This window comes from Zea mays, chromosome 5 (genome assembly GCF_902167145.1).
Source record: "Zea mays cultivar B73 chromosome 5, Zm-B73-REFERENCE-NAM-5.0, whole genome shotgun sequence".
Classification (NCBI taxonomy): Eukaryota; Viridiplantae; Streptophyta; class Magnoliopsida; order Poales; family Poaceae; genus Zea; species Zea mays.
In genome coordinates this window covers 221,728,182-221,799,227 of record NC_050100.1, presented here as the reverse complement: position 1 = coordinate 221,799,227, position 71,046 = coordinate 221,728,182, and the positions used below count along the sequence as shown (strand labels likewise).

The 71,046-nt window shown below is 44.6% G+C and overlaps 4 protein-coding genes across 16 annotated transcripts; 2 read left to right on the top strand and 2 right to left on the bottom strand.

Moving 5' to 3' along the window:
* Positions 1-21,419: 21,419 nt before the first annotated feature.
* Positions 21,420-24,652, top strand: LOC100193325 (embryo defective12). Of its 2 annotated transcripts, XR_566511.3 has the most exons (11): positions 21,420-21,849; positions 21,986-22,025; positions 22,145-22,204; positions 22,584-22,645; positions 22,786-22,841; positions 22,925-22,958; positions 23,355-23,427; positions 23,513-23,605; positions 23,745-24,027; positions 24,108-24,353; positions 24,478-24,652. XR_566511.3 is itself a non-coding variant. In NM_001138462.2 (10 exon segments), coding segments are annotated over 9 exon segments (954 nt in total). In that variant the 5' UTR covers positions 21,464-21,556; the 3' UTR covers positions 23,988-24,027; positions 24,108-24,540.
* A 3,067-nt stretch (positions 24,653-27,719) lies between these two features.
* LOC100193635 (AUGMIN subunit 8) lies at positions 27,720-43,840 on the bottom strand. Of its 11 annotated transcripts, none has more exons than XM_035967706.1 (14): positions 43,249-43,840; positions 43,016-43,074; positions 42,816-42,878; positions 41,631-42,085; positions 40,724-41,540; positions 40,474-40,618; positions 40,286-40,374; positions 36,529-37,570; positions 33,686-36,360; positions 33,190-33,309; positions 29,706-29,822; positions 29,378-29,467; positions 28,944-29,051; positions 27,720-28,408 (listed from the first exon to the last, which is right to left on the bottom strand). In XM_035967706.1, exons 8-14 carry the CDS (start codon positions 37,367-37,369, stop codon positions 28,361-28,363), a joined length of 3,999 nt encoding a protein of 1,332 aa, XP_035823599.1. In that variant the 5' UTR covers positions 37,370-37,570; positions 40,286-40,374; positions 40,474-40,618; positions 40,724-41,540; positions 41,631-42,085; positions 42,816-42,878; positions 43,016-43,074; positions 43,249-43,840; the 3' UTR covers positions 27,720-28,360. The 11 variants fall into 11 exon arrangements, with proteins under 11 accessions (XP_035823599.1, XP_035823596.1, XP_035823598.1 ...); XM_035967705.1 differs by having other exon boundaries at positions 27,768-28,408; positions 33,686-37,570; positions 41,631-41,788; positions 41,886-42,085; positions 43,621-43,830; XM_020553074.3 differs by having other exon boundaries at positions 27,768-28,408; positions 33,686-37,570; positions 41,631-41,785; positions 41,886-42,085; positions 43,621-43,830.
* Positions 43,841-46,137: 2,297 nt separating this feature from the next.
* LOC100275462 (Snf1-related kinase interacting protein SKI1) lies at positions 46,138-49,142 on the top strand. Of its 2 annotated transcripts, none has more exons than NM_001151876.2 (4): positions 46,138-46,401; positions 46,516-46,594; positions 48,034-48,386; positions 48,645-49,142. In NM_001151876.2, exons 2-4 carry the CDS (start codon positions 46,537-46,539, stop codon positions 48,861-48,863), a joined length of 630 nt encoding a protein of 209 aa, NP_001145348.2. In that variant the 5' UTR covers positions 46,138-46,401; positions 46,516-46,536; the 3' UTR covers positions 48,864-49,142. The 2 variants fall into 2 exon arrangements, with proteins under 2 accessions (NP_001145348.2, NP_001143001.2); NM_001149529.2 differs by having other exon boundaries at positions 46,516-46,600.
* Positions 49,143-50,196: 1,054 nt separating this feature from the next.
* On the bottom strand, positions 50,197-51,001 carry LOC100280580 (membrane steroid-binding protein 1). The gene has a single exon (NM_001153499.1). It carries the CDS (start codon positions 50,814-50,816, stop codon positions 50,502-50,504), a length of 315 nt encoding a protein of 104 aa, NP_001146971.1. The 5' UTR covers positions 50,817-51,001; the 3' UTR covers positions 50,197-50,501.
* Positions 51,002-71,046: the final 20,045 nt, after the last annotated feature.

Sequence of the window (71,046 nt, the reverse complement as noted above, 5' to 3'; positions counted from 1 at the left end):
CCTCCCTTACTTCGTATTTCTTTGTGAATCTCAAGTGTAAGGGCGAGAGACTCCAAGTTGTGGAGATTTCTCGCAAACGGGATATTGAAAGGCAAAGCAAAACACCGTGGTATTCAAGTTGGTCTTTGGACCACTTGAGAGGGGTTGATTGCAACCCTCGTCCGTTGGGACGCCACAACGTGGAGTAGGCAAGCGTTGGTCTTGGCCGAACCACGGGATAACCACTGTGTCATCTCTGTGTTTGATCTCTTGTGGTATTGTGTTTTGTTGAGACTCCTCTCTAGCCACTTGGCGATTATTGTGCTAACACTTAACAAGTTTTTGTGGCTATAAGTTTAAGTTTCACAGGATCACCTATTCACCCCCCTCTAGGTGCTCTCAATTGGTATCGGAGCCGTTCTCTTCAAGAAGGGACTAATCGCCCGAAGAGATGGATCCTAAGGGGAAGGGAATCGTGATCAACGACAAGGAGAAGGAGTCCTTCGTCAACGAGCCGAAGGATGACAAGCCTACTGACTCGGGCTCGGGCCAAAAGCGTAAAGATGGGAAGAAGAAGACAAGGCGCATCAAGGAGATCGTCTACTACGACGATAGCGATAAGTCTACTTCTTCCCAAAAGGACGACGACAACGACTACAGGAAGACGGTCAATTCGAACTTTTCATTTGATTATTCTCGTATTCCACATAGTTCGAATTCGCATTTGCTTTCCATTCCTCTTGGCAAACCTCCACACTTCGATGGGGAAGACTACGGATTTTGGAGTCACAAAATGCGTAGTCACTTATTCTCTCTCCATCCAAGCATATGGGAGATTGTAGAGAATGGAATGAAATTTGATAGCTCGGATAGCCCTATGCTTATAAATGAACAAATCCATAGAAATGCACAAGCTACTACTGTTCTATTAGCATCTTTGTGCAGGGAAGAGTACAATAAGGTGAGCGGCTTGGACAACGCCAAGCAGATATGGGACACCCTCAAGATCTCTCACTAGGGGAACGACATCACCATGCTCACTAAAATGGAGTTGGTGGAGGGCGAGCTTGGACGATTCGCAATGATAAGGGGAGAGGAGTCAACCCAAACTTACAACCGGCTCAAGACCCTTATCAACAAAATAAGGAGCTACGGAAGCACGCGATGGACGGACCACGACGTCGTCCGCCTAATGCTAAGGTCCTTTACCGTTCTTGATCCTCATCTCGTAAACAATATTCGTGAGAATCCCAGGTACACGATGATGACGCCCGAGGAGGTACTCAGAAAATTCGTAAGCGGGCGGATGATGATCAAGGAGGCGAGATACGTCGATGACGCTCTAAACGGTCCAATCAATGAGCCTCAACCTCTTGCTCTCAAGGCAACAAGAAGCAAGGAAATGCTACCTAGCAAGGTGGCACAAATTGAGGCGGCCGGACTTAATGATGAAGAGATGGCTCTCATCATCAAGAGATTCAAGACGGCACTAAAAGGCCGCAAGGGACAACCAAGCAAGACTGATAGTCGCCTAGAGGGGGGGTGAATAGGGCGAAACTGAAATTTACAAATATAAACACAACTACAAGCCGGGTTAGCGTTAGAAATATAAATGAGTCCGAGAGAGAGGGCGCAAAACAAATCCCAAGCGAATAAGCAAGTGAGACACGGAGATTTGTTTTACCGAGGTTCGGTTCTAGCAAACCTACTCCCCGTTGAGGAGGCCACAAAGGCCGGGTCTCTTTCAACCCTTCCCTCTCTCAAACGGTCCCACGGACCGAGTGAGCTTCTCTTCTCAAATCAAAGCCGGGAACAAAACTTCCCCGCAAGGGCCACCACACAATTGGTGCCTCTTGCCTTGATTACAATGGAGTTGTGATCTCAAGAACAAGTGAGAAAGAAAAGAAGCAATCCAAGCGCAAGAGCTCAAATGAACACGGCAAATCACTCTCACTAGTCACTAGGGCTTTGTGTGGAATTGGAGAGGATTTGATCTCTTTGAATGTGTCTAGAATTGAATGCCTAGCTCTTGTAAGTGGTTGAGAAGTGGGAAAACTTGGATGCAATGAATGGTGGGGTGGTTGGGGTATTTATAGCCCCAACCACCAAATGTGACCGTTGGGAGGCTGTCTGTTCGATGGCGCACCGGACAGTCCGGTGCCCCCTGCCACGTCATCACTGCCGTTGGATTCTGACCGTTGGAGCTTCTGACTTGTGGGCCCGCCTGGGTGTCCGGTGCACACCGGACAGGTACTGTTTGCTGTCCGGTGTGCCAGCATGGGCGAGCCTGCCATCTGCGCGCGCAGAGTGCGCATTAAATGCGCGGCAGAGAGCCGTTGGCGCGGAGGAGACCGTTGCTCCGGAGGCGCACCGGACAGTCCGGTGCACACCGGACAGTCCGGTGATTTTTAGCGGACTAGCCGTTGGCGTTTCCCGAAGCAAGCGAGTTCCTGAGGCCGACCTCCCTTGGCGCACCGGACACTGTCCGGTGTACACCGGACAGTCCGGTGAATTATAGCGCGAGTGCCTCTGGCAATTCCCGAAGGTGGCGAGTTTGAGTCTGAGTCCCCTTGGTGCACCGGACATGTCCGGTGGCACACCGGACAGTCCGGTGCGCCAGACCAGGGGTGCCTTCGGTTGCCCCTTTGCTCCTTTGTTGAATCCAAAACTTGGTCTTTTTATTGGCTGAGGGTGAACCTTTTACACCTGTATAATCTACACACTTGGGCAAACTAGTTAGTCCAGTTATTTGTGTTGGGCAATTCAACCACCAAAATTATTTAGGAACTAGGTGTAAGCCTAATTCCCTTTCAATCTCCCCCTTTTTGGTGATTGATGCCAACACAAACCAAAGCAAACAGAGATGTGCATAATTGAACTAGTTTGCATAATGTAAGTGTAAAAGGTTGCTTGGAATTGAGCCAATATAACTACTTACAAGATATGCATGGAATGTTTCTTTCTTATGTAACATTTTGGACCACGTTTGCACCACGAGTTTTGTTTTTGCAAATTCTTTTGTAAATCCTTTTCAAAGTTCTTTTGCAAATAATCAAAGGTACATTAATAAGATTTGCAAAGCATTCTCAAGATTTGAAATTTTCTCCCCCTGTTTCAAATGCTTTTCTTTTGACTTAACAAAACTCCCCCTAAAAGAGATCCACCTCTTAGTGTTCAAGAGGGTTTTGATATACCATTTTTGAAATACTACTTTCTCCCCTTTTTGAACACAATAGGATACCAATTGATAAATACTTTTTGGAAAGCACTAAGTTTTTGAATTTGGTGGTGGTGCGGTCCTTTTGCTTTGGGCTCATTTCTCCCCCTTTTTGGCATGAATCGCCAAAAACGGAATCATTAGAGCCCTCGAAGTAATTTCTTCCCCTTTGGTCATAAGTAAATGAGTTAAGATTATACCAAAGACGAAATCCGGTCCTTTTCTTGGAGCGATGGCGAAGGATGAGTTACGGAGTGGAAGCCTTTGTCTTCGCCGAAGACTCCAATTCCCTTTCAATATACCTGTGACTTGGTTTGAAATAGACTTGAAAACACATTAGTCATAGCATATAAAAGAGATATGATCAAAGGTATTCAAATGAGCTATGTGTGCAAGCTAGCAAAAGAAATTTCTAGAATCAAGAATATTGAGCTCATGCCTAAGTCTGGTAAAAGATTGTTCATCAAGAGGCTTGGTAAAGATATCGGCTAATTGATCTTTAGTGTTAATGTAAGAAATCTTGATATCTCCCTTTTGTTGGTGATCCCTAAGAAAATGATACCGAATGGCTATGTGCTTAGTGCGGCTATGCTCGACGGGATTGTCGGCCATTTTGATTGCACTCTCATTATCACATAGCAAAGGGACTTTGGTTAATTTGTAACCGTAGTCCCGCAGGGTTTGCCTCATCCAAAGCAATTGCGCGCAACAATGACCTGCAGCAATGTACTCGGCTTTGGCGGTGGAAAGAGCGACCGAATTTTGCTTCTTTGAAGCCCAAGACACCAGGGATCTTCCCAAGAACTGGCAAGTCCCCGATGTGCTCTTCCTATTGATTTTACACCCTGCCCAATCGGCATCCGAATAACCAATCAAATCAAATGTGGATCCCTGAGGGTACCAAAGCCCAAACTTAGGTGTATAAGCCAAATATCTCAAGATTCGTTTTACGGCCGTAAGGTGTGATTCCTTAGGGTCGGATTGGAATCTTGCACACATGCAAACGGAAAGCATAATGTCCGGTCGGGATGCACATAAATAAAGCAACGACCCAATCATCGACCGGTATACCTTTTGATCCACGGACTTACCTCCCGTGTCGAGGTCGAGATGCCCATTAGTTCCCATGGGTGTCTTGATGGGTTTGGCATCCTTCATCCCAAACTTGGTTAGAATGTCTTGAGTGTACTTCGTTTGGCTAATGAAGGTGCCCTCTTGGAGTTGCTTGACTTGGAATCCTAGAAAATACTTCAACTCCCCCATCATCGATATCTCGAATTTCTGTGTCATGATCCTACTAAACTCTTCACATGTAGACTCGTTAGTAGACCCAAATATAATATCATCAACATAAATTTGGCATACAAACAAGTCATTTTCAAGAGTTTTAGTAAAGAGTGTAGGATCGGCCTTGCCGACTTTGAAGCCATTAGCAATAAGGAAATCTCTTAGGCATTCATACCATGCTCTTGGGGCTTGCTTGAGCCCATAAAGCGCCTTAGAGAGCTTATAAACATGGTTAGGATACTCACTGTCTTCAAAGCCGGGAGGTTGCTCAACATAGACCTCTTCCTTGATTGGTCCATTGAGGAAGGCACTTTTCACGTCCATTTGATAAAGCTTAAAGCCATGGTAAGTAGCATAGGCTAATAATATGCGAATTGACTCAAGCCTAGCTACGGGTGCATAGGTTTCACCGAAATCCAAGCCTTCGACTTGGGAGTATCCTTTGGCCACAAGTCGAGCTTTGTTCCTTGTCACCACACCATGCTCATCTTGCTTGTTGCGGAAGACCCATTTGGTTCCTACAACATTTTGGTTAGGACGTGGAACTAAATGCCATACCTCATTTCTAGTGAAGTTGTTGAGCTCCTCTTGCATCGCCACCACCCAATCCGAATCTTGAAGTGCTTCCTCTACCCTGTGTGGCTCAATAGAGGAAACAAAAGAGTAATGTTCACAAAAATGAGCAACTCGAGATCTAGTGGTTACCCCCTTATGAATATCGCCGAGGATGGTGTCGACGGGGTGATCTCGTTGGATTGCTTGGTGGACTCTTGGGTGTGGCGGCCTTGGTTCTTCCTCATCCTCCTTTTCTTGATCATTTGCATCTCCCCCTTGATCATTGCCATCATCTTGAGGTGGCTCATCTTCTTGATTTTGCCCTTCATCATCTTGAGCCTCATCCTCATTTTGAGTTGGTGGAGATGCTTGCATGGAGGAGGATGGTTGATCTTGTGCATTTGGAGGCTCTTCGGATTCCTTAGGACACACATCCCCAATGGACATGTTCCTTAGCGCGATGCATGGAGCCTCTTCATTACCTATCTCATCAAGATCAACTTGCTCTACTTGAGAGCCGTTAGTTTCATCAAACACAACGTCACATGAGACTTCAACTAGTCCAGTGGACTTGTTAAAGACCCTATATGCCCTTGTGTTTGAGTCATAACCAAGTAAAAAGCCTTCTACAGTTTTAGGAGCAAATTTAGATTTTCTACCTCTTTTAACAAGAATAAAGCATTTGCTACCAAAAACTCTAAAATATGAAATGTTGGGCTTTTTACCGGTTAGGAGTTCATATGATGTCTTCTTGAGGATTCGGTGAAGATATAACCGGTTGATGGCGTAGCAGGCGGTGTTGACTGCCTCCGCCCAAAACCGATCCGAAGTCTTGTACTCATCAAGCATGGTCCTTGCCATGTCCAATAGAGTTCGATTCTTCCTCTCCACTACACCATTTTGTTGTGGAGTGTAGGGAGAAGAGAACTCATGCTTGATACCCTCCTCCTCAAGGAAGCCTTCAATTTGTGAGTTCTTGAACTCCGTCCCGTTGTCGCTTCTAATTTTCTTGATCCTTAAGTCGAACTCATTTTGAGCCCGTCTCAAGAATCCCTTTAAGGTCTCTTGGGTTTGAGATTTTTCCTGCAAAAAGAATACCCAAGTGAAGCGAGAATAATCATCCACTATTACAAGACAATACTTACTCCCGCCGATGCTTATGTAAGCAATCGGGCCGAATAGATCCATGTGGAGTAGCTCAAGCGGCCTGTCGGTCGACATGATGTTCTTGTGTGGATGGTGGACTCCAACTTGCTTCCCCGCCTGGCATGCGCTACAAATCCTGTCTTTCTCAAAATGAACATTTGTTAATCCTAAAATGTGCTCTCCCTTTAGAAGCTTATGAAGATTCTTCATCCCAACATGGGCTAGTCGGCGGTGCCAGAGCCAACCCATGTTAGTCTTAGCAATTAAGCATGTGTCGAGCTCTGCTCTATCAAAATCTACTAAGTATAGCTGACCCTCTAACACACCCTTAAATGCTATTGAATCATCACTTCTTCTAAAGACAGTGACACCTACATCAGTAAAAAGACAGTTGTAGCCCATTTGACATAATTGTGAAACAGAAAGCAAGTTGTAATCTAAAGAATCTACAAGAAAAACATTGGAAATAGAATGGTCAGGAGATATAGCAATTTTACCCAATCCTTTGACCAAACCTTGATTTCCATCCCCGAATGTGATAGCTCGTTGGGGATCTTGGTTTTTCTCATATGAGGAGAACATCCTTTTCTCCCCTGTCATGTGGTTTGTGCACCCGCTGTCGAGTATCCAACTTGAGCCCCCGGATGCATAAACCTACAAAACAATTTTAGTTCTTGACTTTAGGTACCCAAATGGTTTTGGGTCCTTTGGCATTAGACACAAGAACTTTGGGTACCCAAACACAAGTCCTTGACCCCTTGTGCTTGCCCCCAACATATTTGGCAACTACTTTGCCGGATTTGTTAGTCAACACATAAGAAGCATCAAAAGTTTTAAATGAAATAGCATGATCATTTGATGCATTAGGAGTTTTCTTTCTAGGCAACTTGGCACGGGTTGGTTGCCTAGAGCTAGATGTCTCACCCCTATACATAAAAGCATGGTTAGGGCCAGAGTGAGACTTCCTAGAGTGAATTCTCCTAATTTTGCTCTCGGGATAACCGGCAGGGTACAAAATGTAACCCTCGTTATCCTGAGGCATGGGAGCCTTGCCCTTAACAAAGTTAGACAAATTTTTAGGAGGGGCATTAAGTTTGACATTGTCTCCCCTTTGGAAGCCAATGCCATCCTTAATGCCAGGGCGTCTCCCATTATAAAGCATGCTACGAGCAAATTTAAATTTCTCATTCTCTAGGTTGTGCTCGGCAATTTTAGCATCTAGTTTTGCTATATGATCATTTTGTTGTTTAATTAAAGCCATATGATCATGAATAGCATCAATATCAACATTTCTACATCTAGTACAAATAGATACATGCTCAACAATAGATGTAGAGGGTTTGCAAGATTTTAATTCTACAACCTTAGCTTGTAATATGTCATTTTTAGTTCTAAGGTCGGAAATAGTAGCATTGCAAACATCAAGATCTTTAGCCTTAACAAGCAATTTCTCATTTTCAATTTTAAGGCTAGCTAGGGAAGCATTCAACTCATCAATCCTAGCAAGTAAATCAACATTATCATCTCTAGGATTTGAAGTTGAAACATTGCAATCATGTGAATCAACCTTAGCATTTAAACTAGCATTTTCATTCCTAAGGTTGTCAATCATCTCACGGCAAGTGCTTAGCTCACTAGATAATTTTTCACATTTTTCAATTTCTAGAGCATAAGCATTTTTAACCTTAACATGTTTCTTGTTTTCCTTAATAAGGAGGTCCTCTTGGGAATCCAAAAGGTCATCCTTTTCATGAATAGCACTAACCAATTCATTTAATTTTTCCTTTTGAGCTATGTTAAGGTTGGCAAAAAGGGTGCGCAAATTATCTTCCTCATCACTAGCATTGTCATCACTAGAGGATTCATATTTAGTGGAGGATTTAGATTTAACCTTCTTTTTGCCGTCCTTTGCCATGAGGCACTTGTGGCCGACGTTGGGGAAGAGGAGTCCTTTGGTGATGGCGATGTTGGCGGCGTCCTCGTCGTCGGAGGAGTCGCTTGAGCTCTCGTCGGAGTCCCACTCGCGACAAACATGGGCATCGCCGCCCTTCTTCTTGTAATACCTCTTCTTCTCCTTTCTTCTCCCCTTCTTGTCGTCGCCTCGGTCACTGTCACTAGATATAGGACATTTAGCAATAAAATGACCGGGCTTACCACACTTGTAGCAAACCTTCTTGGAGCGGGACTTGTAATCCTTCCCCCTCCTTTGCTTGAGGATTTGGCGGAAGCTCTTGATGACGAGCGCCATTTCCTCATTGTCGAGCTTGGAGGCGTCTATGGGTTGTCGACTTGGTGTAGACTCCTCCTTCTTCTCCTCCGTTGCCTTGAATGCAACGGGTTGAGCTTCGGATGTGGTGGCATCATCAAGCTCGTTGATCTTCCTCGAGCCTTCGATCATGCACTCAAAACTTACAAAATTCCCGATAACTTCCTCGGGGGTCATTTTAGTATATCTAGGATTACCACGAATTAATTGAACTTGAGTAGGGTTAAGGAAAATAAGTGATCTTAGAATAACCTTAACCACCTCGTGGTCATCCCACTTTACGCTCCCGAGGTTGCGTGCTTGGTTCACCAAGGTTTTGAGCCGATTGTACATGTGTTGTGGCTCCTCCCCTTTGCGAAGCCGGAACCGACCGAGCTCCCCCTCAATCGTTTCCCGCTTGGTGATCTTGGTGAGCTCATCACCTTCATGCGCGGTTTTGAGTAAATCCCAAATCTCCTTTGCGTTCTTCAACCCTTGAACTTTGTTATACTCCTCTCTACTCAAAGAGGCTAGGAGTATTGTTGTTGCTTGAGAGTTGAAGTGCTCGATTTGGGCCACCTCATCCTCATCATAGTTCTCATCCCCTACGGATGGTACCTGCGCACCAAACTCAACAACATCCCATATGCTTTTGTGGAGCGAGGTTAGATGAAATCGCATTAAATCGCTCCACCTAGCGTAATCTTCACCATCAAAAGTTGGTGGTTTGCCTAATGGGACGGAAAGTAAAGGTGTATGTTTGGAAATGCGAGGATAGCGTAGGGGGATCTTACTATACTTCTTGCGCTCTTGGCGCTTAGAAGTGACGGAGGGCGCATCGGAGTCGGAGGTAGAAGTTGATGAAGTGTCGGTCTCGTAGTAGACCACCTTCCTCATCCTCTTATGCTTGTCGCCTTTCCGATGCGGCTTGTGGGAAGAAGATTTTTCCTTCTTCTCTTGGTGGTGAGAAGAGGAAGCCTTTTTCTCCTTCCGTTTGGAGGAGTCCTTCTTCTTCTCCTTCCTCTTGGTGTGGGACTCTTCCGATGAAGTGCTCCCATGGCTTGTAGTGGGCTTTTCGCCGGTCTCCATCTCCTTCTTGGCGTGATCTCCCGACATCACTTCGAGCGGTTAGGCTCTAATGAAGCACCGGGCTCTGATACCAATTGATAGTCGCCTAGAGGGGGGGGGGTGAATAGGGCGAAACTGAAATTTACAAATATAAACACAACTACAAGCCGGGTTAGCGTTAGAAATATAAATGAGTCCGAGAGAGAGGGCGCAAAACAAATCCCAAGCGAATAAGCAAGTGAGACACGGAGATTTGTTTTACCGAGGTTCGGTTCTAGCAAACCTACTCCCCGTTGAGGAGGCCACAAAGGCCGGGTCTCTTTCAACCCTTCCCTCTCTCAAACGGTCCCACGGACCGAGTGAGCTTCTCTTCTCAAATCAAAGCCGGGAACAAAACTTCCCCGCAAGGGCCACCACACAATTGGTGCCTCTTGCCTTGATTACAATGGAGTTGTGATCTCAAGAACAAGTGAGAAAGAAAAGAAGCAATCCAAGCGCAAGAGCTCAAATGAACACGACAAATCACTCTCACTAGTCACTAGGGCTTTGTGTGGAATTGGAGAGGATTTGATCTCTTTGAATGTGTCTAGAATTGAATGCCTAGCTCTTGTAAGTGGTTGAGAAGTGGGAAAACTTGGATGCAATGAATGGTGGGGTGGTTGGGGTATTTATAGCCCCAACCACCAAATGTGGCCGTTGGGAGGCTGTCTGTTCGATGGCGCACCGGACAGTCCGGTGCCCCCTGCCACGTCATCACTGCCGTTGGATTCTGACCGTTGGAGCTTCTGACTTGTGGGCCCGCCTGGGTGTCCGGTGCACACCGGACAGGTACTGTTTGCTGTCCGGTGTGCCAGCATGGGCGAGCCTGCCATCTGCGCGCGCAGAGTGCGCATTAAATGCACGGCAGAGAGCCGTTGGCGCGGAGGAGACCGTTGCTCCGGAGGCGCACCGGACAGTCCGGTGCACACCGGACAGTCCGGTGATTTTTAGCGGACTAGCCGTTGGCGTTTCCCGAAGCAAGCGAGTTCCTGAGGCCGACCTCCCTTAGCGCACCGGACACTGTCCGGTGTACACCGGACAGTCCGGTGAATTATAGCGCGAGTGCCTCTGGCAATTCCCGAAGGTGGCGAGTTTGAGTCTGAGTCCCCTTGGTGCACCGGACATGTCCGGTGGCACACCGGACAGTCCGGTGCGCCAGACCAGGGGTGCCTTTGGTTGCCCCTTTGCTCCTTTGTTGAATCCAAAACTTGGTCTTTTTATTGGCTGAGGGTGAACCTTTTACACCTGTATAATCTACACACTTGGGCAAACTAGTTAGTCCAATTATTTGTGTTGGGCAATTCAACCACCAAAATTATTTAGGAACTAGGTGTAAGCCTAATTCCCTTTCAAAGACCAAGACAAAGGGGAAGCGCTCATGCTTCAAATGTGGTAAGCTTGGTCATTTTATTGCTAACTGTCCCGACAATGATAGTGATCAGGATCAAGGGAACAAGAGGGAGAAGAAGAAGAACTATAAGAAGGCAAAGGGCGAGGCGCATCTAGGCAAGGAGTGGGACTCGGACTGCTCCTCTTCCGACTCCGACAATGAAGGACTCGCCGCCACCGCCTTCAACAAGTCATCCCTCTTCCCCAACGAGCGTCACACATGCCTTATGGCAAGGGAGAAGAAGGTGAGTACTCGAGACTCCACTTATGCTTCTTCTAGTGATAATGAGTCTAGTGATGATGATGACATAGACTATTCATGCTTATTCAAGGGCTTAGATAGATCTAAGATAGATAAGATTACTGAGTTGATTGATGCTTTGAATGACAAGAATAGATTACTAGAAAAACAAGAAGATCTTTTATATGAGGAGCATGATAAATTTGTTAGTACACAAAATTCTCTTGCTCTAGAAATTAAAAGGAATGAAATGCTCTCTGGTGAATTATCTACTTGTCATAAAACCATTTCTACTTTAGAAGGTGTCAACAATGATTTAAATGCTAAATTAGAAGTGACAAATAAATCTAATTCCTGTGTAGAACATGTTGTAATTTGTACTAGGTGTAAAGATTTTGACATTGATGCGTGTAGTGAACACCTAGTTTCAATTTCCAAGCTTAATGATGAATTGGCTAGTCTTAATGCTCAACTTAAGACTAGCAAGAATGATTTTGATAAGCTAAAATTTGCAAGGGATGCCTACACGATTGGTAGACACCCCTCAATTAAGGATGGACTTGGCTTCAAGAGGGAAGCCAAGAACTTAACAAGCCATAAGGCTCCCATCTCCGCCAAGGAGAAAGGGAAGGCCCCTATGGCAAGTAGTACTAAAAGGAACCATGCTTTTATGTATCATGATAGGAGACAAACTAGAAATGCTTATAGGAATTATAATGCTTATGATGATTTTGACTCTCATGCCATGGTTGCTTCTAGTTCTTCCTATATGCATGGTAGAAATATGTCTAGGAGAAATGCTATTCGTCATGTGCCTAAAAAGAATATTATTCATGCTCCTAGGAAAGTAGTGAATGAACCTTCTACAATTTATTGTGCTTTAAATGCTTCCTTTGCTATTTGTAGAAAGGATAGGAAAATAGTTGCTAGGAAGTTAGGGGCAAAATGCAAGGGAGACAAAACTTGCATTTGGGTCCCTAAGGATATTTGCACTAACCTTGTAGGACCCAACATGAGTTGGGTACCTAAGACCCAAGCCTAAATTTGCCTTGCAGGTTTATGCATCCGGGGGTTCAAGCTGGATTATCGACAGCGGATGCACAAACCATATGACGGGGGAGAAGAAGATGTTCACCTCCTACGTCAAGAATAAGGATTCCCAAGATTCAATCATATTCGGTGATGGGAATCAAGGCAAGGTAAAAGGGTTAGGTAAAATTGCAATTTCTAATGAGCACTCTATCTCTAATGTGTTTTTAGTAGAGTCTCTTGGATATAATTTGCTATCGGTTAGTCAATTATGCAATATGGGATATAACTGTCTATTTACAAATGTAGATGTGTCTGTCTTTAGAAGAAGTGATGGTTCACTAGCTTTTAAGGGTGTATTAGACGACAAACTTTATTTAGTTGATTTTGCAAAAGAAGAGGCCGGTCTAGATGCATGCTTAATAGCTAAGACTAGCATGGGCTGGCTGTGGCATCGCCGCTTAGCACATGTAGGGATGAAGAACCTTCACAAGCTTCTAAAGGGAGAACACGTGATAGGTTTGACTAACGTTCAATTCGAAAAAGATAGACCTTGTGCAGCTTGTCAGGCAGGTAAACAGGTGGGAGGAGCGCATCACAGCAAGAATGTGATGACCACATCAAGACCCCTGGAGCTGCTACATATGGACCTCTTCGGACCCGTCGCCTATCTAAGCATAGGAGGAAGTAAGTATGGTTTAGTTATTGTTGATGACTTTTCCCGCTTCACTTGGGTGTTCTTTTTGCAGGATAAGTCTGAAACCCAAGGGACCCTCAAGCGCTTCCTTAGGAGAGCTCAAAATGAGTTTGAGCTTAAGGTGAAGAAGATAAGGAGCGACAACGGGTCCGAGTTCAAGAACCTTCAAGTAGAGGAGTTCCTTGAGGAGGAAGGGATCAAGCACGAGTTCTCCGCTCCCTACACACCTCAGCAAAATGGTGTGGTAGAGAGGAAGAACAGGACGCTAATCGATATGGCGAGGACGATGCTTGGAGAGTTCAAGACCCCCGAGTGCTTTTGGTCGGAAGCTGTGAACACGGCTTGCCACGCCATCAACAGGGTCTACCTTCATCGCCTTCTCAAAAAGACTTCGTATGAGCTTCTAACCGGTAACAAACCCAATGTATCTTACTTTCGTGTATTTGGGAGCAAATGCTACATTCTAGTGAAGAAGGGTAGAAATTCTAAGTTTGCTCCCAAAGCTGTAGAAGGGTTTTTGTTAGGTTATGACTCAAACACAAAGGCGTATAGAGTCTTCAACAAATCATCGGGTTTGGTTGAAGTCTCTAGCGACGTTGTATTTGATGAGACTAATGGCTCTCCAAGAGAGCAAGTTGTTGATTGTGATGATGTAGATGAAGAAGATGTTTCGACAGCCGCTATACGAACCATGGCGATTGGAGAAGTGCGGCCACAGGAACAAGATGAACGAGATCAACCTTCTTCCTCAACAACGGTGCATCCCCCAACTCAAGACGATGAACAGGTTCATCAAAAGGAGGCGTGTGATCAAGGGGGAGCACAAGATGATCAAGTAATGGAGGAAGAAGCGCAACCGGCACCTCCAACCCAAGTTCGAGCGGTGATTCAAAGGGATCATCCCGTCGACCAAATTTTGGGTGACATAAGCAAGGGAGTAACTACTCGATCTCGATTAGTTAATTTTTGTGAGCATTACTCCTTTGTCTCTTCTATTGAGCCTTTCAGGGTAGAGGAGGCCTTGCTAGATCCGGACTGGGTGTTGGCCATGCAGGAGGAGCTCAACAATTTCAAGAGAAATGAAGTTTGGACGCTGGTGCCTCGTCCCAAGCAAAATGTTGTGGGAACCAAGTGGGTGTTCCGCAACAAACAAGACGAGCACGGGGTGGTGACAAGGAACAAGGCTAGACTTGTGGCAAAAGGTTATGCCCAAGTCGCAGGTTTGGACTTTGAGGAGACTTTTGCTCCTGTGGCTAGGCTAGAATCAATTCGTATCTTGCTAGCATATGCCGCTCACCATTCCTTCAGGTTGTTCCAAATGGATGTGAAGAGCGCTTTCCTCAACGGACCGATCAAGGAGGAGGTGTATGTGGAGCAACCCCCTAGCTTCGAGGATGAACGGTACCCCGACCACGTGTGTAAGCTCTCTAAGGCGCTCTATGGACTTAAGCAAGCCCCAAGAGCATGGTATGAATGCCTTAGAGACTTTCTAATTGTTAATTCTTTCAAGGTTGGGAAAGCCGATCCAACTCTTTTTACTAAGACATGTGATGGTGATTTGTTTGTGTGCCAAATTTATGTCGATGACATAATATTTGGTTCTACTAACCAAAAGTCTTATGAAGAGTTTAGCAGGGTGATGACGCAGAAATTCGAGATGTCAATGATGGGCGAGTTGAACTATTTCCTTGGGTTCCAAGTGAAGCAACTCAAGGACGGCACCTTCATCTCCCAAACAAAGTACACGCAAGATCTGCTAAAGCGGTTTGGAATGAAGGATGCCAAGCCCGCAAAGACTCCGATGGGAACCGACGGACACACCGACCTCAACAAAGGAGGTAAGTCCGTTGATCAAAAAGCATACCGGTCAATGATAGGGTCGTTACTTTATTTATGTGCTAGTAGACCGGATATCATGCTTAGTGTATGCATGTGTGCTAGATTTCAATCCGATCCTAAGGAGTGTCACTTAGTGGCGGTGAAGCGAATTCTTAGATATTTGGTGGCTACGCCTTGCTTTGGGCTCTGGTATCCAAAGGGGTCTACCTTTGACTTGGTTGAATACTCAGACTCCGACTATGCTGGATGCAAGGTCGATAGGAAGAGTACATCGGGGACGTGCCAATTCTTAGGAAGGTCCCTGGTGTCATGGAACTCTAAGAAACAAACTTCCGTTGCCCTATCCACCGCTGAGGCCGAGTATGTTGCCGCAGGACAGTGTTGCGCGCAACTACTTTGGATGAGGCAAACCCTCAGGGACTTTGGCTACAATCTGAGCAAAGTCCCACTCCTATGTGACAATGAGAGTGCTATCCGCATGGCGGAAAATCCTGTTGAACACAGCCGCACAAAGCACATAGACATCCGGCATCACTTTTTGAGAGACCACCAGCAAAAGGGAGATATCGAAGTGTTTCATGTTAGCACCGAGAACCAGCTAGCTGATATCTTTACCAAGCCTCTAGATGAGAAGATCTTTTGCAGGTTGCGTAGTGAGCTAAATGTCTTAGATTCGCGGAACTTGGATTGAATTGTAGCATACATGTGTTTATGCCTTTGATCATGTTCATTCTGCATTTTGTTGCTTATTGTGGTGCTCAAGTTGTACAAACATTCCCTGGACCTCACAAGTCCTTGTGTAATTGATGCACATGTTTAGGGGGAGTTGTGTTACAACTTGACCCTTTGAGACTAACCATATGCTTGAGTTTGCTTGATTTAGTCTCGAAGGAGATTTGAAAGGGAAAAGGTGGACTTGGACCATGAAAGACTTCCACTGCACTCCGATGAAAAGAGTAACTTTTCCAAGTTCATCTTTTTACTCTTATTGCCTATTTGCTCTTCATTGAAGATTTTGGTGAGGCAAAGGGGTTAAAGGGCCAAGATTGATCCCGTTTTGGTGCTTGATGCCAAAGGGGGAGAAAATAAAGGCCAAAGTGATAAATGGATCAGCTACCACTTGAGAGATTTTGAAAACAGTAGAATAGAGCTTTTGGTTTGTCAAATCTCTTTTGTTGTCTCTTTTATCAAAAGTTGGCCTCTTGTGGGGAGAAGTGTTGATTATGGGAAAAGGGGGAGTTTTTGAAATCTTTAATCAATCTCTTTTGGAATGACTCTCTTTATGCTTCAACATGTGTGTTTGACTTAGAGATAGAGATTTGAGTTTGATTTGCAAAAACAAACCAAGTGGTGGCAAAGGATGATCCATATATGTCAAAATTGAATCAAAATAAATTTGAGTTTTATTTGAAGTGATATTGCACTTGTTCTAGTAGCTTTATGTTGTGTTGGCATAAATCACCAAAAAAGGGGGAGATTGAAAGGGAAATGTGCCCTTGGGCCATTTCTAAGTATTTTGGTGATTGAGTGCCAACACAGGTGCTTAAATGTGAATCTATACCCATGGATGGACAAAGTTCAAATCAAGAGTAAAGGTATGTTTCTAAGCCTTAGTACATTGCTTTGAAGACTAATGTATTGTGTCTAAGTGCTTGAAACAGGAGAAATCGAGTCAGAGAAAAGTTGGCTGTGTACAGCCAAAAGGCTGTTCGGTCTGGAGCACCGGACTGTCCGGTGGTGCACCGGACAGTGTCCGGTGCGCCAGGCTGCCTCGAGCGAAGTGGCCGCTCTCGGGAATTCGCCAACGGCGTACGGCTAAAATTCACCGGACTGTCCGGTGTGCACCGGACTGTCCGGCGAGCCAACGGTCAGCCGGGCCAACGGTCGGCCGCGGAATCTGCGCGCGACACGTGGCCGGGCCAACGGTCGGAAGGGGGCACCGGACTGTCCGGTGTGCACCGGACTGTCCGGTGCGCCAACGGCTCCCAGATCTGCAACGGTCGGCTGCACCATTTTTGGAAGGAAATCGGGCACCGGACTGTCCGGTGTGCACCGGACTGTCCGGTGCGCCACTCGACAGAAGGCAAAAATTGCCTTCCCAGATTGCTCTCAACGGCTCCTAGCTGCCTTGGGGCTATAAAAGGGACCCCTAGGCGCATGGAGGAGTACACCAAGCAACCTTAGAGCATTCTTGATCATCCACACTCAGTCTTTGCGCATTCGTTTGTCATTCTCAGTGATTCGAGCTCCGTTCTAGTGAGAACTTTGAGATAGTCTTTTGAGCTCGATTCTTGGCCTTGTGTGTGTGCATTTTGCTGTGGATTTGTGTGTTGCTTCCCTCCCTTACTTCGTATTTCTTTGTGAATCTCAAGTGTAAGGGCGAGAGACTCCAAGCTGTGGAGATTCCTCGCAAACGGGATATTGAAAGGCAAAGCAAAACACCGTGGTATTCAAGTTGGTCTTTGGACCACTTGAGAGGGGTTGATTGCAACCCTCGTCCGTTGGGACGCCACAACGTGGAGTAGGCAAGCGTTGGTCTTGGCCGAACCACGGGATAACCACTGTGTCATCTCTGTGTTTGATCTCTTGTGGTATTGTGTTTTGTTGAGACTCCTCTCTAGCCACTTGGCGATTATTGTGCTAACACTTAACAAGTTTTTGTGGCTATAAGTTTAAGTTTCACAGGATCACCTATTCACCCCCCTCTAGGTGCTCTCAGGTATTCAAGTGGGTCTTTGGACCGCTTGAGAGGGGTTGATTGCAACCCTCGTTCGTTGGGACGCCACAACGTGGAGTAGGCAAGTGTTGAACTTGGCCGAACCACGGGATAAACCACTGTGTCTATCTGTGATTGATCTTCTTGTGGTTATCGTGTCTTGCAAAGACTCTTATCTAGCTCCTTGGCTTTATTGTGCTAACTCCTAACCAAGTTTTGTGGCATTAAAGTTTAAGTTTTACAGGATCACCTATTCACCCCCTCTAGGTGCTCTCAGAAATTTCCCGTGGAGAATCGGGAATCGAGACCCGTTGCCATTTCTATAAACAACAAGCTTTTCTCTTTTTCTTTCCCAACAAGAACGTGATAGCTCTAAGGTTATGATCAACCGATCGTGTTTCTAAAGATTGAAATAAAAGATATGGACAGGAGACAACCTTAGCCCATACGTTGCTCTATATGGAAGGGCAACATCGGCGGTGTTTGGTGTTGTTGATGATAGTTAGGCATCGACCGCGATGGTCGCTTCTGATGTCTTTAGGCTCGTATAGACGTGTAAAATATTATTTTTTTGCTATAAATTGCACTGTTTAGAAAATCGATTTTTAAAATAAGAAGTGTGATAGGGAATCATAAAGGTAGTACGCTGGAGACCGTCCCAGTTAGGGATGGCAAATTAACTTGCAAATCCAAAACCCGACGGGTATCCGACTCGACGGGTGCGATATAGGTGAAGTTTTTTTACCTATAGGTGCACCCGCACTCGACCTGAAGTTTCACATTTGTGGGTGTGGGTTTCTATTTTAACCCGCGTTGACCCACACCCGATTTGAAATTTGGTTTATTCTTTATTTTGCACAAAAATAATTAAGATACAATAGTAATTAGTTTGATAAGTAACTTGGCTAATAATTCATGAAATGTTTTGTTACTCCTCAACATGGAAAGACATAAATTCGTAGATATAACTCAATTATTCACGGTTCTTAATTTCTTATAGCCGAAATATTGTTTAAAAATGTGTACTGAGTAAAAATCTGCGTGTGACTCGAAACCCGATAGGTTCAGATGCGGGTTTGGAATTGCACCTACGATACGATCACGAGTGGGTTTAGATAGACTTCACGTGTGATCATGGGTGGATTTTTGCTCCACCCGATCAAAAGTCGATCCATTGTGATTAGAGGTGTCAATGGGGAATTCTCCATTGGATTTGGACACCTCGTACCCATTGCCATGAAGCTATACTTATCCCCATCTTCGTACCTATACCCATTATAGGTATAAGGTTCATCCCATACATATCCCCATTCACGTATTGGTTCCTTATTGGGTCTCCATCTCCAACAAAAAAACATTATCACATTATATTTTATTTGACACACGTGACACCCAACAACAATATATCACCAATAAATTTAACATGTAAAAAGAAAAACATTGTTTAACCATATAAAACAACAAAAACAAAGTGACACGTGGGCTAATGGATGAGGCGGTTAGTGGCTGCATGCCTGTGTTGGGTAGATGTATAGGTGTACATTCGGGTCGGGCCGCCCAAGCCCGAAAAGACCCGTATTATTTGAATTTCGGCTTGACCCGTTTGAATTTCGGGTCGGGCTGGTCCATGGGCCTAGCCCTCGGCCCACGACCCGGCACATAATTACTTAAACGTGTCGGGCTCATTTTGTGTGGCCCGAAATTATAAAAGCCTGAAATTAATTTTTTGGCCCGAAATTCATATCAGAACCCTAAATTCAAAACAAATTTAATAAAACAAATAAAAGATAAGCCAAATAAATCTGAACAAAAACAAACTTAATATTTGTATTAAAGTTACGAGAGCTATGCAACGACTACCTCGTTTACAAATCATTTTGTTAGAAGGAAAAAGAAGTAAAATCAGCTCTATACAAAGTTCGTAAGTTCAGTTTATTATCTAATGTTCATAATAAAAGTAAAATTACATCACATACTCCAATTCAAAGCTACAAAAAAACATCTAACTAGCATTATCTCTAACTTTATGTTCTTTATCAAGTAAATGAAAATGTGGAATGCAGTGCAGTTTTAATAAATACTAGTCGGTTGCCCGTGCGTTGCGACGGCTTACAACAATACCCACGTAAACTGTCAACCAAAAAGATCTCAATATTTTTTATTGATTGTCCCTGCTCTTCGTATAATATTCTTTTGATTTGGCTAATTGATGTTATTGTTTACTCCATGTAATATGTCTTGGTACAACGCGGCCAATGAAGTGTGCAATTAGAAGAGAGTTCACAACGACGACTGACTGAACGAACAGAAATTATAAAATGATATAATTCCACGATACAGAGACCAAATAAGAAAAAGTTTGTGAGCTCAAGTTTCTAAAATAAGTCACATGAACTCAAACTTATAAAAAAGATAGATCAAAATATGAAGTGATTGTTAAAGTCAGGCACCAATAAACACTGGATGCGCTACATATAAATTATGCTACTTCGTAGCAATTACTAACATTTAAAACCAATAAATAACCTTTCCTTTTACTGTTAGTGTGACAAATCATTGTTGCTCCATTCAATTCAGCAACCTCAAACACCATGAAGCCCATTGCGCCAATGTGGTCTCAGAAACGACCTAATGCTTGCAAAAGGCAAGAACGACGTGTCGTGCTTGGGCTATAGCCTCGGCTCGTAGTGCTGGCCCGGCCTGACACGATTATATTTTTTATTTTACAAAAAACGTATATACGTATATACAATTTATATTCAATATTAAAAACATCTTAGTATGATGTTCTACTGGTTAGACACTTTCACCCAGTGTCTGTCGCCCTGATGGACTTCTTTCATCAGGGCATGGGTTCGAATCCCATCTCATGCACCATTTTTTAACATTTTACGTTGATTTAATCAAATGGGTCGACAGGCTAACAGGCTGGTCTGGCATAGTCAGCAGGCCGGCATGACGGGACGACGTTGAAACTGGTGCTTTAAGTACAGTATAGATATGGGCATTTCGTGTCTCTATATGGGTCATTCCGTGCCTGCCTTAAATGGGTCGTGCTCGTGCCCGCCCATGGGCCGCGACCTTGGCCCAAACCCGGCTCGACACTAAAATATTTTGAGTCGTGCCGTGCCTGGGTCGTGCTTTTTTCCGTGCTTCGGTCCGGCCCATGAGGCCCAGCCCAAAAGTACACATATAGATAGATGGGTGCTTAAAAGAGTTGCGAGCGATATGGTTAGTTGTCATGCTTATACCCATGTGTAATCAGGTACGAATTTATGCTTTTCCATATTCATACCCACACACCCAATGGGTGAAGAATTTCTCTAAATATGTACCCATGGAGATTAAAATCCTCACATATCCTACCCCTAACAACTTGTTTAGGAGAAAAGGAAATGAGTGGATTGGAGGGGCTAAAATCTCCTTACTATATAAAATTTAATAACAAGAAGATTTTATTTCCTCTAATCTCCTACATTCCCCTTTCTCCTAAATATACCCTAATTGTCATCGCCATGGTTAACGGGTATGCGGCTCCATTGACACCTCTAAATGTGATCCCTAGTCCTATTTCATCATCTATCTCATCTTCTATTTCAAATTTTATTCTGTAAAACAGTATTAAATAGTGTTACCTATTGTACTACATCCTATTTTAGCAGCTTCATTCCGGGCTCAACGGATCTTAACCTACCACCGCAAAGTACGGATGGAAACACTGTCGTTTACCGTCTTCACTTCAGCAATTCGGAGGAGATTGGACGCCACAAATCTCGATCCGGGAAATCCAGGCGAACCTCGTGACTGGATTCAAGTCCGGTATACTGGAGATTTTGGAACGAAATCGAAGCGGAGACGAAATCCTCGAAGGCCCAGAACGTAAGTGACCTCATCACTCAGGCCCAGACCCAGTCCACAACAAAACGGGATTCACTACGAGGCTCATAACACTAAGGCCCACGTCCCTTCGCCCAGACCCCCACCGGAAGGGCTCTCATCGTCCCCTCCACTCCACTCGTTTCTTTCGCTTCCCGCGGCGAAAGCCCTCGAAGCAGATAAGGCCTACCGGCTGCCGCCGTGCCCGTGCTCGCGCTCGACCACCGCCGGCCATGGTCGGCGTCGCCCTCGCGCCGGCAGTGTCCCGCGTGCCTTGCCGTCCCGGCGCTTCCTTCCACGCCTCGCGCCCCTCCTCTTCGGCGCGGCTCCCGGCCAGGCCGCGGGCGCGGGCGCGGGCGCCGCCGGAGAGGCTCGTGGTTGTCGCGCGGTACTCGTCCTCGTACGAGGTCGAGGGCGAGGAGGAGGAGGAAGATGAGGAAGGGCTCGGGGGTGGCGGAGGCTGGGGGAGGAGGGACCGCGGGCCCGACCCCGACTACGACCCGGCCCTTGACATCGAACGCATCGAGTACGTCTCGCCTCTCGCGTGCCTTATATTTTATATTTACATATATAACATGTATCCGTCGTTGCAAATCTATACTATTAACTGCTGCCGTGGTCGTCTACGTGTGTTCACGTTGCGTGGTGCCTCTCTTTGTTAGGTCCTCGACCGTAAGGCTATTGGACGAACAGAAAAGAATGGTAATTCTCATCTCTAGTTATGCTGCTTCGCTAATTTTAGATTTCATTGTTGTGCATCGTTAGATTAGCTGTTCATTTGGGCATTCCTCTTCATTGTTTTCCTACATATATATATGTAGGTTGGTGTAGTATCTGTCAGCGAGGCAGTTCAGATTGCAGACGATAATGATCTTATACTGGTACGCTATTTGCCTCAGATGTTTTTACTTATTCTTTTCCTCCAAAAGGATACATTTCAGCATAAATGTTGTACAGAGAGTAACTGAGGATTGTTCACTAGCATAAATGATTATTGTAGCAGTCATGAGTTGTCATGCGATGGCTAAAAACTCTGGCCCTAACACTAGCTACTTGCTACTAGAGCAACAAAGTGAACACGATAGTTTTTTATTCCCTGCTCGGTGCAATATCTGCAGGCGCATGAACTAGCTTTGCAAACTGCCTTCATAAACAGGACATATGCTTACCTTATACCAGACGTTCATTCATCAGACGACACTTGCTATTAGTCTACTACTAATGTACACCAATTAGGATTGCTGATATTTTCTATTTCAGGCAATATTATCAATGGATGGGGACCCCCCAGTACTTCGACTCTTTGATGAGAGAGATTACAAGTATGTTGCAATTAACAACACACCAACCTATAGTTTAAATGCTTTTAGAAAAAAAAAGATTGTATAGTCGCATGGTTTGTTTGATTCAGACTTTATTCATTTTAGGATCATATGAATGCATTTTTGTTGGTTTTGTACAGAAAACATAGGTATGAACAACAGAAGAAGAAAAAGATTCAGCAGAAAAGATCTGTCGGTATGCTTATTGAACCATTCTTTTTCTGCCGATTTTGTTGATAAAGATTCAAAGGAATTGAGTTTGATGTTTATTCCTTGCAGCGAAACGCATGGGCTTGAAGGAGCTGAAAATGGGGTACGAATCATCTCAGTTTGAATTTTGTTTCAGTTCCATTGGTTATTGACCCTTATATCTAAACTGCTGCATTTTCTGGAACTTTTTATTAGACCAGAAGGATAGGTCTTATTTTATTCCACCTTGCATAGCTAAGTAACTTCTAGCATGTAAGAACTAATAAAACTTTTGAGGCAAACTTGGCTAGAGCTACTTTGAGCTATTTGCCAATTGCCATATTGGAAATGCAAAATTTCTTAGATAGATCGATTGGTGTTGGCATAGTATATTTCTGGCAATTGTGCAATAATTTATTGATTTGTCTGTGGCATCATAAGGCTCCTGAATTACAACAGACACATGTGTTATTATAAGTTAATGAGTTGGTGTTGAATTCTGTATGCATTTGCCTGCCAGATACAACATTGACATCCATGATTACAGCGTGAGGCTTAAAGCTGCAAAAAAGTTTCTTAAAGCTGGCGACAAGGTGATGAGAGATGTTTGTACAAGCACGTGACTGCGTCTGCGTGTATTTTTTAGCAGAACTTATTGTTTGAGACCGCCTTTTCCAGGTTAAGATAATTGTGAACCTGAAAGGACGGGAAAACTTGTACAAAAAAGAAGCTATCGAACTCCTTAGAAGATTCCAAAATGACGTTGGCGAGGTAATTTGGTCCTACATCTGTTTTAGGTTTTCATTTCACAACCAATTCATCTTCTGTCTTTGTTCACAACATCTGGCATATCTTCCCTGATGTTAGAATCATCTGGTTGCAAGTTTTAAGTTTTGTTGTCATACTTCAGCTGGCGACCGAAGAAAGTAAGAATTTCGCGGAGAGGAATATATATCTGGTTCTTGTTCCCAATAAGATAGCTATACAGAAAGAACAGGATGAATTGAACAAAAAGGGTGCTGTGAGAGAAGAGAAAGACCAATCAGACAGTGATGAACCAGAAGAGAACGACCAACCAGACAGCGATGTACCCCTGACAGAACTGCTGGAGGAAAGTATGGAACCCGAGGCAGAAGTCTCAGCAAACGTTTGATTTGAACTGTAGAGGCCAAGGTGCCTGAGATTGAAACAAGGTATCACACACTCGAAGACATTACTATCTTTTCTCCACATCTCTTGTTTCTTGTTTCCTGAGTATATGTGTACTTTCCAGTATCACGCAGGTACAGTTGCTGTAGAATTGCAGCTCTCGTAAATACAAGGCAGGCTGGTTCTTTTGTGCAACAATTATATCTGTTAAACTCCATCTCCACAAGCTATCCGATAGGCGCCAAGGCGTCTGACAAGTAAACAAGGCTTGATGATGTATGTCCTCCAAGTCTCCAACCCCTCAGCATTGAAGGATGATGATACCTAGGAACTGGAAATCACCACCCCTCGCATAAATGGATTGAGACAGGTTGGATCCGGTACCAATAATAAAGTAATTGTTAGGACAGACATTTTTCTAGTATCGTCCAGCACGGTGGACTTTTTTATTTTGTGCCTCATTTCCAATCGTTTTTCTTTTTGACTCCTTGTAGAGAAAAGTTGAGACGTGTCTATTTGACAAGTGCACATGTTATTGCGAGTTTGAGACCTTGTGTAAGAGCCTACCATTGTGTTCTGGAAGAGTTATTCTGTATAAAAAAGTGGTCTTTGTTTTACCACCTGAATGCAGGACTTCCTTCCAGGACAGGATATAGATGATTTTGATCATTGGTGGTGCTTCAATAGTGCTCGGTTGGGTGGAATGAGTAAAAAGGGCTTTGACTCCTTGGTTGCTTTAGGCGCGTGGATGTTGTGGAAACATAGAAATGGTGTTGTCTTCAATGGCTCCCATCCAAATTTGATGGGGGTCGTCTGGTTGGCCAGGGAGGAAGCTTTCTTGTGGTCTTTGGCTGGGGCTAAGGGTTTTTCTTACCTCCTAGCTCAAAGACGGGTGGTGTAGTTTTTTTTTTTCTCTGTTTTAGTTGGGGTGTTTGTCAGCTGACAAACGCTCTGTCCCTGCCCCTGTTCCAGTTGTTCTTTCTGGCTAGGTGGGTTCGGTGTGTGTGTGTTTGTGTGTGTATGTGTGTCTGTCTGTTTCGGGGTATTTTTCCCTTTTTTTCTTCTTAATATATTGATGCGCAGCTCTCCTGCGTGTTCGAGAAAAAAAAATGTTCTCCACCCGGCAACGTTTTCTCCTGCCAATTCAGAGCTCCGAGCGAACCATTTTGGCGGTGAAACTGTGCACAACAGCACACCGTTGCTGTTGCGCCCCTTCACCTGCACTTCCTCATGTGAGCCGTCGACCTGGCCGCGGCGCTGCCCAAGGAGGCCAGCGTCTTCAAACCGAGGCCTGTGCTCCTGCTCCCGCCACAGCTCGCCGTGGCAGAGGCAAAGGCAGAGCCTTGGGCCTCGCCGGTAAGAACTCAAGGGATCCACCGTTCAGGTTCCGGAACACCGTTCAGGCGGTGAGAGGTGAGACGGCAGATCCGGGCGTGGCGCGAGCAAATCCGCGCGAGGACGATGGAAGGCAGGCGCGTGCGATGGATTATGGCGGGCACTGGCCTCTGACAAAAACCTGAAGTTGAGCCTGAGCCTGCCGTGTTTTTTTTTTCAAGGATGATGCTTTGTTGATTAAACATATCGTTACAGAACGAAGCCCGCCTAGTGGCCAGTGATGGGTACTGAGAGCTGTTTAATTAATTGCTGTTTAATTAATGAAAACTAGTCGGTTGCCGGTACGTTGCGACGGCTTACAACAATACTTACGTAAACTATCTATAAAAAAATTCAAATTTTTTATTGATTGTCTCCGCTCTGTGTATAATATTTTTTTTTTGATTTGGCTAATTGATGTTATTGTTTACTCCATGCAATATGTCTTGCTACAACACGATCAATGAAGTGAGCGATTAGAAGAGAGTTCACAACGACTGACTGAACGAATAAATATTATAAAATGACATAATTGCACCATACAGAGATCAAATAAAAGAAAGTTTGTGAGTTCAAGTTTCTAAAATAAGTCACATGAAGTCAAACTTATAAAAAAGATAGATCAAAATATGGAGTGATTGCTAAAGTCAGGCATCAATAAAAACTGGATACACTCCATATAAATTATGCTACCTCATAGCAATTACTAACGTTTAAAACAACAAATAACTTTTCATATTACTGTTAGTGTAACAAATCATTGTTGCTCCATCCAATTTAGCAAACCTCAAACACCATTGAGTATATTGCGTCAATGTGGTCTCAGAAACGACCTAATGCTTGTAAGAGCTAAGAACGTCGTGCCGTGCTTGGGCTGTACCCTCGACCCGTAGTGCTGGCTCGGTCTGACACGATTATAATTTTTTATTTTACAAAAAAATGTATATACATCTATGCAATTTATATTCAATATTAAAAGCATTTGAGCATGATGTTCTACTGATTAGACAACTTCATCTAGTGTCTTCCGCTCTTCTTCCATCAGAGCATGGGTTCGAACCCCACCTCCTGCATCGTTTTTTAACATTTTACGCTGATTTAGTTAAATAGGTGGACGAGCTAATGGGCTGGCCCGACACAGTCAGCAGGCCGGCATAACGTGCCGGGCCGCCGTTTGGCCATCTATAGACGTGCAACAGATTAATTTAAAATAGCTGTGAGGTGTTATTTGTAAAAATATGACGCGGGACAACCATTAAAACTGGTGCTTTAAGTATAGTATAGAAAAATGGTTCCTCATGACTCACGAGCCGGCTCGCCTCTAACTCGCGAGCTCGCTCGCCGAGGCAACAAGACTGGCCAATAAACGTGAACTTGCCATCAAAATTATAATATAAAACCTAAAAAACAATTTATATAGTAATCTCAAACAATATAAATTAATTGTCTATTTGGTACTAACATTATATACTAATTAGGATTTTATGTAATAAATTTTTGTGGGTCGAAACACGAGCCAACTCACGAGCCGAGCTGACTTGCTCTTTTCATGAGCCAAAAAAAAAACAAGCTCAACTTGGGCTCGTTCTAAGAGCCAAGTCGATCCGAGCCGAACTACTGTGAGACCGAGTCAGCTCATCGAGCTCGAGTTTTTTTTTCTAGCGCTAGTTTTAAGAGTTGTTGGAGATGCTCATTTTGTTACACTACTATCTTTGTTCTAAAAGGAACGAGGGTGAGACTAAGTCCAATTTTTAAAATATGAATAGGTCTCTAAAAATATTAAAATAGTATCCAACAACACTTGCTCTCTCTTTATCCTCTCTGTTCCAAAATAAAATCCGTTTTTGTTTTTTAATGAATTTATACATGATGTATGGGTTCTATATGTGTCTATATTTATCATTACTCAGTTGAATATAGCTATAAAAATCAATAGCTAAAATGGATATAAAGCGACCGTGGCACAACATGCAACAAAAGCCGCAACAGGCACCAAAAGGTAAGATCAATACAGTAAAATATATAGCCAAAGTTAAAAGATGAGAACGCCCTCGCAGTCGCAGAGATAAAAGGAGGAAGATGTGCTGCTATCTCATCATGCGCCCCACGCCTCTAAATCCTATTAGGGTAGAAGAATATTAATATGAGCTAGCCATCAGCCTAAGCAATCCCACCATGATGACGTGAGGCCTAAAACCGGTCCATTCTCTAGGGACCAAGCTACATTCAGTTCAGCTATCGACATCAGGCTGTGCATCCGACGCACAATTCACCCATGCACTGGAGGAGGCCACAGAGTTCACACAACTCTTGCATGTGCGGCAGCATTGCACATGCAAATGAAAGCAATGGCGAAAACAACTTGATGTATGCCAACAACACGGCATGAAAAGGAAACATGTTTCCATCAGAGTTAAGTGGAGAAGAACAGAACATGGTATTCTCCTGGCAGGACATATAGTACTTACAAGTGTTAGCGACGAAGTCGGTATCGGGTACCTGTCATGTTGTAGTGTCGGTTAGAGGTTTCTGGTCTCCCCTTGCTTGGATCTTGGACCAGCACTAATAGTAAGTATTCTGTTAGCTGGAGCCTCTAATTCTAAAGTGATGGCGATCTAAGAAAGATACATCCAAAGGCATTACACTGAAGGACACATAACTGCTCAGATTTACAGCTTACAACAAAGCTTTCAGTTTTTGGCTCATTGGTCTAGGATGCAATAAAAGACCACATTGGCAGCTTTGTCATGGAGTAAATCCATGATTCCATTTCCATGTTGCTTCCCTTATCTTCCATGTAAGTTGTTCGAACAGAAAAGAACAGGGGGGGGGGGGGGGAGTAGAAATGTAAAGAAATATGAGCTAGCTAATAAGTGGGGGGGAAAAGGAAGAGCAAAGGAAAAACAAAACGACATCAAAGGTACACATATGCAGCAGTCACTGAAACTAACGAATGGTGTTTACTTCTATCTTCCTAGTTAGAAATACAGGACCTTAACCTGTTCACTCTGTTTCTTGTATGAGCTGTGTCCTTAGGCTCGACTCTTGGACCTGTTCAGAGGAAGATGACTGTTAGTTCAAACCGAACATCAATCCACGTTGCTTCTTTTTTGCATACCCAAAACATCTATTGTGGTTGCGTGGAACTCAGAAGGAACTCATTTTATAGTGGGGCTGTGATTTCAGAATGTTCATACAGTAAAGCAAACATGCAAGTTATAGCCAAATGAAAAAAAAACAATCATTTGTAACATTTTTGTACATGGTAGCAAAATAGTAGACAGATGTAAATGTAATCTTCTCCTCAACTAGTACTGGCTACAAAAGACAGTGTGCCCTGGAATATGGTAACAATCATTGCGGATCCCAGTGACCAGATGAAAATATTATCAGGGAAAGCCAGCCACAATATTATTTTTTTAAAGAAAAATATTGTTTCTAACCTAATGCATTCATGGAATCATTTGTGGCCAGACAACATAATATTTCTCCAAATGCACTTATCTCGATTTAAATGTCATGCCTTGCTCACAAGAACAAAAGAAATGAAAACGACACATATAGCAAATAAATAACCAGATTGTACCTGTAGTGCTGCTGCTGTTGCCAAGAGTTCTCTGTACTCGTTGAGTAAGGTACTTTCTTTAGCAGCAACAGCTGAAAGTTCTGTAACCAGAGAGTGTGAAGCCTGTAACTGCAGAACAGAAGTCAATGGTTAAGACCTGAGGTCATTGTTCCTAACCGTGAATGTCTAATAACCAAAATAGATAATCGTTCGCGTGCCACTACCACGAACAGGCTCTAGGTCCCCAAAAAATATCCTGATTATTGATAATGTTATAAATATATTCACTCATATAAATCTATTTATTTTCTCTCTTTCTTTTCACTCTTTGTTGGTAGTTCACGGTGGGTTTCAACTCTATCCTACCCCAACTTAGAACTAATCAAAACTACCAGTGTGATAGTAGAACTGTTATGAACAATAGTTGTAGAAATAACAGGACCTTCAGAACTAACCTTTGATAGCAAATGGCAAACGGATGACCCCATTGCTTGCATAATGTCAACTGCTGAACTGACAGCATTCTTAACAGTAAGTACATCGGCCTGCAAGAGAGAACATAAGAACAGAATAACCATGACTTTCTCATTTTGCTAAAAGAGTGAAATTGAGTTCTCAATGAGATGTTGAGAACTTATTTAGCAAGTAGTAACTTGTAATTTTCCCAGGAGTCATGGTTCCCAAGTATTTAGCCTAATTTGAAGACTACTACATTAGATCTATTCTTTTATGTTTTTAGCTCTCCTACGTAGTTCGAGAGAAAAGAGAGAGAATTTTGGATACCTTAGCTCCTCCTGAAACTGGAAGACGCAATGTGCTTGCTTTAAGAGCTTCAGTTGCGCTGGATAAAGAAGAAGAATGCTCTGTTTGCAGCGCTGCCCAGTGATCAAGGTAATCCATCTACATGATGCAACAATCAATGTTTAGTAACACGATAACACAACGGCTAGCATATGCATTTTTTCAAGAAAATTGGTTCAAGAAGATTTATTGTAGCACATAGGGATTCCAAAAGGTGTAGCTCACTCATAAGGAAGGTATCTCCACAAACAATTCAGAACATTTTGGGACATAAAATATATGAACTAAAAAGCACGGTAACAAAAAAATTGTTCTCTTATATTTTTCAAGGAGCTTGGATAAAAATCTGAATATCTTATTGTGCCTCTGTAGCAACTATTCAACATGCATGTTCAAGTAACCATTTAAACATAAAATCGCATCTTCAGTTATTCTATGTATCCTACATTCAGCTTGAATATCTTAGTGTAACCATCAAATCCAATTAAGTGTATGTATGATCTTAGAAGTTAGAAACCGGGAACGTGGGAACAATCTTGTTCCCGTAGTGTTAAAACCTTGTTTTAGTAGTGTACCGCGTACCGCGTTCCCGTTCCTCAATCCCATCGATACGGGAACCTGGTTACTCAGTATGATCAAATAGATCTATTTCTATCGGATGGCATGAAACAATGCATTTACGATAAGATCTAGGATCCTACCGTGGTTGTGTAGATTGTACAAGTAGGAGATCGATGGCCAGGGCGTGTACCCCCGGCAGCGCACAAGAGTCGTGGTAGCGCATAGGGAGCAAGAGAGAGGAGGGAGAGACATGGGAGATGTCCCTTGAGGCCAATCACTAACTTGACCCCCCTAAGCAAGCGATCCTCATTTTTATGGAAAATTCCTAACACGAATCAATTGTGATCTTATTTTTTATGGAAACAATACAAGATATTTAAGGAAGAAAAATTCTGGACATTTTACCCCGAACTACCCGCATGGCCTAGCCACTGGCGCGACTTTCACGCCTATAGACACCGGTCATAACAACTTCCACTGCCTCTTCGAACAATTTGTCCTCAAGCTAGATGTCTCATGGGGGTAACCCTTGTGTATGGCACCTACAAAGGAGGACACCTGTTAGTGCTCCAGAAACGACATGCGGGTAGAAAGATTGGCCAGGTGCGTGGCAATGTCCACCAGGGCTTTCGCTGTGACGTCGATGACCACAATGGTGGGATTGATGATTGCTTCTCAAAGTCGTCGTCACCCAAAATCTCCGATACCAGATTGATAGGATCTGGGATCCTACCACGACTGTGTAGGTTGAACATGTAGAAGATCAATGGCTAGGGCGTGTACCCCAACGACGCAGTCGTGGTCACGTACAAGAGTAAACAAGTAAGAGAGAGAGGAGACGTGGGAGATGACCCTTGAGACTAGGTAAGATAATCATGGTTATTAAAACGTCGCTGAAACGACGTTTAAGCGTCGTTTAAACGATAAAACGCGATTTGAAACTAAAACGTCAGAACGTTCTGTCAAATTAGTGTAGAACGTCTGTTTTCGGCATTTAATCGTCGTTGAAACGTCTGGAACACATTTAATGTCGTTTTAGACGTCTAATCGACGTTCCAAGTTACTAGTGGGTCAGCCTTCCTGGGCTTTCGCTTCCAAAGCCGCCCAGGCCCAGCCGTCAGCCAACGTCCTCACTCACTCCTCAGCCGTCAGCCAGCGCTGGAAGCCTGGAGATCTCCCGGCCGGCCGCCCAGCTGCGCCTCCAATAGTGCGACCGCCCTCCTGCCAGGTACGCCGCCGGCCCCCTCCTCCAGTTTGCCCACAGGCGAGTGCGCCGCCGACCGCCGTGCCACAGCCCACAGGCCACTGCCCACTTGCTGCCGCTGCATCCAGTCCATCCACTTGCCCGGCCAAGCTCCACTGCTCCAGTGCCCACTTGCCGCCGCTGCATCCACTTGCTGCCACTTGCTACATCCACTTGCTCCACTGCTCCAGTGCATCCACTTGCTGCATCCAGTTGTCCGGCCAGGCGGCCAAGCTCCAGTGCGCCGCCGCATCCACTCGTTGCCCCTCACAGTGAATCACTAGCAGCCAGATTTGTTGATTTTGCTCACAGTGAATCGATCTCTATTTGCTCGCAGTGAATTTCAATGGCAACAAATAATGAGGCATTGTCTGCCGGTCAAAGTAATGACTCCTATGACCCACTCAAAGATCAGTCACGAAGGCCAAAGTCAAATGATCCAGGATAGAAATATACATACTATGTTGAGGCGGGAAAGCGAGCGCTGATTCAATGTGCTTTGTGCCCCAAACAAATAAAAGGAGGTATCAAGAGGGTGAAACAACATCTAGCTGGTGGCTATGGAGACATTGTCAAGTATCCTAACACTACTAGAGAGATTGCTAAAGAGATGAATGAAGCTTTGAATAATGGGAAGCGGGCTAGGCCGTTGTACCTAGATGACGATGTAATGGAAGATGAAGCAGGACAAGATGATGATGTCCAAGTTATGGGAAGTAGGTCAATGTCAGCATCATCCAAGGCTTCCTCATGTACTGTGCCAAGTTCTGGAACAGCTGCCAAAAGAAACAAAGCAATTTTCGAATCGAAGGCCCACCCAATTGCAGCTCCAAAGAAGTCAATTGCATCTATGATTCGATGAACACCTCAAGAGGTTGTAGCAATGCTCTTGGAGATGATTTAAATTTATCATGGGACCAAGTTGATGAAGCTATTGGTGCATCTGCACATCTTAGAGGTCGTAATTTTCCTAGGAGAGCTGCTGGTGGGTGTGTGAGAAGGAATGAAGACCTTGAGTAAGAGGAGACTAATTTAGCAAATGAAGATGACGAGGATGAGGAATATATTCTTGATGATCTTGATGTGGAAGATGAAATTGAAGGAAGCAATAGTGGAAAAGATGGTGATGATCAAGGCGTGGATGCTCATGGTCTTAATATTGATGAGTTCGATGATGGTTACTAATCATACATAAAAATTGTAACTTGTGTTGTTGAATTTGATCTGTTTCTTTTTATGCTAATGCTATTTGGTTTGTGAACCCATCTTATGTATGAACTTATACTATATTTGAAATTCTATGTCAAGTTTGAAAAGACGTTTCAACGTTCGTTTAAACGTTGAAAAGTTGGTTCATAACGTTTTACCGCTTTAATAACCATGAAGATAATTGCCTTGCTTAATTAGATTGATACATCTCTCCTTATATAGAGACACTTACTTGACTCCTAAACAAGCGATCATTATTTTTATGAAAACCTTCTAACAAGAATCAATCATGATTATATTTTTTTATGGAGACAATGTAAAATATTTAAGGAAGAACAATCCTAGGCATTCACCCTAACTGTCCCGCGTGGCCTAGCTATTGGCGCGACCTTGGTGCCTATAGGTGGTGTCGATCATAACAATTTATATATGCAAAAAATCAACAGAACTTACTTGCTCCTTCAAGACAATTCCCAATTTGACCTCTTGCCTTAGCTGTTGTACATAGTTCCTTTTTATAACCATAGAGTCACACATCCTTGAGTTAGCATCCCATACACTATACAACATAGTCTGCTTCAAATAAATAAATAGAGTAAGAAATAAACTCATGGTATTTACATATTGACCACATATTAGAATTAGGGAAATAAAGAACAAAAGTATCTTAGAATGAGATAGCCCAATATAAGAAGATTTTAGGGTTGCACAATACATTTATTTTAATTTCTTCAACATCCTTGATAAAAGATAAACAACTAGTTTCTTCCACTTTCTCAATATAATATAAGGTGAATGGTTGATACTACACACCTATATGAACAAGGATACAGCAGAATACAAATAAAAAATAAAAAAGATCTTGGGTATATATTAAATAAGTTTTTTCTCCTGCTCCCTAACAGGTTATGGAAAATCTAACATGAAGAGGTAATGGTATGAAATTTACCTCAGCACTTATCTTCTGAATTGACAGCAGTTCATCAACATAAGAAGTGGTAAAACACCATTGTAAGTTCCTATTATGCAGGAGGCGCAACTGATGGGCATCTTCCGTGTGAGTTGGGCTCTTCTTCCCTCTTGTAGCATCACCAATGTAGCTAAGAATTGAAGAGGCTGAATCAGATCTGGCAGAACTACATGGTGAGACAGGTGTTGAAGGTCTAGTCCTTGATGGGCTTGGTAATCTCCTGGAGACAAATGATGGTGTCGATGAAGCATTGGATGATGATGAAGGGCATATTAAAATATGTGATGGCGAAGGTGATCTCCTAGCTAGCTGCTTTGGAGGTGTAGATTTTTCTGAACTATTTGAAGGTGCATCTGGACTTGAACTGGCATTCTCCTCTTGACTTTCATTTCCATCAGCAGAACCAGGGCTCTCAGCATCACCTGATAAAATTTCAGGGCCTTTTATTCTGTTATAAGCAAGAGGCATTTTCCTTGGTGAGACTCTGGATGATTGCATAGTTGAAGATATTTTCTGTCTAATTTTATCAGTTAGATCCATGCTTCTTGACATGGCATTAGCACCATCAGGTCCTAGTACTCTTCTTGTAGAAAACACTTGTAAAGGAAAATCCATACTTTTTGACATTATATCAGCACTGTCAGATCTTGCTGTTCTTCTTGGTGACATTCCACGTGATGGAACTGACACTGTCATGGGTTTCTTATCTTTCTCAGCAAAATCCATGCTTTTAGATATAGTATCAATGCCATCGGATGCAAGTCGTCTTCTTGGAGAAGCTACTCGAGATGGAACCTTCACTGATAATGGTCTGTTACCTTTTTGCGTTGCACCAACACTCTCTGACGCATTCTTAACGTCATCAGTAACATGTCTTGATGATACCTCTTGAGATGCAAGGGATGATGAAACTGCACTAGTAACTACGTCACTAGAATCTATTCTTCCAGGATCGTCTTCACCACCACCATCTTCAGTTGACACAGTAAGTTTCTCAGTGACATCTATGCTTTTTACTAGAGCACCAGCGCCATCAAGTCTACTGTCTGAAGTGCAACCAGATACAGTTGATGAGATTTCCATATCTTTTGATAGGATGTTAACACCATTAGATTCAAGCCTGCTGCTCTGCAGAGTCTGACATGACGGACTTGATGTTGTGGATGGTCTGCTGTCATTTTCAGCATTAGTCATGCCTGTTGATATGGCATTAGAGGCAGACCTGCTTCTGGGAGAAACCCCTCGTAAAGCAGCTGATGAGGAAGATGGTCTACAATTTTTGTCAGCAAATTCTGTGTCCAATACAGCATTGATACCATCAGAGGCCAGCCGTCTTCTTGGTGACATCCCTCGTGATGACATTGACGGTGTTGAAGGTCTGATACTTTTTTCAGTAATATTTGTGCTCTTTGATATAAATGCTAGACCATCAGAGGTGAGCCGTCTTCTTGGTGAAGCCCCTCGTGTTGCAGCTGACACTGTTAAGGGTTTGTTACTGTTTTCAACAAGATCAATGCTCTTTGATGTCACTTTGACACCATCTGAGGCGAGCCGTCTTCTTGGTGAAACCCCTCGAGCTGCAGCTGACATGGTGACAAGTTTGTTATTGTTTTCAACAAGATCCATGCTCTTTGAAATCACATTGACACCATCTGAGGAAAGTCGCCTTCTTGGTGAAAGCCCTCGTGATGAAGCTGATGAGGTAGTAGGTCTAGTATCTTTCTCAACAAGATCCATACTTTTTGAGACAGATTCAACACCATCAGAAGCAAGTTGTCTTAATGTTGAGACCCCTCTAGGTGCAACTGAAGAGGACACAGTTCCAGAATCCTCTTTGGTGAACTTGATCCTTTCTGAAGTGGCATTGCTGGCATCAGATGCAACCCTGCGTCGTGGTGACATACCTCGCGGTGTTGCATATGAGGTTGATGGCCTGTCCAGTCCATCAGCAAGATCTGTGCCTTTTGATACATTGCCAACACCATCAGAGGCTAATTGAAGTCTTGGTGAAATCCCTCGTGACACTCCTTTAGAGGTTGATGGTCTGTTAGCATTATCACCAAAGTCCATGCCTTTGGTTACAGCACTTATGCCATCAGAAGCAAGCCTTCTTCGGGGAGACATTCCACGTGATGTGGAAGATGAGGTGGATGGCCTGTTATCCTTTCCAGAAAACTCCGAGCTCCTGCACATAGTATCAACACCATCAGAGGCAAGTCTTCTCCTTGGAGAAACCCCTCGAGATGGAATTGATGAGCTGACTACTCTGCTATCCTTTTCAGCAAAATCCATATTTTTCCCAATATCATTAACACCATCAGACACGAGTCTCCTCCTTGGCGAAAACCCTCTTGATGAAGCTGGTCTCCTATCTTTTTCAGGGAAATCAATGCTTTTCATTAAATCAACAATGCCACCAGAAGTTGTTCTTCTAGGTGAAAGTCCTCTCGATGAGGACAGGTTGGAAACAGGTCCAATTAATCTCTCGGATGACTTTGTAGTAGTCTGTGATGCGGCATTAGACACACTTGATAATGATGCACTTGGTGAAATGCTGGGTGATGAAACTGGCGAGAGTGTACTGTTATCTTTTTCAGTAAGATCCATGCTTCCTGATAAGGTTCTAGTGCCATCTGATGCAGCTGTTGTTATTGGTGACACCCTTCTTGATATTGCCAAGGATGAGAGTTTGAGATCTTTACGAACACCGACCTTTTTGGACACATCATCTGCACCGTTACAAGGTGACTTTCTTGGTGATCCCCCTTGTGATGACATTGACGAAGAGACCAGCCGATCAATTTTATCATCTGTTGTTACTGGTGACACCCTTCTTGATATTGCCAAGGATGAGAGTTTGAGATCTTTACGAACACCAACCTTTTTGGACACATCATCTGCACCATTACAAGGTGACTTTCTTGGTGATTCCCCTTGTGATGACATTGACGAAGAGACCAGCCGATCAATTTTATCAGCAAGATCAATACTTCTTGACAAGGTATTTGCAGCAGAGGACACTGTTGTTCGCTTCGGTGAAACACCACGTGACGGAACTGATGGAAGAGCAGACCTACTGATCTTATCAGTGAGATCCATGCTCTTGGACATTGTGCTTGCAGACACCCTGCCCCCCATCATAGCAGGCCAGCGATGATGATCAATCACCTTGGCATGTGGATTCTCCGATTGCTCAGGGGTAGCTCTACCTCTCAATGGGCTCCTCTTCCTATCAGCGGGTGCTGCATCCCTCGTCTTGGCCTGATCTGCAGAGGAGCTACTAGAAATCTTTTTCCCCTTTGATTCGAGCTGGAAAGAAGAAGACAGACTCCGCATTGAAGGCCACAGCCCATCAGGAGCCCGGCCACCAGGCAACCTCCTCAGAGCGATTTGCGTTTCTGGAACGGCATCACCCACTGGCGTCGACGAGCTAGAGAATGAGGACGGGCTGGAAGTCGCAGACGATGGCGATGCCGGGGCAGAGATCCTGGACGGAGTACTCGGCCGCGAGCCGCCGGAAGACGGCCTTGACGGAGTCACCGGCCGCCGTTCGGTGGACTGGGACCTCTTCGCCTGTGACCCAGCTGGCGTCGGGGACGACGCCCGACCGCCGGCATTCGGTGACGGGTGCCTCCTTGGAGTAGTAGGTGCCGCTGCTGGCATCGCGGCTACCTTGCGCTTCACCGGGCCATCAGCATGGCCGTTAGTGTAATTCTTCTCCGCCGGCAGGTCAGATTTCCGGAGCAGCACTGCCCCGGGCACCCGGATTTCTCAGGCGTCTATCCGCGCACCCACCGCCCCTGCTCAAATCCACCAGCATTGATAGCGCCACGAAGCCACCACCAATCTACCGCACGTCCCGACCTGCCCACACAAGAACAACACGAGCAGCAATCCAATGTCAAGAGACACAAATCCGTCTGGCACAACAAGACAATTCAGAGGCTGGGAGTCACGCAGCAAGCGAACCAGATCGAGGACCCCCAGCGACGGGATTCGGTAGGTGGAGAGGAGAGGAGAAGAGAAAAGGGCAGGGCGATGAAGAAAGGAAGAGAGGCGGTGATTTTCTCGAATTCCTCCTCTCCTTTTTTCCTATTTATGCATAGGAATCGAAGCGTCTCTTTCGGGTGCGGGTAGGGTCGAGCGAGTCAGTCATGGCTTGGTCTCCACCTCACGGGAACTCCACGGCCAGCTCCTGCAAGCCAAGTAATGGCGAAGCCAAGCTGCCAGAGATGGGGGTAGAGAGAGAGATAGAGAAACAAGCTAGAAGCGGATTAAATGGTGGTGGAGGGGTGCCCGCTGCCCGGTCGTCCAGGCCACCGGGACGAGGACGACTAACTAGTGGCTTAGTTATGATGATTAGTACAGGCAAGTCCCCGTTAAAAGTACCGTCGCTCTTGTGGCTGCCTGGCTCCTGTTATGGAGCGTAAACTAATGCAACTGGGAGGGAGAGGAACCAACTTTTTCTTTGCGGTAGAAAGGATGGGCGAGGTAAAAGATGACATGTTTATCTGTTTATTATTTATATTACCTCCGCTGAAGGCACTCCCGGCCTCCTGGGCCAGGAGGAAATGTGCCCGTTGGTGCGACTCCAACGGCTAGCCAGAGCGCGGCAGATGGCGGGGCCTCGGCTCATCTCCTCGCCGTCGCTGCCGAGCAAAATGGCCAAAAAGAAAAGAAAATAAAATTGGCGCAAATTCTCTTTCCGGCTGTCCGAATTTTTCAACGCAGGGAGAGAGTCGGGTTCGAGCCGAGCGTATAGCTCCCTGGTTCTATCTATCTAAGGCCAAAGTCGGGAACTCGATACAGCGAGAGTCAGGGCAAAAAAAAAAAAAGAATTCAGCGGTTGGAAGATTCAAGATTCCAAAGGCAAACAACAACAATTGGTGCGCCCCAGATGATTGGAATTTGAAACCGACGGGGGAGAAGTGGAGAGAAAGAAAAAAAAAGGATAACGGTTTTGTTCTCGAGCTCTGGCATCGGGCACGACAAGCGTCCAGTCCAGGGAAACGGCACGGCATCCCGCGAGCTCTCGCCCATTCCAACCGTCCCGACAAGCGATCGAAACAAAAGCAGCTTCGATTCCTGGAAACCACTCGGCGAGGCAGCGACAAAATGCCGCCGTCCAGAGACCAAAATGTAAAGAGGAAAGATGCGATCCTGACCTCTGACCACCTCGGCGCTGAGGAACCACGGCACGCCGCCGCCGCTGCCCTCGCCTGAACGCAGCGAGCCCTCCCCAATCCGGTTTTGGGGGCAGGGATCCGGCCGCAAAGACAGGAGGGAGGGGAGCACGAGGAGGTGGGGAAAACGAGGAGAGGATTTGTCACGGCGGAGCTCGCGGTTACCTGAGAAAGCGACGGGGAGGAACTTTTGTTTCCGCGTAGGAGAGGGGAATAATAAACGAGGAATTCTTTTGTACTCCTTTCGTTCCGAAATATAATTTTAAGATTAAATTTTTATTCATTAACTAATATTTAAATCTATGAATATAGTTTGTATGCATTTGAACGTGGATAGAAAAAAAATTTAGAAAGAACTATATTTTAAAACGGAGATAGTATAAAACAAACAAAACAGTAATAAATGCAAAAGTTAAGTAACCAGAGGTTAATAAAAACACAAAAGCCGGAAACTAACCAAACAGAGGTACGGTTTTCATTTTGTACGTCCTCTTCTCGTTTCCCTTCTATATTTTTTATTGATGACTATTGCTCCCTGTCCAACGGATAGGCTAATGAAATCATGGTGTAGATTTTTTATTTTCATATAACAATGGAAAAGGGAAATCGCTGCTTGCAGACATGAATTAGAGCTCTTTGGAACATAGGAATTTTACAAGAATAGAATAAGAATTTCATATGAATTAGTTACACAGGATTCAGAAAATATTACTTTGTTCCAAAAAGACACTTAATATGCGATAGACTGTTCTGCCGTTGGGGAGAACGGAGAGCCTAATGTCAGCGACGAACTCTGTCCCCCCACCCCACCGTATTTCCCCTTGCCCCCCAGTGAGTTTCACTTGAAAATTATTTACTGCATACAAAACTGCAATAGTTTCGTAATACGGTCTTAATTTCTGGTTGCACTGTGATGCTGACTAAAGTTTGCCGTCCCGTACTGTATTATAAAAAATTTGGGTTTTGGATGCACAAAATCATCGACAAATCTCGAATTTGTTGCTGAATATAAATATATAAATCATGATAATGATAATAATGAAAATAAGATGATCCTGTGAATGCCAAAAGCATGCTCTGAATTCCTCTAGCGAAACAAACGACCTTACCCGAACTCCTTAATATCGCCAGATAAATATCATGACCGCACCGAACCTAGCGCGATTAAGTTTCCACAAGAGCCTAGCCTTTATGGCCTAGCACCAAATCGGCACTAGCGTCAATAAGCGCGGCTTGCTTGCGAACCTAGCAAGTGAATGTTTTCGCAAGCTGTTGCCGTGTCACCACCAGTCTACACTAACACCATGCTGCACATACTGGGCAAAAGAACGGGGGCTTGCTCTTCCAGGCACAGAAAGTGAAAGGGAGAAGAGAAAGCAGGAGGGGTTGTACGCACCTTGTCAGCGGGCAGAGTGCGAGGCAGTTGTGAATTGTGATTGGAGGGGACGGGGACGGCGGACAGTTCAGGCCAGCTCAAAAGAGCAGCTGCTGCAAAGATGTCATATGGAAAGTTACATGAGCCCCACGAGAGCCGGTGGCCCGTAATGGACGGACGCAGGCACTGCAGTGGCGACTCACACTCACCCTAGCAATCAACACGCCACGATGGCAACCGAGAAGGGCACGCAGGAGCAGAGCAGAAGCTCTAGGTGTGATAAACCGGGCCCAAACAAGCAAGTCCCAAGTGGCACGTTGTCAGGTGCACAGTCATCATCTTAGAGATCCACTCCTGTTGCCAACAATGTTTAGATTAACAGAATCATTAGTGGCTTCATCAGCTTTTATATATACGTGGAAGGAAGGAAGTTAACAAGGTATGAATGCTCTTGCTTACACAGATTCCATATCTTGCAGAGTTTTTTTTTTTGTCGAATACGCAGGAGAGCTGCGCATCTTTGTTAATAGAAGAAGAGTACGAACACAAATACAAAAACAAGAGCTGGCCAACCAGCTCAACACAGAGCCGACTACTCGCTCAGAATACAACCAAGGGCTTTCGCGCCCGCTCTCACCCACTCGCTAGCAACACCAAGAGCGGAAGAAACTACGGCGTCAACTGAGGATGCCTCACTCCGGAAGCACCTTGCATTTCTCTCTTTCCAAACTTCCCAAGTCACCAACGCAAAGAGAGAATCACCGCCCTTCCTGGCGCCCGGTGGCCACAGCTCCCGCACTCTTTGCCACCAACCAAGGACTGAACTGCAGTCAGTTAGCGACGGTCTGTGAAGCCCCAATTGCGACAAAATGCCATCCCAAACTCGAAGGGAGAAGCTGCAAGTGGCCAGTAGATGGTCGCAAGTTTCTTCCGCTGTATTGCAGAGGTAGCAAGTGGTTCTCGCATCGAGTCCGTGACGTCGTCGCCTGTCTGCGGTCCAGAGCCGTCTCCGCCAGGCAAGCCACAAGAAGATTTTGACCCTCAACGGCGCCCACGTCTTCCACACGATCGCGAGAGTGCGGGAGTTGCAGTGCAGGCTGTATTAACTTCATCCAACAAGATGTGCATGACCTTGCTCGCAGATTCCAACGGCTTTGCGAGTTTAGTGCCTTCACTGATTGGATAAGGACTCCAGCAAGCAACCGCATTGCCTGCACCTGCAGGCTCGGTTTCAGGAGTGGAAGAAGCAGAGTGGCAGGCTGCCAAAGTGGAGCTCCTGGGTGTACACGAAAAGGGGTAGGGTATCTCTCTCATGTACAATAAAAAAAAGGTAAAACGCGGCAGATACAAATGATTCATACATCACCTTACTGGCTGCTGGCCTGCTGTATGGTAATGACGTCTAGCATTCGCCAGCATGATCACTAGTATCACTAGTCACTGTCATCAATGTTATAGGCTGAGAGGCATCATGGATCAGGAAAGAAGGCTGAGACTGGTTTTGGTATGCGCCTGATGTACCTACTGGAACGCCAAAGCTGAACCTTTAAAAAAGGACACCCTGTTGCTCTGAAAATCACTACGACTGACAATTCAGTGCATAAGACAGTAAAAACTTTACCCTTGAAGAACCACTGAACAGAATTTTCTAAGATGTGAGATGTCTGTATCATGATCCTTTGATAGTTCATGCTCTGCCTAGCTGTAGATGGAACAGACATGGTACAACTTAAATCCATAATAACTAGCAGGATTTTAATAGCATATCTGGATGGCTTCATTGTGTCCAACAGAACCATGTAATGTAACTGGGACCATCTCCTGCAAAAAATGGAAGTGTAACTGGGACCATAACATTAGGAAATGGCAAGTGAAGCAGAAGAGGTTTAAGGAGAGAATCTGGTGAACTTGTGTAACTCATCAGTCTGAAAGACGAGATGGGCATTGTCCACGAAATTGAGAAAATAACTGGTAATGGAATTTTCTTACAATCAATAAATCAGATATTAAGAGACTAAAGTATGAGGACAGGCGGACAGCAACCAGGACAGAGTTATCTGCCATTAGTTTAGTTGCCACTTTTCCCCAAATCTTTTTGCTTCACAGAGTGGGAGAGTAAGTAACTAAGAGCATCTCGAATGTCAAAGACTCAAGAGGGTGTCACTGCCCCATCAAACAAAAAAATGCTAAATGGACTGTGTTATACAAATAAAATAAAGTGAGCGTAGGTTAATTCACAAAAGATACTGCAGCCCTGATTAAATTTAAAATTGTCGACTTCAACATGTTTTCCCTCAACACACCGTACTGTAGAGTTTTAGGATGTCCCCCTTCTTTAAAAGAAAAAGGAAATTATGACTATAGTTACTGGGTACCCATGCAATCATTAGGATATAGCCTCTAGAACATTGTTATGTGATATCATGAACAGCCTAGATAGGCAATAATAGAGACCAGGGGACTTTTACTATTCCAACAAACTAGTGCATGTGAAGATGTGTACTTGTTTTCTTTTCAAGAATAGCGACAGTGAGGTTGAAAAAGTAAGAACCTCGTCAATGAAGTCTTGTATATTGACACTTAGAGAAGCCTCTTAGTCACCCTTCACTCATCACTGGCAACGTAGATCATGAGACATGAGTTAGTAACAATGCAATAGTTTGCACTCACCTGGAAATAGCTGCACTGAAACAAATTTATTTTAAAGGACCACCACTCTACATTCCTGCCATTGCCATAATTTGTGATTACCTGACTTGCCATAAAGCAAACTTTTGTATATCACTAATACCCTTGAGTTCCGTGACAGCCTGAAAGACATCAAAGTTACTAGCGTTAGGAATAAGTTATAACCAGCAAAAGGCAGTTGTGGGACACTTGTACTTGATGAGTGTTAAGCTCAATTGTTTGTGCATTTTGAGACATGATAATGCTCACTAACATGCCTGCCTAAGTAATACGGGCGTCAACAGAGAGAAACACACCTAGTAAGCACTTGAATGAAGCTGCCGCTATACGACTACTGGTTTCGATAAAGGGATCGGCCTGGCTCCACCATCGGTTCCCTTTCGGTCATAAAATGGAACTTAACACTTGTGCAAAGCCGCTTCATCGGCCTATTCAATGACTGACCTGAACAACCCTACTGCGAACTCCAAAGCAGTACCAAATATACAACCTAATTTTAAATGCCCGATGGATCAATCACATACACTGTTGAATCCGAATAAACTGACATGCCACGAGCAGGGATTCGAATCAACGTCACTCTCGAATCTTCGATCCCCTGAACAAGGGCACCGCACGAACCGCCCTCCGATGCTCCCAAGCCACCAACCACAGCAACGGCGCCTCACCTGAACCCTGCACGCGGCCACGCTGGTGGGGAGAAGAAGTCGCCGACGCAGCGGCGCCTACTGATTACTGGACAGCGCCGAGCCGTCGAGCGCCTCCTCGGCCGCCTCCGCATCAGCTCGCCGATTTGCCGCGCGTGGAGATGGAGGCCCGCCATTACTGGCTCGGCCCTTGCGCGCGTTCGGCGACGGCCCATTACGTTGTAACTACTCGGAGATGTCGGAGCTGATGGGCTTGCCCCTCGGTCTGCTCTGCACTTATATCTTGTATTATGGGCCGGAAGAAGAAACAATTTATCTTCTTACTATGGTTCGTAGTCTAGTTTTCTACTTCAAACTCCAAAACGAGCAAGTTTTTTCTTCCATTTTCAAAATCATATAATTTACCTCCTGTTTCGGCAATAATTGGTTCTCAAAACAAATCCAAGAGGCTCCCTATAGTCTTTCAAATATATATAAATAGATATGTTGTAAAAAAACATCCTACAACATCTTATCTAAATGATTATCTAAATATAGTTATCTTTTATTTCGGTTTTCTCGCTAGCCAAATATAAAAAAGTAAATAGCTCTCTAGAGTGCAAACAAGACATAGAAACATTGTTGGATATTAAAAAAATAAAAAGTTGTTTCTATGTAAATTACTCTTCAAATAATAATTTAGAGAATGAAATTTAGAAAGACTATTGGATATGTTCTTGTGTGAATGTCATATTTCAGGTAAAAACAGTAAACACTTAAACAAGTTTCTAAACAATGAAAAAATCTCTATGCTTTTAATAACTTTGAGAAAAAACATAGATAAATTGGAATATATAAATCTGAACAAAATATTTAAAAATAGTGAAATATATATAAGGTCCAAAACATCTTTATCTTCAATCGTATAGAATAATCAAACAATTTACAAAAAAAACCAAAACACACTAGTTAATACCTAAACGCATTTTAAAAACATCCACAACAAAGCATGGGATGTAACCAACATGAATATAACACATATTGATGTTGGGTGATTCCAGCTAAATACATTCATATTGGTTGAATATATACTTTTTGTTGTTGTCCATCCTTTCAAAAATCTAAGTGTTGTGTTGTTTTTGCGTTAGAGGCTGTTGAGCATAATAGTGTCATCATTTTTTGTAATGCCTACTCACACCCAATGTAATATGTTAGTCCTTTAACTAATTGGATCGTCATTAATCACCAGATTTTATATATGCGGCATAGGCACACCTGTAGTAGATTATTATTGTTAAAAGTTTGTGTAACACACTTTCAGGTTTTTTTGGTTATTCATGTTTTATAAATACAGTATTCCTTGTATAAAGATTAGGGCATTTTATTATCTTCTATTAGGGTTTAGGGTAACAATATAAAAATTCCATTGTACAATAGTGGTAACACCAGATTTGTGTTTAGAAACACTTTTGATACTTATGCCATTGCCATAAACTATATATATTGAGAGAAATTAACAGTCAAATTATAATCTCAAATACCATGTGCTCTATTTTGAGGTAGAGGAAGCAATTATTATTGGTTTATTGTTGGCATCCAAACATTATATTAATAGGCTATAAACAAGTTCACCGACAGATACCGACATCCATCTGCATTGAAATGAAATAATTTGGAGGCCTTTAGATGGTGTAAGTAGCTTCTCCACTGATAGAAGTTTCCATTGGTGTAACAGTGCAGGTCCAAAGTCTGAATGCCTCATTTCTGTAGACCTTTAGATGGTGTAAGTAGCCTGCATTGGAGTTCAATAGGGAGGATCATGGAACATGCCTGATAATATTTTTCCTTTCCTGTTGTCTTCAGAGTTAAAGTCTGCAGTCTGTTGACAGTGCCATTCTGAATAAACTGATGCAATCTGCGCTGGTTGGCTGGTGATATGTTGTGGCTGTGACTCTGATGAGTAGCGACCGCACTCGCTGTTGATTGGTTGGTTTGGTTGTACCAGCTGATGGGCTGAAACTCTAGTCTGGGCCTGTGTGCATAAAAGAAACAGAGCAGGCGCAGCCCACGGTTAGCTATTGGGTTCGGGTTTGCGGTTAGTGGCCCAGCTGTTGATGTCAATGCAGCATCGTTGTAGGAAAAGCGTTGTACCTGATGCCGAGTGCATGGTTGTTCACATGATCTCTGTCTGCTTTCGCATTCATATGCTGCGTGCAAATGCAGGTGGCACTGTGCCAGTGCAACACGAATGGATAGCAGTGGTTGGCGTGTTGCGGACCCTCCAATTTCTAGCAGCTTTGTAGTCGATTCGTTTAATCTAGGACCAATTTTGCGTTGATGTCTTGCGAAATTGAAATCGGTTCAATAACAACAGTAAAAACAATTCAGCTGCAAGTTTATGGATAAACCTGACAACTGAGAGCTTAGCACTGACTGAGTCACCGACCGGTACTGGCGTGAGGCCACAGAGGATCCGCGAGCATGGGTACGGGGAGGACTGGTTGTTGGTGTGGCGGGTAATGCATGCCCCCGAATCCGATCCGTCAACCGACGGGAGGAGTACGCCGTTTGCGCCATCGTTACGTCCACCAGAAGGAAAACCCAAGCCAACGACGACGGCACGGCCAAGAAACGGGGAGTGCCTTCCAAGGCGACCGCCCCCTCTCGCGCTCCATACGTCCATCCGTCGGCCCAGAGCCACAAGATAACGCAGCCAAGAACAAGAGACACCGCCGAGCGAGCGAGGCGGGGAGAAGCAGGTCCAGGACCAGGAGAAAGGAAAAGGAAGCCCAGCTCTCTCTAGCCTGGAGCCGAGAAGCCGAGGTGAGGTCGTGGTTGGCCTGGGAGCGAGGAGGAATTTCGAGGCGGGAAGAAGCAGAGATGATTTAGCGGTTTGGAAGCTGGTTGATGGGTGCAATTCGTTTTGTGCTGCTGTAGGGGGCGAAGGAGCAGCAAGGCATGGAGGAGCCCGTTCCGGCTGATCCCCCCAGGATTTTCTGGAAGTCAAGGAGTTCAGGTTCAGGTGTCTGCTTGTCTCAATTCATGTTGCTGCATACAAAATCTCGCTGATTTCAATTGCTTCTTCTTCTTCTTTCTTTCTTTTTTTTAACCCCCGAAGAATCGTATTCTCGTGGCTTATCCGTTTCTATGTTGTTGAAAGATGCTAATTTCAGCTCAGTCATCTGCAAATTTCTCTGTCGTAATACAGTTCATGCAGCAATACAGTTAGAATCACACCTAAACACCATTAATCTCAGCTACTTCGTTTCGGTCCACAAGCAACAGCGCTGACCAGAAACATTTCTACCTTTTTGTCCATATAAGTTTTGGTACTGATGCCCAAAATGTGGCGGTGAGATATTTCGTGTGGGGATAGATGATAGCCAGCTCACTCACGTTATGTAACTGCGCTCCGTTCTTTTTTATTTGTCGCTGTTTAGTTTAAAAATAAGTTAACAGTAAGACGTGAATCACGCACGCACCCGTGCTACTGAACTGCTGTTGGTTAGCCCGTTTGGTGGTTCACGAGACGACCGTAGCAATCCCTTGCCAGGTACAACTACAAGAAGAGCTAGCGATTGCAGCAAGAAATCGTATTCCTAGTAGGCACGCTTTGCAGCAAGACTAGTGATTGCTAATTAGCTAGATTTCTGCGTGTCTCTTGTCTGTTTCTGCCCTTCCATCACTGTTCCCCTCCTCCTGCGGTTCAGACGTGGCCAAAGACTTGTACGCGTTCTGCAACCGATGTAGCGTCGTCCTAGAGTTTCTAGGCATGGCAACAGAAACAAGCACGAACCGTTCTAACCGTCTAGGCATGGTCACAGACAAGCAGATAAACTACAATCTTTGTGTATTATATGCAAATTAAATTATATGAGTATTTTCGTAGCCCATGTCCGGACGGCAGCATGGCCGGGTCTCGTGTGGGTCAAATTAAATTATATGTAGCCTTTGTGTCTTGTGTGGGCCGGCTTATTATTGGAATGCTACATCTGGTTAATACTACTGACCATAATGTGACGCTGACAGATTAGTTTAGGGAAAAATAAACCAGCCTTGGAAATTGCTCTCTATGTTCGATTCAGTGTTTCGGCCCCTTGTTACTTTGCTTCTGTGTGGGGGGCTGGTACATATACATATAGCATACTTGCAAGACACTGAAGGGCTGTAAGGAACCAAAGAACCCCCAGAACAAAAAAATGAAAGCAAGGGCTGTAAAAAAAATCTCACTATGAACTGAATAGAAGCAAGCATCCCTTGGCCTCTCCAAAAGAGCTGTTCACATATGGCAGCCAAACTCATCCTCACCACTCGCTAACATATTGGTTGTCCAAGTGAACGATCGTGCTGTAGAGCCAAGGGTCGGTCACGCGTGCATTAGATTTTAGGGATCCCTAGATTTTAACTGGGGAATTGCACTGGCTCCTGATCTGACTAACAATGTGTGTGTTCCAGCCAATGGCCGGAGCCTGCAACAAGAGCCTGACAAAGACGCTACCGAGGAAACTAACGAGCAGGCTCAAGAGGAACCCATGAAGACCGACGACGCAACGGACACAGCAGCAGCAGCAGCAGCTACAGCTGAGCCGTACCCGAAAGCTAACCTATCCGAGAAGCGGAAGGCTCTCTTCGAGCCTCTCGAGCCGATCAACGGCAAGCGCGGCGCTGCTGAGACGCTGCTCCCACCGCCGGACTTTGAGCCCGCGTCGTACCCCAAGGGGTGGCTGGTGGGCAAGAAACGCAAGCTCGTCAACGTAGACGTCGTGGAGAGCATGCGGAGGATTGCGATCCAGGAAATGAACAGAAAGGTTCATGCATAATCACATCTTTCTAGTGGTCATGCAATGCTGTTTCTTCACTCGATCGTAAATGCATCGATGTGTTCAGTTCAGGTTGACACATTTGAAAAAAATATATCCTCAAATGTTGTTGGCTTCTGTTTTTAATCTGTGATAAAGAGTGAGTATGCGTTCATGTGTAAACTGCAGGCAGTTTTGTTGCTGAACATGCATGCGTGCATCAAATGCTGACCAATGTTGTTGCTGTGGACATGGTGTGGCACGCAGGACCGTGAGATCAATGGGCTGAACGAGCAGCTAGAGGAAGACTCCCGCGTGCTGGAGCTTCTGCAGAAGCAGCTGGCTGACGAGCGCAGGAAGCGGACAGAGATCGAGAAGGAGAACTCCATGCTCCATGAGCAGGTCACCATGCTGATGAACATGCTCGACGAGAACGAGGGTTTCGACGAGGACGGAGAGGCCCCGCCGCCCGATTCCTTCGATTAAGCGTTGTTACAGTACTATATCCGTTTTCTTTTTCCCGTCAGTGTGAAATCATACGTCTCTAGGTGCTGGTTTCAGAGTATCCGAGAGATATGGGCTAGCTGTGTAGTAGGATTTCATTGGTGGTCGTATTCCATTACATGGCTTTGGCTTCTGTAGATAAAGGGTGCATTGCATGTCTGTTGTACTGTACTGTACCTACTCCTTTTCTAGGCTTCAAAAGTGTATGTGAGAAACTAGCAACATGTTATGTTTGAATCGAAGTGTATGTACATGTTACTTAAAATTCTTCCTTGCTATGCCAAAATTGCAGGAAATGTAAACAAGATGTGATTTCCCAATGTTGCATGCGTGTGGTGTTTCTCGATCGGCGCGGATGAGGCAATGAGCAGTCATTTTTGCCACTGAATTATTTACAGGGAAGAAGTAAAACAGAATTCAGAACTGGCTTACTTATTGCTCATATTCACAATCTGTACAGCTGCTGCTTAGGCCATGTTTGGTTTCAATTAGTTTTAGGACTAAACTTTAGTCTTAAGACTAAACTTTAGTCCCTACTTGTTTGGTTCTAAGGACTAAATAGATTCTAAAGTCATTAAATACATTGTCCAAAGACTCAAATGTCCTTGAAATACACTCATGTGAGCTTTTAGTCTCTTTTAACACCTATGTGAAGGACTAAAGACTAAATAATTTTAGTCCTAGTGTTTGGCAAAAAAAGAACTAAAAACTAGAGACTAATCTTTAGTCCCTCTAACCCAACACTCCCTTAATTTAGTTAGATGACTGAGAGCTAGAAGTTGATTGCACGCTTTGTTTATCGGAATCTTCTGGTATGTTGAGCTGTGGGATATATAGAAGCTATTGAGGGGAGGTTTTAATAGTAGTTCCCCAAAAGAATCCTTTCTGGAAATGGTGAGCGGTTCTTTGCCTCCTGCAGGTGATGAGTTTGTTGGACACGAACGTTCCTCATTGCCTCTTCTTCCCCCACATACATGATCGATCCGATCCAATCTAGAGCACAATTAGTGGAGGAAAGGTCACCGTCACTACGTTGAGGTCCATCATCCTAATGGCACCGTCTTCCAACCCAGAAGATATTTCTATCTATATGTTTATACATCTAGTGGCCAGGGTTAGATGATAAGGTCCGAGCTTTATTCAGCAACAGTATCAGAGCCCTAGATTTATGCCCAGACTCGAACCTTAGATGCTAGAACCTTTGGTTTTAGGGTTGGATCTAAGCAACAACAAAGCCTTGGATCAACCCATTAGCCAGCAAGCAGAAAGATGGGGAAGAATATGATAGAGTTTATCACTAAGCATATCATACATATCATTAAGAATATGGTAGAGTTTATTCCCATTATGTAGGAAGCAAGCACATCTCCAATATTTTTTATTCAGATTACTGATCATGGTCATGGAATTACACAACAACCAAAGCACACACACGAGTACATCATGTCATGTGGTAGCACAGCAGTGTATGCAAGGACTAGGAACTATTCAGCAGGCACATCACATACGTCCTTCCATTCAGATTATTGGGTAGCAAAGCAACTAGCAACAAGCAAGCAAGCACAGCACTGAACACCGCAAGAGGCAGGACAGAGTAAATTTAGACCGAGACTGACGAGTTCAGGCGTCGGCGGCGAGTCGGGCGACGACGGGGTACTTGGCCTGGAACTTGATCTCCCAGTCGGCGAGGACGCCGAGCTCCTTGTCGGTGAGCCCGGAGAGGTCCCCGGAGACGTCGGCCTCGTCCTTGGACATCTTGCCGAGGGCGCGGCTGGCCTCGCGGCCCGCGAAGACGGCGTAGGCGCCGCCGGGGCCGTAGAAGCCGCGGCCGGAGGTGACGTCGTAGACCTTGCCCCGGACGGAGACGTAGATGGGCTTGGACGGGTCGGTGCCGTCGTACGCGCGCAGCTGCGCCGCCGTCAGCTCCGTCGCCATCGCTCTCCGGGGGAGGGGGTACGGGTCGCCGGTGGCGCCGCGCTGGGTTGGTGCCGGTGGATTGTTGGAGCCACTCGCAACTGCCAACTGAAGCGGTGGGCCGACGGCGGTGCGATCAGAATCAGATGCGTGGTGTGAGGACTGACTGAGCCGCTGCGTGAAGCGCACGCGACCGAGAGGTGAATGACGTCACCAGTGCCGCCCTCTCGCTCTCGGGGGACGGGACGGGACGGTGAAAGAAACGACAAGGGCCACACGTACAGTACATATCCGCCTCCGCGCACGGAAGGTGGTGGTGGTGGTAGGTTTGGTTGGGCCGTCCCGCTCCCGTCCCCAGAACTTGAGGCCTGCAACGAGTGGCACGAGGGCCGCCGTGGGCCTCGGGACTGGGTCCACTTGTGACCTTCGCGTTCTCGGGTGGCGGGATGCCGGGATTAGGTGGACGAAGAAGGGTTTGCTCCTCATCCAATAGAATTGGGTACCGATGATCAGTCAGACAGTCACCTACTCTACGTACTCTCTTTTAGGATGACAGTCTTCGGGGTTTTTTAAAAGCAACAGATAAATATGGACATGTCATCTATCTATTTTTGGGAAGTGCTGCCAGTAGTCCTGAAGAGATTAAAAATGTTTTAGTGTTCTCCGATGGATGTTGAGATAGAGTCTGGAAAAGGGTTCAGGGGATGGATGGAGCAGACTTTGGGCGTGTTTGGTTCGGCTTTTTTCTGGCCAGCTTATCTGAAAAGCTGGCTGTGGGGAAAAGCTGGCTGTTGGGAAAACTGGTGGTTAGAATTTAGGTGTTTGGTTCGCCAGCTGTGCAGAAAAGTTGTTCGTCAGAATCTACGTGTTTGGATACAGATTCTCAAATTGCAGATTCTGTTCGAACAAACGATAAAATGAAACCCATAACGCAGATAAAGTTCATTACAAACTAATTAGTGGAGTTGATTACATCATAAGTACCGTTACAATTGCACTAAGTTAACTACGACACTAATGCATTTGCAATTGCATCTCGAAAATCACTCATGTCTAACTCATCAGATGTGCTAGTACTACTCTCACCTGCAGGTAGATCATGACTTAGGCTATTAGGTCCTACTTCATCAAAATCTCTATCGTGTAGAGCACTATCTCTAATGAAGTTATGCAGTGTCATACATGCAATAATTATCTTCGATTGTTTCTCAAGCGAAAATGAAGGGAGACTTAATAGAATTCTCCACTTCATTTTTAGCACCCCAAATGATCGCTCAATAACATTTCGTAGGGATGAGTGCGCATAGTTGAAAACTTCTTTACTCCCAATAGGTTGCCTCGCATTTTGCCATTCCGTAATGTGGTACTTCTGCCCCTTATAAGGTGCAAGGTACCCCTTTCTATTAGGATAACCCGAATCGACAAGATAGTATTTACCTGCACAAACATTACATACAAATGTTACGTACATATGACATAAAATAGTCCTGTATTATACTAATGAACAAAATATTTATATACCTTCCGGTGGATGGGGGAACCTGTCCGCATAAGTTATTAAAGTATCCTGTAGTACTCTTGTGTCATGTATGGAACCTGGCCATCCTGTCACCACAAATGTGAACCTCATATCGAAGTCACATACGGCCATTACATTCTGCGACGTGTAACCATGTCGGCCAATATATTTCGCTTGTTCCGAAGCCGGGACTGCCGCTGGGAAGTGACTACCATCTATTGCGCCTATGCAATCCTTGAAGTGTGGCCAAAACCTCGCCTCTCGCAAACGATGATGAATCTCGACAAAATGTGGGTCTTTTGGCTTGATTGTGTCCGATGACATCTTATAAAGTGCATTAAGGACATCACTATACTTGCGGCTAATTGTTTCCAATGAGTGACCAAATTTATTTCTGATCTGCCTAAACGATTGTGGACCCCCACAAGCCCACAAGAATATGCCAAGAGCTTCCATAGTACTCACACCCCTACTTGGAAGCAGACCATAATTTTGTACCAACGTGTCATGCAATCGTCGAAAAACAGTTCTTCGCATCCGAAACATGTCAAAACAGTCGTTACTAATCTCCAACGTTCTTTGAACCCATTGAATACCAGATTCGACCAATGTTCTTCTAGGAGCCCGACTGAAATGCCTACCCCAAATGTCAACAGCATTTAGAGCAACAAGGAATTCTGCATCTGTTTCGTCATTAGATGTGTGTGCAACCATTTCATCATCAGATGTGTGTGCATCCATTTCATCATCAGATGTGTGTGCATCCATTTCATCAGCATATGTGTGTTCATAAGGGTCACACATCTGCATGGAGACAACCAAGAGCCACAATTTCATATGCAACCACAGTTTATAAAACACATATTCAAGAAGCGGAAGAGTTTACAGGCATATGCAGTTGACAAATTCACATAGCTCACACAGTTACAACTCATATTATTGTGATACATTTTCAACTCGAATTTCTGGAAAATTGTTTCAAAGCGAACATGATAGTAACGAAAACAGACACAACATGACTCATTAAGCAGACACAAAGCCTCAGTTGTCCGACCAGCAGCATGTAGGTGCACTTTTTTAACATCTAATGAAACGACATGACTGATGAAAAAAACAACGAACGAGAAAAGTAAACATGTACGACTCTGTTGTCGGACGTCCAGCAGCTAAGTGCTCTTTTTAGTTTCTAACTCGTAAGCATTGCGAAGCCAAGCGATTCTTCCTTCTTTTGTCTCCAAGTTTGCAAAAACATCTCTATACTTCTTATGAATCAGAAGATGCGTCGCAAACAAATGTAGTTCGCTCCCTTCAGGTGATCCATCTTCCTTGACTTGTAGCAACTGCTTTTTAATCTCTAATCTTACCGGGTCATTGTCAGAAGAGGTAATGGACTTGTTTGTGGTCAATGAGCGGGACTCAAAAGCATCGACAAGTCTTTTCATGTACTCTTCCCTCGAATCTTTTTTCTTCTTTGGTTTTGGGGAATCATGGCGCATCTTACGCTTCCCAGTAGCATTTGTGCAGGGATCAGGTGTGCTGTTTTCACCCCCACCTAAAGTGTACTCCAAATGATCATCAGAAGATGAATTAGCATCCTCCACGCCAGGAACTAGGGTTCTTTCATTTGTGCAGACAATGGGACCAAACATAACCTTTAGCTCGTCCTCATTCTCTAGGGGGGCTGTTTTGAACATAATACAACCTGGCATTGCCTGCACCAATTCGTAGTCCTACTTTTAGATGGCCAATACTAATGTTAGTCTATGAAAAAAAGATGAACTTACTTCATTTTGCTTGGCCCACCACTCATCTGGCGCACTGATTGAACCAGTATGAGGGTCTCGACCAAGGCCTGTAGCCCTTTCATTAAGAGTTTTCCACTGGGTGAACATTCTCTTCAACGAATCCCACCTATTCTTCATTTGATCTCTTGTGTAAGTGCGACCAGTGCGTTCCTTAAACTTCCTTATGAGGTTAGCATACCCTTCTGCATTTAAAAATTGTTGTGGCCTGTTCCGAGCATTGACCTCTTCTACACAATTTTCTGTGTAAATTTTTGTTGCTCTACTATCCCACTTTGCAATTACTTTGCCGGACTTGTCCATCTAGTGCATAAGAAGTATGTAGTTTTCAACATACGTAGTAGTGTTCTTGGATTGAAAAGAACAACAAAGATGAATAATATACTGGCCATACAATGTTCAGATAATATACCAATAAACTGGTACTAGACACAAAATGACAGGGAACACATTTACAGCAGCCCAATAACCAAAAGAACAAACTGATTCCCTATTTCCCTACGCACTTAGTACACAAAAGCTAAGGACTTGAACCCTGTTGTTCAAACACCTAACTCGAAGGTTCACTCCCGTCTACCTTAAACATCATTGTCACTAAACGAAGGCATCTGATCGGAGTCATATTCAACTCCCCAGAAGTTTTGGAAATGCTCCGCAAAGTCCCAATGTGGAGTCAGGTCGTCGTCAGATGGGGGTGGTGACGACAAGGTAGAAGGTTCATAGCTGCTGTCAACCGGGATGTTAAAGTTGTTCACGATGTCCAAATGTTCTTGCAAAACCAGAGAGTCTTGCTCCAGCATGCAAGCTATCTCCTCCAAAGCTACACGAAGTTTGGTAGCATCAAATGAGGTCAACCCGCGTCCAGGACGGATTGTTTCCCTCGCTACGGAAAATATCTTGTCCGAAATCTCTTGCATCCTTCCAATTGCCTTGTCGGCAATGGAGTCAGCTGAATCCATCTGATGTGGATTTATTAGGTCGTTAGTATACCACACATGGGGACTATGTACACAAATTTGGCTTACTTTTCCAGTCCCTAGGCTGCTAACAAAGGTGGCTATACCAACTAACTTGTGTACTTTTGACACTACAAGACAGTTTCAAAGGAGTAACCAAAAAACGTGAACATATGAACAATTACTGCTTAGCATACATAATGTTAATGACAAGAAGGGGAAAATAATTAAATGTGAACATTACCTTCGTTGGAGTGGAGATTCTGCGATGCAACAGAGAGACAAACAGCTAACACCCCGAGATCTGAACATCACATAAACAGGATTTTCGTTACTAAGCAATTCACACATCGCTTAATTACAGTGCGAAGTTTGAACCACACACGTCGATGCAACCTAAAGCATAATCACTACATGGGGTACACCTGATCCGTAACACGACATCGGGGAAGAAGGGTATGGAAGGTTGGAAAGCAACGGCGGAGTGCAACCTTGCGGGCGGCGGCGAGGTGAAAACCCTAGCGAATAAAACGGGGGACGGGCGGATACAGAACACCTGGCGGCGGCGAGGTCAAAACCCTAGCGACGATGGAGCCACGTCTACGGGGGACGACCGGATAGCGAAGACCTGGCAGCGGGGAGGTCAAATCCCTAGCGACGATGCAGCCACGTCTACGGGGGACGACCGCATACGGAACACCTAGAGGCGGCGATGATGCAGCGGGGGACGAGCGCATACGCAACGGAATGGAGGAATGTACCTGCTGAGCGATTGCCGCGGAAGGGGAGACGGGACTGTGGTCCAGGCCGCCGCACGGATGCGACGGAGGAGCAGGCGGCGATTGAGGGAGAGAGCTGAGGCTTGCAGAGGACGCAGGGGGTGGATGAAAACCGTCGCGAATACCTGGCTTCCAGCGGACGCGTGGGTCGGGCGGCTTCTGATTCCCTGTGCAAGGCCGGCTTCCGTGGGAAGCGCGACCGCCAGAAGCTGTCCCAGAAGCTGGGCGTTTGGCCGCGGCTTCAGCTTCTGGCGGCCAGAATCTGCCCAGAATCCCAAACAAACAGGCACTTTGTCAACCAGGGAGAAAGTGTTTTTACCAAAGCGATTGCACAAGCGGTTCCGACGTACTATATATGTCCTGTTTTAAACTCTCACACGAGAATTATATAGGATGGTTTTTTGGGCTTGGCACTAGGGGGGAAAATGGGATAAGCGTATCACATGCTGATCGAAGAAAACGAGGCATGTGATGTGATGAGGCATGGGTGGACGAGCAAGCCAGATACGAAAGCCTAGAGCGAGACTGGTCAGACTTAAAGTATACCGGGTCAAATTCCCATCCAGTATTTGTGTTTTTCCATAGAGATTAACACGTCACTCTCTGCCAACGGGGGACGACGTTCTCAACTCAAACGCAGGAACATGTTAGAAATATAGGCATTTTCCGTATTATTTTAATTCCATAAATTAACATTATGATGATGACATATAAAATATGTTTAATCATAGAAATCATTATCTCAAATATATCCATAACAATATGGATCAAGAGAACATGAAACATATGAATCATATAAATATAATAAGCATATAAACATGGAACATGTATTATTATGGAACAACTGAAAATAAACAGATAGCAACATAAACAGCATGACTGTAAAATTAAGACAAACAGATTTATCATATTACTAGTATGATCAGGCATCAGACATGTTATGATATAATACGACAAAACAGATTGAATAAATTTACGGCTATAAATAAAACAGCAGGTATGAACATATATAATTTGCAGAATGAAAAACAGTAAGGAGATGAATTGATCATACCCTCCCATGCGCTCCGAGGATCTAGATCCTTGTCCAACTTCACTTGTCATGTCAGCAGGAGGAAGACTTTGGGCAGTCGCGTAGACGCTCCCCAAAAACCTAATTGCCGATCCCTCGTGCAAGGTCTCGAACGGCAAGGGCTCCGGAGGCACCTGCCCTCTCGCTTCTCTGTGTGCGCAGAGTCACGAGATGGAAATACCCTCACTCGGCTGCTGGACTGTGTTCTGAAAGTGTTTTTCTCTTCTGTACCGAGTGACAGGGGTGCTCCTCTATTTAACCTCTCGCAGAGGGAAGCTGAAGGAGAAAGGTCGCCGAGTCACGCCAAGAGTCGGCCAGCTCTAGCCGAGTTATGACATGAGTCGGCCAGCTCTTGCCGAGTCACGCCATAAGTCGGCAGCTGAAGGAGAAGGGTCACTCGGCTGGCTGACGAAGAGACAGGGTCACTCGGCAGACGAAGAGACAGAGTCACTCGGCTGACGTACGCGGTTAGTGAGTGCTAAAAATTAACACAACCACACCACGCCCGCTCGCCTGCCTGCCTGCCTGCCTCGCCACGCCACGCCACGCCCGGCCCGGCCCGGCCGGCGGCGGCGGCGGCGGCGCGCGCGCGCGTGTGGCACGCCCTTGTCCATTTCTTGACTTCTCAAGATAAGTGGAATAAATCCCACCATATAAGTCAAGGCAAAAGACCCTTGGACTTCCAATGTGGTACTATTGGTATTCTCCACCATTACACACCATAGAGTTTATTCAATAAATGGGCCAAGCCCATAAAAGATCCAACAATCCCCACCAAACTCTAGGGTTTGTAATGATGAAGTATCAGAATCACAATCCTTTGATATACCAGTGTTTCGATGGAGACTGTTAAGTTGAACATCCATCTAGAATAAGAGTTTCACTCATTCACAACTGAACAATGGACTATGCCTTGAATTGACAGTTTTGTGCGAAATAAGATTCACTCAAATCCTTTGCTGATACTAGGCTGCAGAAGGGTATTCCCGCTGTTTAGAAGCATATAAGTCACACTTCAGTGCCTTTCATGAGTATTTAGGGATTACCCAAATCCCATAGACTGTGACTAGCAGTCTGACTCATATAGGTGTATTCCTCAGAAGATGTTCTGTAGGACAACATCTCACCTTTATAAGACTCTTGGAATACATTAAGGTAAAAACCATCCTGCCTTACAGATAGGAAAGATGTGCATCAGAAATGAGTTAAAGAAAGGATCTTTCCTCACAATCTACTCCTAGCTTGTTTCTCCACTCTACTTCACGGGATCTCCGATCACATAGAGCAGGTTACCACTAGAGTAGATCTCACATGGGTCTCATACCCATTTCCCTCGATGCACTTTCTATCACATTGCGTGATAGACCCTTAGTGAATTGATCTGCCAGATTATTTGATGTGTGGACATAATCCACAGTTATAACTCCGGAGTTTTTCAACTTTCTGACAGATTTCAATCTCCTCTTAACATGCCTTGTAGACTTCATGTTATTCCTAGAACTGTTAACCTTTGTAATCACCGTTTGATTGTCACAGTTCATGGAAATAGCCGGTATCGGTTTTTCAACTACCGGTAAGTCCAATAGGAAATCACGAAGCCACTCGGCCTCAGCCCCAGCAGTGTCTAATGCTGCGAGTTCTGCTTCCATTGTAGACTTCGTTAAGATAGTCTGCTTGCAAGACTTCCAGGAAACAGCGCCACCTCCAAACAGAAACACATATCCGCTTGTGGCATAAAGCTCATCAGCATCAGAAATCCAGTTGGCATCACAATAGCCTTCTAGCACTTTTGGGTTTCCGGTATAATGAATACCGTATGTCATAGTACCTTTCAAATACCGCAACACTCTCTCAAGAGCACGCCAGTGATCATCTCCTGGTTTCGACACAAACCGACTTAGCTTACTCACAACATAAGAGATGTCTGGCCTTGTTGCACTTGCAAGGTACATGAGCGAGCCAATGATTTGGGAGTATGTCAATTGATCCCTTGCTATTCTCCGATTCTTTCTCAATAGCACACTGGGATCATAAGGTGTTGGAGCAGGATCACAGTCACTAAAACCAAAGCGACTCAATACCTTTTCCACATAATGGGATTGTAACAAAGTTACCCCACCATCAGCTTCTCTAACAAGCTTGATGTTTAGAATGACATCAGCTTCTCCCAAATCTTTCATCTCGAAATTGCTCGATAGAAGATTTTTAACTTCCTCAATCACATTGAGATTTGATCCAAAGATCAAAATATCATCAACATAAAGGCACATCATAACAGACTCACCCCCACCATACCGATAGTATACACACGTGTCAGATTCATTTACAACAAAGCCAGCTGCTGTAAGAGTATTATCACACTTTTCATGCCATTGCTTAGGTGCTTGTTTTAGGCCATACAATGATTTTATCAACCTGCACACCTTGTTCTCTTGACCATCCGCAATGAACCCTTCTGGCTGATCCATATAGATCTCCTCATCCAACTCTCCATTTAGGAAAGCTGTCTTAACATCCATCTGATGAATGATAAGACCATAAGAGGCTGCCACAGCTATTAATGTGCGAATTGTAGTCAATCGAGCCACTGGTGAGTAGGTATCAAAGAAATCTTCACCCTCCTTTTGGGTATATCCTTTGGCCACAAGCCTTGCCTTATACCTCTCGATTGTACCATCAGGCCTAAGCTTTTTCTTGAAGATCCATTTGCAACCTATAGGTTGACAACCATAAGGACGGTCAACGACCTCCCAAGTTCCATTAGACATAATAGATTCCATCTCACTCCTTACTGCTTCCTTCCATAAGTCAGCATCAGGAGAGGAATATGCCTCACTAATGGTAGTTGGTGTGTCTTCCACAAGGTACACTATAAAGTCATTACCAAAGGATTTTGCAACCCTCTGTCTCTTGCTCTTTCGAGTGACTATAGTGTCATCCTCCTCAGGGATGTGCACGTGAGAATCCTCAGCATGATCTATAGGAATCGACAGTTCGTGCTCATGGGGAATTATAGTCTCATGACTTGTATCACTAGGTGTATTCTTCATGGGAAACTCATTCTCAAAAAATGTTGCGTCTCTTGATTCCATGATAGTATCAACATACATATCAGGCACATCAGATTTTATAATTAAGAACCTATACCCAGTGCTGTGAAAAGAGTACCCAAGGAATATACAGTCAACAGTTTTAGGCCCAAGTTTACGCTTTTTGTTGATTGGCACATTCACTTTAGCCAAGCAACCCCAAGTGCGCAAATACGAGAGATTTACTCTTCTCTTTTCCCATTCCTCAAATGGAGTGATCTCTTTGTTCTTTGTTGGAACTCTATTCAGGACATGACATGCTGTCAAAATCGCCTCACCCCACCATGCCTTGGATAATCCCGCTGTACTCAACATGGCATTCACCAAATCTGTTAGAGTGCGGTTTTTCCTTTCAGCAATCCCATTGGATTATGGTGAGAATGGCGGTGTCCTCTCATGAATAATACCATGTTCCACGCAGAACTCATCGAACACATTAGAGAAATATTCTCCACCTCGGTCGGACCTTAAACGTTTTATTTTCCTCTCAAGTTGGTTCTCTACTTCAGCTTTATAGGCCTTAAAATAATTGAACGCTTCATCTTTTGTTTTTAAGAGATACACATAACAAAATCTAGTGGAGTCATCTATAAAAGTGAGAAAGTATCTTTTACCACCTTTGGTCAAAATTCCATTCATCTCGCACAGATCAGAATGAACAAGTTCTAGAGGTGCCAAACTCCTCGCCTCAGCAGCCTTGTGAGGCTTGCGGGGTTGTTTTGATTCAACACACACATGACACTTAGACTTTTTGACCAAGTTAAATTTAGGAATTAAATTTATATTTGCTAACCGCATAAGACAGCCAAAGCTTGCATGACAAAAACGTGAATGCCATAAATCTGACTCATCAGAAAAATGAACAGAATTCACCAGTTTATTACACACATCATGCAGTGATAAGCGGAACAGGCCTCCACAGTCATATCCTTTACCAACAAAAGTACCATGTTTCGACACAACACATTTATTAGACTCAAGAACAACTTTGTATCCATCTCGACATAGCATAGAAGCGCTAACGAGATTCTTCTTGATAGAGGGCACATGCTGCACGCTCTTCAATGGCACCGTCTTTCCCGAAGTAAACTTCAGAATGACCGTACCAACACCAAGAACATGAGCACGCGACCCATTTCCCATCAACAAGGCGCCAGACCTCCCGACCTGATAGGAAGTGAACATAGAGGCATCAGCACACACATGAATGTTTGCACCACTGTCCATCCAACACTCAGGTGAATTACAGACTGAAAGAACAAATGGTAAAGAATTACCATACCCAGATGTTCCTCCTTCAGTTTCAGTGGTTACAACATTAGCTGATTTCTTGTCTTGAGTGAACTTGCGATCAGGGCACTCTCTTGCCCAATGTTGATCACTGCCACAGACAAAGCAACCTCCCTTTCCCTTGTTGTTGTTGTTCTTCTTTTTAAATTGTGCTGTATGAACAGGTTTATTTGCGTTCTCTGGTTTGTTTTGGTTTTTCTTCTTGTTAAACTTGCGGAAGTTTCTCTTCTGCACCACATTAGCAGTAGAGGTCTCCACACCTTTTCCATTGTCCTTTGATCTAGCTCTTTTGATAGTCGCCTAGAGGGGGGGTGAATAGGGCGAAACTGAAATTTACAAATATAAACACAACTACAAGCCGGGGTTAGCGTTAGTAATAATAAATGAGTCCGCAAGAGAGGGCGCAAAACAAATCCCAAGCGAATAAGCAAATGAGACACGGAGATTTGTTTTACCGAGGTTCGGTCCTTGCAAACCTACTCCCCGTTGAGGAGGCCACAAAGGCCGGGTCTCTTTCAACCCTTCCCTCTCTCAAACGGTCCCACGGACCGAGTGAGCTTCTCTTCTCTAATCAAAGCCGGGAACAAAACTTCCCCGCAAGGGCCACCACACAATTGGTGCCTCTTGCCTTGATTACAATGGAGTTGTGATCTCAAGAACAAGTGAGAAAGAAAAGAAGCAATCCAAGCGCAAGAGCTCAAATGAACACGGCAAATCACTCTCTCTAGTCACTAGGGTTTTGTGTGGAATTGGAGAGGATTTGATCTCTTTGAATGTGTCTAGAATTGAATGCCTAGAGCTCTTGTAGTAGTTGAGAAGTGGAAAACTTGGATGGCAATGAATGTGGGGTGGTTGGGGTATTTATAGCCCCAACCACCAAATGTGGCCGTTGCTGGGAGCTCTCTGTTTGATGGCGCACCGGACAGTCCGGTGCACACCGGACAGTCCGGTGCCCCCTGCCACGTCATCGTTGCCGTTGGATTCTGACCGTTGGAGCTCTGACATGTGGACCCGCCTGGATGTTCGGTGTACACCGGACATGAACTGTTCATTGTCCGGTGCAACGGTATGGGCGCGCCTGCCGACTGTGCGCGCAGAGCGCGCATTAAATGCGCTTGCAGGTGACCGTTGGCGCGGAAGTAGCCGTTGCTCCGTGGTTCACCGGACAGTCCGGTGCACACCGGACAGTCCGGTGAATTATAGCGAAGCGGCTGCCGCGCGAACCCGAGGCTGGCGAGTTCAGGAGGCCGAGCTTCCTTGGATCACCGGACATGTCCGGTGCACACCGGACAGTCCGGTGAATTATAGCGCGCCGGCTTCCGAGAATTCCCGAGGGCGAAGAGTTTGAGTCTGAGTCCCCTGGTGCACCGGACAGGTACTGTGCACTGTCCGGTGGCACACCGGACAGTCCGGTGCGCCAGACTAGGGGTGCCCTCGGTTGCCCCTTTGCTCCTTTATTGAATCCAAAACTTGGTCTTTTTATTTGCTGAGTGTGAACCTTTTACACCTGTATAACTTATACACTAGAGCAAACTAGTCAGTCCAATATTTGTGTTGGGCAATTCAACCACCAAAATTATTTAGGAACTAGGTGTAAGCCTAATTCCCTTTCAATCTCCCCCTTTTTGGTGATTGATGCCAACACAAACCAAAGCAAATATAGAAGTGCATAATTGAACTAGTTTACATGATGTAAGTGCAAAGGTTACTTGGAATTGAGCCAATATAACTACTTACAAGATATGCAAGGAATGTTTCTTTCTTATATAACATTTTGGACCACGTTTGCACCACATGTTTTGTTTTTGCAAATTCTTTTTGTAAATCCATTTCAAAGATCTTTTGCAAATAGTCAAAGGTACATGAATAAGAGTTTGCAAAGCATTTTCAAGATTTGAAATTGTCTCCCCCTATTTCAAATGCTTTTCTTTTGACTAAACAAAACTCCCCCTAAAAGAGATCCACCTCTTAGTGTTCAAGAGGGTTTTGATATACCATTTTTGAGATACTACTTTCTCCCCCTTTTGAACACAATAGGATACCAAATGATAAAGACTTTTGGAAAGCACTAAGTTTTTGAATTTGGTGGTGGTGGTGCGGTCCTTTTGCTTTGGGCTCATTTCTCCCCCTTTTTGGCATGAATCGCCAAAAACGGAATCATTAGAGCCCTTTAAGTGCAATCTTCCCCTTTGGTCGTAAATAAATGAGTTAAGATTATACCAAAGACGAAGTCCTTTTGCGTTTGAGCTTTTACTCTCTCCCCCAAGGATGAAGTCCTTTTCCTTGATGCTCATTTCTCCCCCAAAGACGAGAGAGTTGCTCGGAGTGATGGCGAAGCATGAGTTACGGAGTGGAAGCCCTTGTCTTCGCCGAAGACTCCAATTCCCTTTCAATATACCTATGACTTGGTTTGAAATCGACTTGAAAACACATTAGTCATAGCATATAAAAGAGATATGATCAAAAGTATTTAAATGAGCTATGTGTGCAAGCTAGCAAAAGAAATTTCTAGAATCAAGAACATTGAGCTCATGCCTAAGTCTGGTAAAAGATTGTTCATCAAGTGGCTTGGTAAAGATATCGGCTAATTGATCTTTAGTATTAATGTAAGAAATCTCGATATCCCCCTTTTGTTGGTGATCCCTAAGAAAATGATACCGAATGGCTATGTGCTTAGTGCGGTTATGCTCGACGGGATTGTCGGCCATTTTGATTGCACTCTCATTATCACATAGCAAAGGGACTTTGGTTAATTTGTAACCGTAGTCCCGCAGGGTTTGCCTCATCCAAAGCAATTGCGCGCAACAATGTCCTGCGGCAATGTACTCGGCTTCGGCGGTGGAAAGAGCGACCGAATTTTGCTTCTTTGAAGCCCAAGACACCAAGGATCTTCCCAAGAACTGGCAAGTCCCCGATGTGCTCTTCCTATTGATTTTGCACCCCGCCCAATCGGCATCCGAATAACCAAGTAAATCAAATGTGGATCCCCGAGGGTACCAAAGCCCAAACTTAGGTGTATAAGCCAAATATCTCAAGATTCGTTTTACGGCCGTAAGGTGTGATTCCTTAGGGTCGGATTGGAATCTTGCACACATGCAAACGGAAAGCATAATGTCCGGTCGAGATGCACATAAATAAAGCAATGAACCAATCATCGACCGGTATACCTTTTGATCCACGGACTTACCTCCCGTGTCGAGGTCGAGATGCCCATTAGTTCCCATGGGTGTCTTGATGGGTTTGGCATCCTTCATCCCAAACTTGGTTAGAATGTCTTGAGTGTACTTCGTTTGGCAAATGAAGGTGCCCTCTTGGAGTTGCTTGACTTGGAATCCTAGAAAATACTTCAACTCCCCCATCATCGACATCTCGAATTTCTGTGTCATGATCCTACTAAACTCTTCACATGTAGACTCGTTAGTAGACCCAAATATAATATCATCAACATAAATTTGGCATACAAACAAGTCATTTTCAAGAGTTTTAGTAAAGAGTGTAGGATCGGCCTTGCCGACTTTGAAGCCATTAGCAATAAGGAAATCTCTAAGGCATTCATACCATGCTCTTGGGGCTTGCTTGAGCCCATAAAGCGCCTTAGAGAGCCTATAGACATGATTAGGATACTCACTGTCTTCAAAGCCTGGAGGTTGCTCAACATAGACCTCTTCCTTGATCGGTCCATTGAGGAAGGCACTTTTCACGTCCATTTGATAGAGCTTAAAGCCATGGTAAGTAGCATAGGCCAATAAAATGCGAATTGACTCAAGCCTAGCTACGGGTGCATAGGTTTCACCGAAATCCAAACCTTCGACTTGTGAATACCCTTTGGCTACGAGTCGAGCTTTGTTCCTTGTCACCACACCATGTTCATCTTGCTTGTTGCGGAAGACCCATTTGGTTCCTACAACATTTTGGTTAGGACGTGGAACTAAATGCCAGACCTCATTCCTCGTGAAATTGTTGAGCTCCTCTTGCATCGCCACCACCCAATCCGAATCTTGGAGAGCTTCCTCTACCCTGTGTGGCTCAATAGAGGAAACAAACGAGTAATGTTCACAAAAATGTGCAACCCGAGATCGAGTAGTTACCCCCTTATGAATGTCGCCGAGGATGGTGTCGACGGGGTGATCTCGTTGGATTGCTTGGTGGACTCTTGGGTGTGGCGGTCTTGGTTCTTCCTCATCCTCCTTTTCTTGATCATTTGTATCTCCCCCTTGATCATTGCTATTATCTTGAGGTGGCTCGTCTTCTTGATTTTGCTCTTCATCATTTTGAGCCTCATCCTCATTTTGAGTTGGTGGAGATGCTTGCATGGAGGAGGATGGTTGATCTTGTGTACTTGGAGGCTCTTCGGATTCCTTAGGACACACATCCCCGATGGACATGTTCCTTAGCGCGATGCATGGAGCCTCTTCATTACCTATCTCATCAAGATCAACTTGCTCTACTTGAGAGCCGTTAGTTTCATCAAACACAACGTCACATGAGACTTCAACTAGTCCAGTGGACTTGTTAAAGACCCTATATGCCCTTGTGTTTGAGTCATAACCAAGTAAAAAGCCTTCTACAGTTTTAGGAGCAAATTTAGATTTTCTACCTCTTTTAATAAGAATGAAGCATTTGCTACCAAAAACTCTAAAATATGAAATGTTGGGCTTTTTACCGGTTAGGAGTTCATATGATGTCTTCTTGAGGATTTGGTGAAGATATAACCGGTTGATGGCGTAGCAGGCGGTGTTGACCGCTTCGGCCCAAAACCGGTCCGGTGTCTTGTACTCATCAAGCATGGTTCTTGCCATGTCCAATAGAGTTCGATTCTTCCTCTCCACTACACCATTTTGTTGTGGAGTGTAGGGAGAAGAGAACTCATGCTTGATGCCCTCCTCCTCAAGGAAGCCTTCAATTTGTGAGTTCTTGAACTCCGTCCCGTTGTCGCTTCTTATTTTCTTGATCCTTAAGCCGAACTCATTTTGAGCTCGTCTCAAGAATCCCTTTAAGGTCTCTTGGGTTTGAGATTTTTCCTGTAAAAAGAATACCCAAGTGAACCGAGAATAATCATCCACAATAACAAGACAATACTTACTCCCGCCGATGCTTATGTAAGCAATCGGGCCGAATAGATCCATGTGGAGTAGCTCAAGCGGCCTGTCGGTCGTCATGATGTTCTTGTGTGGATGATGGACTCCAACTTGCTTCCCCGCCTGACATGCACTACAAATCCTGTCTTTCTCAAAATGAACATTTGTTAATCCTAAAATGTGCTCTCCCTTTAGAAGCTTGTGAAGATTCTTCATCCCAACATGGGCTAGTCGGCGATGCCAGAGCCAACCCATGTTAGTCTTAGCAATTAAGCATGTGTCGAGTTCAGCTCTATTAAAATCCACTAAGTATAGCTGACCCTCTAACACACCCTTAAATGCTATTGAATCATCACTTCTTCTAAAGACAGTGACACCTATATCAGTAAAAAGACAGTTGTAGCCCATTTGACATAATTGGGAAACAGAAAGCAAGTTGTAATCTAAGGAATCAACAAGAAAAACATTGGAAATGGAATGGTCAGGAGATATAGCAATTTTACCCAAACCTTTGACCAACCCTTGATTTCCATCCCCGAATGTGATAGCTCGTTGGGGATCTTTGTTTTTCTCATATGAGGAGAACATCCTTTTCTCCCCGGTCATGTGGTTTGTGCACCCGCTGTCGAGTATCCAACTTGAGCCCCCGGATGCATAAACCTACAAAACAAATTTAGTTCTTGATTTTAGGTACCCAAACTGTTTTGGGTCCTTTGGCATTAGATACAAGAACTTTGGGTACCCAAACACAAGTCTTGGAACCCTTGTGTTTGCCCCCAACAAATTTGGCAACTACCTTGCCGGATTTGCTAGTAAGCACATAAGATGCATCAAAAGTTTTAAATGAAATGGCATGATCATTTGATGCATTAGGAATTTTCTTCTTAGGCAACTTAGCATGGGTTGGTTGCCTAGAGCTAGATGTCTCACCCTTATACATATAAGCATGATTAGGGCCAGAGTGAGACTTCCTAGAATGAATCTTTCTAATTTTGCTCTCAGGATAGCCGGCAGGGTACAAAATGTAACCCTCATTATCCTGAGGCATGGGAGCTTTGCCCTTAACAAAGTTAGACAAATTTTTAGGAGGGGCATTAAGTTTGACATTGTCTCCCCTTTGGAAGCCAATGCCATCCTTAATGCCAGGGCGTCTCCCATTATAAAGCATGCTACGAGCAAATTTAAATTTCTCATTCTCTAGGTTGTGCTCGGCAATTTTAGCATCAAGTTTAGCTATATGATCATTTTGTTGCTTAATTAAGATCATGTGATCATGAATAGCATTAACATCAATATCTCTACATCTAGCACAAATAGTGACATGCTCAATGGTAGATGTAGAGGGTTTGCAAGAATCAAGTTCCACAATCTTAGCATGAAGAATATCATTTTTATCTTTAAGATTGGAAATTGTAACTTTGCAAACATCAAAATCTTTAGCCTTAGCAATCAAATTTTCATTCTCTAATCTAAGGCTAGCAAGAGAAATGTTTAATTCTTCAATTCTAGCAAGCAAATCATCATTATTATCTCTAGAATTGGGAATTGAAACATTACAAACATGTGAATCAACCTTAGCATTTAAAATAGCATTCTCATTTCTAAGGTTGTCAATCATCTCACGGCAAGTGCTTAGCTCACTAGATAATTTTTCACATTTTTCTACTTCTAGAGCATAAGCCTTTTTAACCTTAACATGTTTCTTGTTTTCTTTAATTAGATAATCCTCTTGGGAATCCAAAAGGTCATCCTTTTCATGAATAGCACTAACCAATTCATTTAATTTTTCTTTTTGAGCTATGTTAAGGTTGGCAAAAAGGGAACGCAAATTATCTTCCTCATCACTAGCATTGTCATCACTAGAGGATTCATATTTAGTGGAGGATTTAGATTTAACCTTCTTTTTGCCGTCCTTTGCCATGAGGCACTTGTGGCCGACGTTGGGGAAGAGGAGTCCCTTGGTGACGGCGATGTTGGCGGCGTCCTCGTCGTCGGAGGAGTCGCTTGAGCTCTCGTCGGAGTCCCACTCGCGACAAACATGGGCATCGCCGCCCTTCTTCTTGTAGTACCTTTTCTTCTCCTTTCTTCTCCCCTTCTTGTCGTCGCCTCGGTCACTGTCACTGGATATAGGACATTTAGCAATAAAATGACCGGGCTTACCACACTTGTAGCAAACCTTCTTGGAGCGGGACTTGTAATCCTTCCCCCTCCTTTGTTTGAGGATTTGGCGGAAGCTCTTGATGACGAGCGCCATCTCCTCATTGTCAAGCTTGGAGGCGTCTATTGGTTGTCGACTTGGTGTAGATTCCTCCTTCTTTTCTTCCGTCGCCTTGAATGCAACGGGTTGACCTTCGGATGGGTCGCCAAGCTCGTTGATTTTCCTCGAGCCTTCTATCATGCACTCAAAACTTACAAAATGCCCGATAACTTCCTCGGGGGTCATTTTAGTATATCTAGGATTACCACGAATCAATTGAACTTGAGTGGGATTTAGAAAAATGAGAGATCTTAAAATAACATTTACCACTTCGTGGTCATCCCACTTCTTGCTCCCGAGGTTGCGCACTTGGTTTACCAAAGTCTTGAGCCGGTTGTACATGTGTTGTGGCTCCTCCCCTTTGTTGAGCCGGAACCGACCGAGCTCCCCCTCGATTGTTTCCCGCTTGGTGATCTTGGTGAGCTCATCTCCCTCGTGCGCGGTTTTGAGTACATCCCAAATCTCCTTGGCGTTCTTCAACCCTTGTACTTTGTTATACTCCTCTTTACTTAGAGAGGCGAGGAGTATTGTTGTTGCTTGAGAGTTGAAGTGCTCGATTTGGGCCACCTCATCCTCATCATAGTCCTCATCCCCTACGGATGGTACCTGCGCGCCAAACTCAACAACATCCCATATGCTTTTGTGGAGCGAGGTTAGATGAAATCGCATTAAATCGCTCCACCTAGCGTAATCTTCACCATCAAAAGTTGGTGGTTTGCCTAATGGGACGGAAAGTAAAGGTGTATGTTTGGAAATGCGAGGGTAGCGTAGGGGGATCTTACTATACTTCTTGCGCTCTTGGCGCTTAGAAGTGACGGAGGGCGCATCGGAGTCGGAGGTCGATGTTGATGAAGTGTCGGTCTCGTAGTAGACCACCTTCCTCATCCTCTTGTGCTTGTCACCTTTCCGATGCGGCTTGTGGGAAGAAGATTTTTCCTTCTTCTCTTTGTGGTGAGAAGAAGATTTCTTCTCCTTCCCTTTGTTGGAGGAGCTCTTCTTCTTCTCCCTCCTTTTGGTGCGGGACTCTTCCGATGAAGTGCTCCCGTAGCTTGTAGTGGGCTTTTCGCCGGTCTCCATCTCCTTCTTGGCGTGATCTCCTGACATCACTTCGAGCGGTTAGGCTCTAATGAAGCACCGGGCTCTGATACCAATTGATAGTCGCCTAGAGGGGGGGTGAATAGGGCGAAACTGAAATTTACAAATATAAACACAACTACAAGCCGGGGTTAGCGTTAGTAATAATAAATGAGTCCGCAAGAGAGGGCGCAAAACAAATCCCAAGCGAATAAGCAAATGAGACACGGAGATTTGTTTTACCGAGGTTCGGTCCTTGCAAACCTACTCCCCGTTGAGGAGGCCACAAAGGCCGGGTCTCTTTCAACCCTTCCCTCTCTCAAACGGTCCCACGGACCGAGTGAGCTTCTCTTCTCTAATCAAAGCCGGGAACAAAACTTCCCCGCAAGGGCCACCACACAATTGGTGCCTCTTGCCTTGATTACAATGGAGTTGTGATCTCAAGAACAAGTGAGAAAGAAAAGAAGCAATCCAAGCGCAAGAGCTCAAATGAACACGGCAAATCACTCTCTCTAGTCACTAGGGTTTTGTGTGGAATTGGAGAGGATTTGATCTCTTTGAATGTGTCTAGAATTGAATGCCTAGAGCTCTTGTAGTAGTTGAGAAGTGGAAAACTTGGATGGCAATGAATGTGGGGTGGTTGGGGTATTTATAGCCCCAACCACCAAATGTGGCCGTTGCTGGGAGCTCTCTGTTTGATGGCGCACCGGACAGTCCGGTGCACACCGGACAGTCCGGTGCCCCCTGCCACGTCATCGTTGCCGTTGGATTCTGACCGTTGGAGCTCTGACATGTGGACCCGCCTGGATGTTCGGTGTACACCGGACATGAACTGTTCATTGTCCGGTGCAACGGTATGGGCGCGCCTGCCGACTGTGCGCGCAGAGCGCGCATTAAATGCGCTTGCAGGTGACCGTTGGCGCGGAAGTAGCCGTTGCTCCGTGGTTCACCGGACAGTCCGGTGCACACCGGACAGTCCGGTGAATTATAGCGAAGCGGCTGCCGCGCGAACCCGAGGCTGGCGAGTTCAGGAGGCCGAGCTTCCTTGGATTACCGGACATGTCCGGTGCACACCGGACAGTCCGGTGAATTATAGCGCGCCGGCTTCCGAGAATTCCCGAGGGCGAAGAGTTTGAGTCTGAGTCCCCTGGTGCACCGGACAGGTACTGTGCACTGTCCGGTGGCACACCGGACAGTCCGGTGCGCCAGACTAGGGGTGCCCTCGGTTGCCCCTTTGCTCCTTTATTGAATCCAAAACTTGGTCTTTTTATTTGCTGAGTGTGAACCTTTTACACCTGTATAACTTATACACTAGAGCAAACTAGTCAGTCCAAT

What these genes read in the sequence shown, in the direction of transcription:
- LOC100193635 (XM_035967703.1), bottom strand. Translation starts at nt 37,369, where the DNA reads ATGCCAGCAGCGGCACCTACTACTCCAAGGAGGCACCCGTCACCGAAT. An exon ending in GAATTGTCTTGAAGGAGCAA is followed by an intron (nt 29,823 to 33,189) that starts GTAAGTTCTGTT and finishes TGCATCATGTAG; the next exon opens with ATGGATTACCTTGATCACTG. An exon ending in TTTGCCATTTGCTATCAAAG is followed by an intron (nt 29,052 to 29,377) that starts GTTAGTTCTGAA and finishes TCTGTTCTGCAG; the next exon opens with TTACAGGCTTCACACTCTCT.
- LOC100275462 (NM_001149529.2), top strand. Translation starts at nt 46,537, where the DNA reads ATGGAGGAGCCCGTTCCGGCTGATCCCCCCAGGATTTTCTGGAAGTCA. An exon ending in GTCAAGGAGTTCAGGTTCAG is followed by an intron (nt 46,601 to 48,033) that starts GTGTCTGCTTGT and finishes TGTGTGTTCCAG; the next exon opens with CCAATGGCCGGAGCCTGCAA. An exon ending in TCCAGGAAATGAACAGAAAG is followed by an intron (nt 48,387 to 48,644) that starts GTTCATGCATAA and finishes TGTGGCACGCAG; the next exon opens with GACCGTGAGATCAATGGGCT.
- LOC100280580 (NM_001153499.1), bottom strand. Translation starts at nt 50,816, where the DNA reads ATGGCGACGGAGCTGACGGCGGCGCAGCTGCGCGCGTACGACGGCACC.